At 42.1% G+C, this 72,089-nt stretch overlaps 1 protein-coding gene across 1 annotated transcript; it reads left to right on the plus strand.

The window, feature by feature from the left end:
* The first annotated feature begins 13,510 nt into the window (after positions 1-13,510).
* Positions 13,511-57,683, plus strand: KL (klotho). Its single transcript, XM_047723127.1, has 5 exons — positions 13,511-14,328; positions 45,775-46,285; positions 47,671-47,939; positions 53,702-54,803; positions 55,346-57,683. Exons 1-5 carry the CDS (start codon positions 13,513-13,515, stop codon positions 55,681-55,683), a joined length of 3,036 nt encoding a protein of 1,011 aa, XP_047579083.1. The 5' UTR covers positions 13,511-13,512; the 3' UTR covers positions 55,684-57,683.
* The last annotated feature ends 14,406 nt before the right edge of the window (positions 57,684-72,089 follow it).

Below are 72,089 nucleotides of genomic sequence, written 5' to 3' on the forward strand. Positions count from 1 at the left end.
CCATGGCTCACTTTCTCACGTCCTTCAGGTCTCTGCTGAAATGCTGCCCCTCAGCGAACCTCATCCTCACCCCGGGTAACAAATGCATTTACCTCCCTACAGCCCCTGTCACTTCCTAACATGCTTTGTACCGAACAGTTTATTTAATATGCGTATTGTTTATTTCCTGTCTTCACTGGAATGTAAATGACGCGAGGGTAGGGATTTTGTTTATTTTGTTTGCTGCTTGATGCCAAATGCATCGTACAATACCTGGCACGCAGGAAGCATATTTATTTCCTACTGCTGATATAACATCTTACACAAAACTTAGTGGCTTAAAACAACACAAATGTATTAGCTTACGATTCTAAAGTCAAAGTGTTGGCTGGGTTATATTCCCTCTGGAGGTTTCAGGGGAAAATGTGTCTCTTTGCTTTTCCCTCCTCGAAAGGCTCTTCCCTTTCCCTGCCTCATGGCCCTACATTGCGACCCACTCTGCTGGTATCACCTCACTGCCTTCCTTGAATCCTGTTTCCGACCCTCCCATCCTGAGATCCCCACCCTCATGACCTCATCTAAACCTAATTGTCACTCAAAGGCCTTAATCCCCAAATACTATCACGTTATGGAGTAGACTTCCCTGTGTGAATTTTGAGGGGACAGAATTCACGGCATAGCTCCCAGATAATCCAAGATAATCTCTCTCTTGGGATCCTCAGGGACATCTGCAAAAAGTCTCTGTTGCCTTGTGAATCCTCTTCCTATTCACAGGTTCCAAGAATTAGAACATGGACCTCTTTGTGGGCACCATATGACTGCCTATCACAGTAGATGGTCAGTAAATATTTGTTAAATGAATGAATGAAGTCTTTTGAATATTAAATACATTTTCGGTTTGGGTCTGGTTGCCCTACATGTAATTCTAGTTCAGGCCTGACTATCCTCACCTCTGGAGCTCTAGTGGCTAATTGTCCCCCAGGGGACCTTTGCTGTGGAGGCACGCCCCTCCCCTCTGGTCTGGTGACCTAGCCTCAGGTCAGCTCTCCATCCACGGAGCTTCAGAGCTGACAACAGCAGTCACCTCATCTCCTACTTCTGCTTTTAGGCCTCTGGATTCTCTAAATATCTGCTGGCCTGTCCCACAACGTTGTCTCTCAGCTCTTCCCGGTCTCCTCCAACACCATGCACAGGTCATGCTTCTGGAAGGGCTCCGGGCAGGGCTCTCCCTCCTCCGCTGTGGGTGGCTGGGCTGTGTTGGCACTTCGGTGACCGTAGCTGGGAGGAATAGGTTTTAGGGGTGCGAGTGGTCAATCCTACTGTAGTCACTGCAGCCGCCAAGGAGAGATGTAAACTGCCATTCATTTGTTTATTCATTCCGCCAGTACTTATGGAGGCCTTTTTGGGGCATGAGGGCCCCACGCTCTGCCCTTGAGAAGTTCACTGTGGATCGGATGTAGCAGGATCATAGATGAGAAGGACAGGTCGGTGTGTGCTTCCTCCAAACCACAAGGGGCGCTGCTCTAAGCTAGAGGTTCTGTTTGGCTCCTGGGGACAGGACCAAGACTCTCTGGTAGAAGGTATCCTGAGGCTAGTTTTCTGGAACAGTAATATTTGGTTTTATGGTCAGTGTTCAACAACGCTGCAGAGTCTTCACCAGGTGGTAATTTCCCTGTCACAGGAAATGTTCAGGCAGGGGGCGTGAAGGAGTCAGAGAAGACTCCATCTGTACCTGGTGGGAGATGAGGTTATATGACTGCAAGCTTCCTTCCAAGTCTAAGATTCTGTTTTTGATGAGGTTGGGGCACCAGGCTGAGAAAGCCCCATGATTAGTTCTTGGGTCTCTGTCAGCTGCAAACAAGGGAACCCACTCTGGCTGGCTGAAGCAGAGAAGGGATTTGTTTATTAAAGGACATTAAGTCACTCACACAATGAGACACAAGGTGGCTGAGCTTCCAGGAATGGGAAACCACTCCCACTCCTGTTGCCATCAAGGGCTGGGCTCCAGGTCACCGAGAAGGAGGGGATACGGCTGGAAATGATGACCGAGACCTGGCCCCCGCTCCCCTTCCTTCCTTCCTTTCTCTGCACTCCTGTCCACTCGTCCACTCCTCAACTCTCTGTTCTTTCTTTTTTTGATATTGCCTTCATAGGAACATGAGCTCCATGTTATTATTTCTCTTTATATTCCCTATCTTTTTTCTGGGACACAAATAGATTGAAAAAGAAGAGGTAGGGAGATTAGTGATTCTTTCCATTCATACAGCATCACTCTGTCTGCGACTGAGATAATCCTTACATGATTATTTAGCCCACCTTTTCCTTTGTTTGCTCTCTTCCTTTTTTTTTTTTCCTGTCCTCAGTGGTAAGGGATGGGCAGAAAGTATTTATAAAGTAAAAAATAAAAGGAAAAAAATCCCCATCTCCAATTCCGTGGCCCAGAGTTATGCATTTGGCAAATCTTCAGCCGGGAGATTAAAAAAAAAAGAAATCTAAATTTGTAACATAATTTACGTATATTTCCCCTGTTGAAGGGCATTAGGGACTTTCCTATTGTCTTCTATCATAAGCAATGCCATATGACATTTGTTCACTTATGTCTTTATGCATTTGTTGCTGCTATCGCTGTAGGATAAAGTCCTTGAAGTGGCATTTCTGAATTATAAGGTGTGGGCATGTGTAGTTTTTATAGATAATGGCAAATTAACCTTCTCCAAAGTTGTGAGATCTACCTGTTTATCGGTAGTATGTGAATGCATCTTTCCTGCACTCTAACACTAAATGTGATTTCTTGTTTCTGTTTTTAGGTGAAAGATGGTATCTCTCTCTTTTAACAATGTTCTTTTGCTCTCCATTATTTTGGTAGTGCTTATTTGCTTATGTTTATTTGACATTTTAATTTTTTCCTTTGTGACATGCCTATTCATATTTTTAAAAAGATTTATTTATTTACTTATTTTAGAGAGGAGGGGAAGAGGGGAAGAGGGGTAGAAGGAGAGGGAAGAGAGAAGCAGATTCCCCACAAGAGCAGAGCCTGACAACCCTGAGATCATGACATGAGCCAAATCCAAGAGTCCCATGCCTAACTGACTGAGCCACCCAAATATCCTGCCTAGTCTTATTTTTTGATGATTTTTGCACTGAGTTCATTGCTTGCTTGCTTGCTTTATTTATTTATCTATTTATTTATGTGTTTGTTTATTTACAGGAACTCTACAGATGGCAGCTATTAACTCTTTGCAAATATTTTCTTCCAGATCTGTCATTTGTTTCTAATTCTAAATAGTGACTGTGATTACCCAGTCAAGGTTGTCAGTCTTTTCTTTTATGTTGTCTGGGTTTTGCTTCATGCTGGAAAAGGCTTTCTTCACAAGATTCTAAACATATTCTCTTACATTTTTCTATTATTTTTATATAATTTTTCACTTTGCTAAATATAATCCATTAGGATTATTTTGTTATAATAGTGTGAATTTGGAATATAGTTTTATTATTATTTTTTCAAGCAAATGACCATTTTTACCAGTCTTTAAAAAAAAAAAATCCTTCCCTCCATTTAAGCTTATGTGAAATCATTGTTAAGTTATTGTATCTCTCCATTTATCCAACCTTCCAGAGCTGTTTTGTACATTCCAGTATTTTTTACTATTTTTTCGCTTTCTATTCTAGTAATACATTGCTTTGTTTATATTAGTAAAAATTCTTCCGTATTACTTTTGCACACTTAACATTTCTTCTCTGACACTGAATATATCTTATGTTTATACTCTATCTGATTTGTTCTCCTGTGAGTTCTCTGTGTGCTCTGCCTATTTAAGCGCTGTGACTTTGAGATGGGAGCTTGAAATTTCCCAGTTGAAGCACAGGACAGGCTCTATAGGTGTGGTGCAGAAGGGCAGGGATCAGATCATGACAGAGAGATTCTAGTTTGTGACTCACCCTTACAACTGAAACCAAGGAATAGATGAACTTTCAGAAGACGGGGGTTGGGAGAGAGATGGATGGAGGGCCAAGGACTAACCAATGAGGATGGTCAACAAGAGGGGGACGAGCAAGCTAGGATCACAAAATTCATACTACAGAAAACAAACTTTAAAGATCAAAATGTCCAAGGTACATAGAAGCTCTTACTGAAAAAATAAGACTTTCAGGTTCTCTGTTTAGAAAGAGATCACCAACATAGTGTGGGTACAACGTCAGTACTATTGGCCAAGGATGAATAAGCAACTCAGCTGTCACTTGCTCAAGGGGACAGACCCTATATCCAAATTTTATTAGTTACACTGAAAGTAATGCATTTTGTGTCATTTTTCTATGCTGGTAATAAATCCTGACTAATTAATTCATTTTCTGCTTTAACTAATGCCCCTGATGACTCAGGACATCAATTTCAAGCCCATGGCCAGGGGCAGAGTGGCAATCTTTTGAGTGGACCAGAAGGATGCTAATTGGACCGTCCAAGGTCTGAACCATTGGCCTTGGTCCTAATCAACAACAGAGACAGGACATATGTAAAGAAGGAGCAAACTCAGTTTTGTATTGTATGAAAAGTATAGCTGTGTTCTCTTCTCAGTGAAATACAGGTCATAAAATTGTGAATTTAAACACAGGCAGTTAGATAATCAGAAATACTGCCATCAAGTATTTGAGATAAATGTGGTTTGTATAGATAGTTACTTTACAAATGCATGCTGTGTAGCTTTAATCCTGCTGTTCAATGATGTCTCAGTCAGTCATCTTTTGTTGACTCTTCAAGAAGTTCACTATTGTGGCTTTTACTTTTATCACACTCATCCAGCTTGCTGGCTCTCAGCAGCTGAACTAGCCTTCTGTTCTACTAGAAGATAGAAACCGTTAGTTTTAAGCTTCAGGTCATTCCCCTGACTGCCCCCATCAGCCTCTCATCTCAAAATGTACATCTACACCTTCATCTCTGCCTCCAAATCTCTATTGTAGCATCACCCACCTTTCTTCCTTTCTTCCTTTCTTCTCTCAAGAAGATATAGATAGTCCTCTTCACTTTGTACCAAAATTTATTGACATGATACTTCCTTTAATTTGCATACAAATTAAAATGACAGATAATGTTGAAAGATTTTCCTGAAAAATCACCAATCCCCTAATTTCACCCCTTTCAACTCTTTCAGCAGGAAGCAGCCAGAGTGGTCATTGCCTCATTCCCTAAGGGCAGTTAGGATTATTATTCCAGGGGGAGGAATGAGTGGGGCTAGTTAGGGAGAGGTGGATAGGGGGCATTGTGATCAGGCTCACAGAAATCCCCAAAATGTGGAGGTGTGGGGAAACCAGAGATAAGGGGACAAATTGGACCACCCTGTTCTAGGGGTGTGGGGTGGGTCCCGTGGGGGGGGCGGTGGCTAGGGTGTGAGGCAGGGGGTTGTCTTTTATGATAATCATCTGTGACCAACAAAGAATAACCAGACCCTAAAAAGGAAGTAAGCCATTGAAGGTGTTATCAATAGAAACGTTGTAAGGATTTAAGTTCTTTGGTTAACTTTCTATAAAAGACCCTCATTGGCAACCCTGTCAGGACCCCTCTCATTCTTGAGAGCTTTTCCTGTATCTTCACTTAATAAACTTCTATCACTTTACTCCAAAAAAAAAAAAAAAAAAAAAGATATAATCCTTCCTCACTTTGGACCAAAATTTGTTGACAGGATACTTCAATTTGCATACAAATTGAAATGATAAGCTGTTGAAAGGTTTTATTGAAAAAATCACCAATCCGGTAAGTTTGCCCCTTTCAATTCTTTTGGCTGTTTTTTTATCCCCCCCTTGGTTATTTCACTTCCATGTTTAAAAATAATGTGTATGTACCACTTTCTCTCCCTTTTTAAAAATTAATCTTTTTTTTTTTTTAGGTGCGGGAAGGGCAGAGGGAGAGAGAATCTTAAGCAGGCTTCATGCCCAGCATGTGATCCCAGCAAGAGGCTCAATTTCACAACCCCGACATTATGACCCAAGCTGAAGTCAAGAGTCGAACACTTAACCGACTGAGCCACCCAGGAGCCCTGTGCCACTTGCTCTTGAACATTCATACCATTGCCCAATACAGTTATAATCATACTTCTCTATTATATTCATATAAAGTGTAAATGAGTAAAATTAATTCACAGCTGAGCCAGGTAGTATACTATATGTAACATTTCCTTTATCATATAACTTTTTTTTTTTTTCCTGAGGAAGGGATTGCCTCATTTTTTTTCTCTCTTTGAGTCTAGTCCTGATACTTGCTTTGTCTTTTTAGACTGTGTTTGTTTTTGCCTTTTAACTTGCAGTTTTGTAGTTTTTTGTTGAAGGCTGGACATAATATATATATAGTCAAAGGAACTGAGAGGTTTTATTGGGAGGTTTTATGTTTATCTGGTTAGGAGTTAGTCTGTGTTTACTGTGGTTATCAGAAACTGATATTCCTTCCAGTGTCCTTGTTTTTTTTTTTTTTTCTTTCTTATCATCTTTGGATTTTTCTATACACATCTTAAATCGAGTCTGAGACTTACAGTTCTGTTGGTTATGATCCCCAGTAATTATATAGGAGTTCTTTGATGTAGCAGTTAAGGTGTGGGGGAAGGGGAATCATTCTGTAGTCCCATGAGTGGGGCTCAGTCTATTACTGGTCCTGACTTGGAGATCTCTTTTCCTCCAGGATGAAGGTTAGTGGGAGCTGGAGTTGGGTATTTCCTGTCTCCCAGGAAGGCCAGGCATTGGGTATATCCCAGTTGGTTAGCTCTGGTACAGCAGTTTCCTTTGAGACCAGGTCCTGTTAAGGAGAACGGAGAGGTACGAGTGATATCAGAGTAGTTACTTTCCCTTTTTCTGCCAGAAGCACAAGAGGCTTCTTCTCCCATCTTAACAGAGAGACTCTGGTAGAGTACATGGAGGTAAATGTCACAGAAAAATGGGGCCCCCCTCAGAGGTTTTAACTCTCAAACTTGCTCACACTGGATCTCCAGCTATCTATCAATTATAGCTTGAAGTTTTCCTACGAGTGGCTCCAGCTGTGGTGTCTGTTTCTGGTAAGCTGTGATTACATTACCCCATCTGTCTTTCCAGTTTTGGGGGCAACTGTTTGCCCTGTGACCTCATGTCTTTGATGCATCCAAGAAGAGTTGTTGCTTTTCAGTTTGTTCAAGTTTTTTTTTTTTCTTGATGTGAGGATGGGAATGATGACTTCTGAGCTGTTTGCACGTCAGACCGGAAACTTGAAATCCATTACTTTGAATTTCTGGCTGAGTTTTCTCCTTCACTCCTAAAACCCTGTAAAATCTCTTGACGAAGTTTATCAGATATCTATCTGTTTCTTTTGTGTGTTTGTTTATTTCCTGAAGACATCCTCTTAAAGCCCTCTGTTCTGTTTCTGCCTAGAATGCTTATACTCTAATTGGCTACATCTTGAGGCTTCCTTTTGCTATAATCCTATAAATTCCCTTCATGTTTCATCTGCCTTCTACCCTCTGTTCATGCAACTCATATTTTCTCTTTTTTTGGTTTACTTCCTTGTATTAGCAGAGTACGTATTTTTATAGCTTCAGAAAAAAGATGCATTTGAAAGGACCTTTTAAAACATCCTTGATATCTGAAAATGCCTACTTTACTATCACACTTGATTATTGGTTTGGTGGGACGCAGGATTCTAGGTTGAAAATAATTTTCCTTTAGGAAATTGAAAGCATAGTATTATTGTTCTCTGATTTTCCATGTTACCCTTGTGAAGTCCAGTGCCACTTCGGATCTTGTGTTTTGTTTTGTTTTGTTTTGTTTGCTTTTGTTTAAATGCTGAAGCTTTAGGAATTTATCTTTATGTCTGGTATTCTGAAATTCCACAATGATGTGCCTTACTTTGGGTCTTTTATTATAATTGGGCAGCTTAGACCCATTTCCCTGGAACTTCATGAACTTCAATTCTGAATTTCCTGTTTGTTCTCTGTTTTGAACTCCTTCAAGTTGGATGTTTGATCTAAATTTTTCTGAATCTTTATTTCCTGTTTTTGAATGCTTTATTTTTTGTATAGTTTTTAAGGTATTTTCTTATTTTCCAATACTTTTACCAAATTCAAAAAAATCTTATCTTTATTTGGTACGGTATTCTTAATTTCCATGAGTTCTGTTTTGGATCTCTGTTTTTCCTATTTTTATTCTTATCCTGTACTTGCACCGTAGATGTACTACCTCCTCTTACTTGAAAATATTAACGACAGTATTGTACTGCTGCATGGGGAGTTTTCCTTCATATAGCTGGTGTTTCTTGGCTGTTCTTTTATATCCAAGGATGAGTCACCAAAAAGCTGTCTGCAAGCTTTATGTGCATAGGCAAGACTTGTGGCAGATGGAGCTTTACTGTCAGAAGCTCTGCTGGAGTCCTGCAGCTAGCCTGGGGAAGGCTGGGGGGTCCCCCTCTTGCTTGCAGAATCTGATCTCCTCTCCTAACACCTCACCCATGCTCTTTTTCATATGTGCTGTCCCCAAGGCTGTAGCTTCTTTGGATCCATTTCTTCAAAGAGAGTAAGTTCCCCGTGGAGCTAGGGAGAGGGTAATGCCAGACTGTGCTAAGACCAGAAAATTGGGATCTCATCATTCCTGTTTTCAGGCCCCCAACTGCCTGTTTCTTCCACAGTGTCTCAGACTTTGAACCATTCTGGAGCAGTGCCAGGTAAATCATTTCACTTCTCATACATATCTCTCTCAGCGAACTCACATACCAGTCCTACATCTTCATTTCCTTCCCATATACTAACCTCTCTCAATTTCATTGCAAATAGATATGTCTCATTCTCATACTGATGGTAGTTTTGAGAAAGGGAGTAGAAACATCTTGATTGCAGCAACTTGATGCCTTAGGCCCCTGGTACCACTCTCCCTGCCTCTAGACATGACCTTGTATCAGGACATGTTTATTGGGGTATAATTGGGGTATTATTAGTTCCAGACTAGGGAGGCAGCGGTGTCACTTAGAAGGACGGGGTAGGGAGGAGAAGGGGTGCAGGTTCCAAGCTCTCAGGCTCCCTGCTCTGCTCAGAAGAGATGGAGTCATCCAGGCATGCGCACTTCCCACAGTCTGCAGAAGCAGCCAGAGCCCAGGCTAGTGCCTCCATCACCCATGTTAGCTCCACAGGGCTCAGGAGAGCAGCAGCTGCCCAGGAGCCCACTTCCTGATGTTTTGAAGCCTTCACAGAGCTCCCTTTGTTGCTTCCTTAGTAGCTTTTGGTCCACTTCTGTGAGGCATTTGCTCATGCTGTCTTCTCCATCATTTCAGCATTCCAGCTACACACTCCTAGGAGTTCTTGTTGTCTTTTTACTGTCTTCCTGTTTAATATGCAGGGACCTCAAAAGTCTCCAGCCATCTACTTGAGATCACAGCTGCTGCTGTACAGTATTTTACTTCCTCAAAAAGATGAACTCTGGACTCCCGATTCTCATGTCCTTGACCTTTCCTCCTCTGTGCACAAACAGGTGCAGAGTGCAGAATTCCTCACCTTGAAAAATTCTCTCTACCATGCAAACCCCTCAAGTGACCATCTTCTCTCATTCCTTCCCCCGGCCGATGTCTCAGATGAGTCTGTACTGAGGGCCTCAATTTCCTCAGGTCCCACACACTTTCACTGATGTCTCATACCAAAACCTGGCTTAAGCTCTCTTTACAACTTAAATAAAAATGTATCTTCAAAGTCAGCAAATGATCTCATTTCTAGATCGGTTGTCTTTTCTCAACAAGTTTGATCACCTCTCCTTTTTGAAGTCCTTTCCTTAGCTTGAAAAACTCATGATCCTGTGACTTGAGGCACTCCCCTGTAGGTCTTGTTTCCTTTTTATCCCCTTTCTTACTCCACCCCTTATCCCCCCAGATGGAGACCCATACCAGCACCCCAGCCTTGGCTTTCAGTTGTCTCTTTTTGAATACCCTCATTTTATCCCCCATCCCTTGGCATCAAAATTTCTGGCCCAAATCTCCAATCCATAACTGCCTTTCCAGTCCACTATTGCCCTGCATAAGTAGGTGTTTTAATACAAATATATGGTGAACACTTTTTTCTTCCAGGTTTTGCTTCTCTATGATCTTTGCCTCCAGATCTCCTTGCCAATTTTACTCTCTAAACCCCAGATATTGTCCCATTTCTTTGTGAAACTTTTCCATCCAACTCAAAATAGGTTAACTTCTCTTTCCTCTGAATTCCTATAACATCCATCATGTGGGTCACTTGTGAATGCTCAACAATGTATTTGTTATCAACATTCTTTACCTTTTTTCTCCAGTCCAGTGTTGCCTTTGAAGGCAGGTAGTGTCCCCTGTGATGTGAAGTCTTAAGTTCGTCACAGTTGCTTTGCCCATGGGTGCTGCTCAGAGAGGTTGTTGCTGAGGCTATCAGTACCTCCCCGTAGAGGCTGAATGTCATGGCTGGTGAGCTGAGAGCTTGTGAGGTTGGTGTTGTATTTGGGCCCCTGTCAGTCAATGGACTTCCTTCTGTTCCCTTGGCCAGGGAGGGCTCCAGTGGTCCCTCAAGCCCACAGGACAAGCTCTGATGAGAAGGTACTGGAGAAGAAATGTGGATGATGATGGGTAGCTTGAAGACCACCTTTATCTAGGTTGTTGAAAATCATCACCATAGCAGAAGTCAGTAAGTAAATTTTAAAATTTCCCTTCCTTTCATGCACCAATAACTCCACCTTCACATTCAAAGCACAGCAAGGAATTAATCTCTTATTTGCCGGAGAACAAAGCATTGAACAAAACCCACATTTTAGAATTTGATGTTGGTTATGAGACACAAGAACCAAAATAAAACTGAACAAATGAGGAGAAGCACCTGCACATATTCACAGTTCAGGAATCCAGAATTTAATAACCACGAGCAGAATCTTGAAAAAACAGCAAGTTCCAGAACTTTATCATGAATCTCCTTCTTTAATAAACTATCATCTGGGAATATCTCTGTGAATGCTGAAGTTCTGATGTCCACCTTAGGAGAGATGAACTTCAAATGTGAGCATTTAATCAAGTAGGTCTTTTCTTTTTAGTTACCACTGCAAAAAAACAAAACAAAACAAAAATAAAATAAAAACCATCTCTCATTTTTTTAACTGTTGGTTAAATAAAAGTTGCAGTAGATACAATCTGCCCTGAGCAAACAGACCATACATCAATAAGCCAACACTTAAGTCAAAGCTATTTTCCATGAGCCCCATGAAGCATTTCTAATTGAAACTTAACAAGCTACAATGCAGCAAATGCTCTAGTTGTGGGCTGCAGAAGGGAAATGTGATCCCACAGGCAGACATAGCTTTTTCATTTAACTGGAAGTGAATGTGCCTGTGTCATTATGTGGCATAATATTTTTAATTGTTGAGGTGTCACTGTTTGTTATTTCACATTTATTAAAAATGTAAATGCTCATGATAGGTCAGTGCCAGTCTGATGGCTTAATCTTACTAATCATGATGATATATGCTAGCTGGAGTTGGGACCATTTAATAAGCCACTGCATTAAATTTGTTGTGCTTACATTTAAAGGAAATTAATAAAAGCATCTGCGTCAGCAACACTTACAACTTTCTTGCTTTTACATTTGTAAGAAACAGCACAAGGATGATCATTTGACAAGAATGGATGTACCTCAGTGAAGATCTTAGTCATTGAGCACAGGTGCAGATGTGCCCAGAGTGAGGACTGGAGAGGGAGGGAAGGATATTAGCAGGATCTTATGTTTGTCTGTGTTTTCCATGACTGAGTCATCTGTGTATACATTTTCACATTTGCATTTCACAGCCCTCTAAGGAGACAGGGCAGATGTGCATTTTGCTTTTATTTTTTATTATATATATATACATTATATATATATACATAATGTATATATATATATATATATATATACATAATGTATATATATATATATATATTTTTTTTTTTAAGAGAAAGCAAAAGAAGGAACACAAGCAGAGGTAGTGGGAGAGGGAGAAGGAGGCTTCCTGCTAAACAGGGAACCCCATGTTGAGCTCTATCCCAGGACCCTGGGATCATGAACAGAGCCAAAGGCAGACATCTAAGGACTGAGCCACCCAGTCGCCCCAAAACCTGTATTTTACAGATGAGATTCCTAAGGCTTGGAGAAAAGGCTGTTCCACCCAGGATTACAAAGGTGAGGTCCAGGATGCCCACGTCCCCCTGCCCCCAAATGGACATCAGTTACTCATAGACCGTCTATATACACCTTCAAATGGAGATCGTGCCTCCACAGCTTCTCTCAAAAGGTTCCCTGGCAACTGGAAAAACCTTTTGTTGTAGTGGGTGGGGAGTGGCTGCTTGGCTAAATCCCTCCAGCCCTTTCCCTTCTAGGCTCAAGTGGCATTTGTGGGACCCAGGGACGTCCGCCTCCAGCACAGGTGTGGGCACAACTTGCCACAGAGAAGTTGCTTGCTAAGTTCAGAGCTGAAAGCTACCATGTGATTATTCATTAAACAGATGCAAAAGGATAAAAAAAGTGAACAACAGTTATTCAGAGTCGAAACCTTGGTACTTTGTTTTTTGTTTCTTTCTTCCTTTCTTTCTTTTTTTTTTTTTTTTCTCTTTTAATAAGAACGATCAGAACTGTCATGACACGAACAGGCCACTTTTTCCTTCCTCTGGGCGCCACCTTCCATCCTCTGGGAAGAATTATTCTTCCAAGTAATTCTGCAGGGTCTAACTTAATAACAAGTACTGGCTTGAAATGGTTAAAAGGTAACTCTATGAGGGACAGTAAAGCAAAGTGTTAAGGTGACCCAAGCATCTCCTTTGTCTTCCCTGAGGGGTTTCTAGACTGGGGCCTGGGGAGGGACCATCCATCCCTGCGCTACTGGGGCGGCTCTCCAGAAGAGCATCTTACCTAAAAACTCTAAGGGAAAGTCTGCCACGAGTCGTTCTCTCACAGCATTCAAAGTTCCCACCTGGCTTTCCCTACCTTGCCCTCGCCCTAAGATTTCAGCCAATTCCTAATCGGTTCTAGCAATGTCATTCTGAAACTGTTTTCGGCCTCCCAGCGGGAGCAAGGAGAAAGCAGGTGCTTCTCCGCTGGCGGACTCCGAGAGAGCCCGCAAAGAACCCGCGCAAACTCGGGGAAGTTGGTGGGCCGCCTTCCCTCCTCGAGGAACACCGACTGGATGGCTTCTCCCAGGGGTGCGTGCGGAGGGGAACGAGAAGGCGGCGCGGACAGAACGTGGGTCCCCTGACAGAACGTGGGTCCCTTGACATCCGCCGCGCCTCCGGGGAGCAGCGAGGAACAGGTGCCTCTTCTCCGACGTCAGAGAGTGGCGCTCACTGCACCTTGCGGGCTTGCCGCGCCCCTTCCCCGGCACTCGCTCGCCCTTTGCGCCCCCGCCCACCCCCACTCCAGGGCCGCGGGAGGCGCCGCCTCGCAGGTAATTATTGCCAGCGGGGCCCGGGGGGAAGCGGGGGTGGGCGCGCCGGCGGGGGCGGGCGGCGCGGCGGGGCGCGGGCATAAAGGGGGTGCGGTGCGGCGCCTCAGCACCCTGCTCCCTCGCAGCATGCCCGCCCGCGCCCCACCGCGCCGCCTGCGGCCGCTGCCACCGTTGCTGTCGCTGCTGCTGCTGCTGGCCCTGGGAGGCCGCCGCCTGTACGCCGACCCGGGCGACGGGGCGCAGACCTGGGCCCGCTTCGCGCAGCCTCCCGCCCCCGAGGCTGCCGGCGTCCTCCACGACACCTTCCCCGACGGCTTCCGCTGGGCGGTGGGCAGCGCCGCCTACCAGACAGAGGGCGGCTGGCGGCAGCACGGCAAGGGCGCATCCATCTGGGACACGTTCACCCACCACCCCCCGGCGCCCCCGGGAGACCCCCCGGTAGCCGGCCTGCCGTCGGGCGCCCGGCCTCAGTCCCCGCCCGCTACCGGGGACGTGGCCAGCGACGGCTACAACAACGTCTTCCGCGACACCGAGGGGCTGCGTGAGCTCGGGGTCACCCACTACCGATTCTCCATCTCGTGGGCGCGGGTGCTCCCCAATGGCAGCGCGGGCGCCCCCAACCGCGAGGGGCTGCGCTACTATCGGCGCCTGCTAGAGCGGCTGCGGGAGCTGGGCGTGCAGCCTGTGGTCACCCTGTACCACTGGGACCTGCCCCAGCGCCTGCAGGACGCTTACGGCGGCTGGGCCAACCGCGCCCTGGCCGACCACTTCAGGGATTACGCCGAGCTCTGCTTCCGCCACTTCGGCGGCCAGGTCAAGTACTGGATCACCATCGACAACCCCTACGTGGTGGCCTGGCACGGCTATGCCACCGGGCGCCTGGCCCCTGGCGTCCGGGGCAGCCCGCGGCTTGGGTACCTGGTGGCGCACAACCTCCTCCTGGTGAGTTCGAGGGGCCAGCCAGAGGGCTACGCGGGGAGACGGCCTCTGGAGACGGCCTCTGGAGACGGCCTCTGGAGACGCCAGGGGCGAGTTTGAACTCATTCAGGAGGTCTCCTAGGATTCGCATTGGGGCGGGGGTGAGCTGCGTAGCTGGGGCTTCCCTGGGAAGCCAAGCAGTTGGGAGTGGGGAGAGAGAAAGGGGAGCAACTTTCTCTGGGGGGCAGAGGAATCCCTAGAGGTAAGGAGGGGACGCTTTCCTCATAGCACCTACCCGCAGAGTGAGGAGGGTGGCTGAAAGAAACAGGCTTGTTAGGGAGCCTTGCAGATAGCATTACTCTCTGCTGCAGTCTGTGGAGATGTCATGAGTTCAGTGTTAATCCAATAGGATCTGTCCCGTGTGTGTGGCCCATGTACACACTGCAGCAAACGGGAAGGTGTCAAAATCACATCTCCTGGCGAGCCAGCCTTCAACTCTTTGGAAGTTCTTTCTGTGGCAGGTAGAACGGCATCCATCAACCATACTAACCATCAGGGGTGTGAAGACCCCTTATACAATCTTAAACAGAGCCAACCATAAAAATACAGAGTCAGCTACAGAATGCTATAGATTGTGTCCTACACCTGTATTTCCATGATCCTTTCTCCCGTTCCAGGGATTCCTTAGGGATGAGATTATTACCCTGACACAATTGATTCTGATACCCTTGTGGAAAGGCTTAATACCTTTTGATAGCTGGATTATTGATATGCCTCAATAAAGGTGTCTCTCAAATCATAATTCCTCCTGTTTCTCCTTCACTTAGTGCTCAAGATTGGGTCCCATGGATTTGAAGTTTCCTTTATAATGATGTCAGTTGTTGGTACATTTTGTACAGAGTTTCATATCATGAGAGAAAGCATTTTTTATGTGCAAACATTTTAATAAAAGTGTTGAAATGTCGAACTTCTGGTTGTGAGCCTACTGAAGACCTAGTTGAAATTGAGAATTAGGCCACATATTTTGAGCAAATTCAAGATAAAAACCACTTCTACACACTTTTAATGGAAGCCATAGATAATCAGGCAGAACAGCACCGGGTTATTGAGGTGACTCAGTGCTTGAGCCGCCCCTAGTGTTGTGATAATGGCTAAATTAGGCTGTATGTCAGCTCCTGTTTGCTACCACAGATCACAGAAGAATGCTGGCTTTGTTGGGCCAGAAAACGCTGATTTCAGATGGGTATATATTTTCCATTAAGATACCTTAGAGCCATAGAAGGAATCTTTTTCAGTATGTCATTTTTTTTAAGGGCTCAAAAGACCCTAAACATCACCTGTTCATGGTTGGTGATAGAAAAGTTATGGGAAGAACTGGCCCCCTTCTGAAGAAATCATAAGCAAATTTTAGTGCATACCAGAAACAAATAAGAGATTTGTGGGCCAGCTGGAGGACCTAATAAAACATTCCTGCAAAATCACTCTTTAAGATTTAAATCACACAAGTTCTGTTTTTAGAGTGTGTAATAAACTCTGTGTGTATATAAAAGTCATTAATTTTTATTATAGTGACTTACATGAGCATTGCATTTATAAGATCAGGAATTGGGACTGTAGGAGCTTTCTGGTACTCTGATATTTGAAATAGTCAACATGCTTTTGACTCTTGTTCCCACTTTTGGCCCTCTGATGAGATTTTCAGTTATATTTTTGTATCTTCACACAAAAAACTTGACAAACACTAACCTTCCTTCCCAGAAGCACGGTGGACTTTGCATCCATAAGAAATTAGTAACAGGTGGCCCCTTGGTTTTGCCAATGCTGCAAACAAAATGCTAGTTGCTGTAAAATATTAATTTCGCTGTCAAATTTCTTTGGTTTGGAATTCAATCATTCTTGTATGCTATGAAGAGGGAACTCGTCATCATCAAGGACAGTATCTTAAGTTTTTCATATGAGATATTTTCGTTCTCTTTTCAATGCTCTTTCTTGGTGGATGTGTTAGGGAGAGGGAGGTAGGGAAGTTTTTATCTTATTTGAAAAGATAAAACATATGCTGCAGACTTTGGTAATAGAACATTTCAGCCAGGGCTTAGATATTGCTGTCAAGGCCACTAAGCCCTTTAATATATAATTATATATAAATATTTATATAAACATATTTACATAAATATGAATATGTATATTTGTATTTATTTATTTTTGCATTTGAAGATCTAATGCTGGTGAAGGATGAAGCTAGCCAGCACCTCTTCCCTGGCCTATTCTGTGCCACTAATTTACGGGTGGACTAAGGAGACCCCCTAAGGAGACTGAGAATTTGAACCAAGCTTCCTCCCCCTGTTACATCCCCCCATTCAATAATCAGTGTCTGATGGCCTGGACAGCAGGAGGCAGGCCAAACAAACTGTGGAATGAATAATGGTGGCAGTGGGCTCTGCTCAAATTGGAGGTCTCCCTGTTCTTTTGGGGTCCTGGTTCTGAGGTAAACCTTGAAAAGCAGTCCAAGTGTGTGTGTGTGTGTGTGTGTGTGTGTATGTAAAAGAGATAAAGAGGGACAGAAGACAGAAGGAGAAACAGAACTAAAAGAAGGGTTTCCCCACAGAGCTCTAGGAGCCCGGGTTGTTTTGCTCATCTGAGCAAAACCCAGAAAGAGGACACAGGTTTCCTCTGTGTCTTGAAGAGAGACTGCTATGCCTTCACAGCTTTGAAGATGGTTCTTGATGTCCCCCAAAATACTCATACTGAGGCCTATAGTTGGGACTCCAGCCCCAGCAGTGCCTCTGAGTTTTTGTTCTGCCCATGGGTTTCTGAGAGGACCAGGACTCAGTTGAAGATACATGTGGCCTCCCAAGCGGGAGTCTAGCAAATGTTTGTACTGGGAACCTGTGGAAAAAGACACCATCTTTCATTTGAGGTGGGATGAGGAGAGAATACTTTGGACACTGATGGTGTCCATTACAGACAAGGTTGGTATTGAGCAGGCTATGCATTAAAATCAAGGCTCCTGGCTTAGCTGATCTGTCTGCAGCATATGTCTAGACACTATTCTCTTTTCTTGACACACTTCCTCAGCATGGCTCTCTTGCTTCCCCTCTCAGCTCACTGGTGATTCCTGTGTCCTCCATACCTCACCTCTAGATATAGGAGGGCCCAGGGCTCCTTTGGGGGTCCTCTTCTCTAGATTGACTCCAGGTGAACTCTTTGAATACTCTAGATCCTAATGACTTCAAGTTTTGATTCTCCAACCAGAACTTGTGCTCTGAGCTCCAGGCTTGGATGGACAACCACCTTCTCCACTTAGATGCCCAATGGGCACGCCACATTGAACACATCCAGAAGCAAACTCTCTTCTTCCCATCTCCACTATGGCAACTCTGTTCTTTCAGTTGGTTGAGCCCCACATCTTAACTCCTCCCTTTGTCTCACATCTTACTTTCAATCCATCAACAAATCCTACAGCCCTACCTACTTTCCAAATATATCCAGAATCCAACCACTTCTCCCTTTTCCTCCAGCCCACAGATCCACGCCCCTGTCAGATTCTGCCTAGGTAATTGGACTAACTTCCTTGCTGGTGTCCTTGCTTCTGCCCTTGCACCCTGCAGGGTGCCACGATGGACATTCTCAAGGATACCATCATGTGGGAACAAGACAAAGTCCCTTGTTTATTAAAATCCCACCTTTTCTTCAAGAACCATCTCACCTATTCCATTTGGCTCCACACCTGAATGCCATCTCTTTCTTCTCTGGAGTCCCTCTGTGCTTCATTTCTGATGCCTCCTTCATATAACCATTAGCTTTCTTCTACTCTTCCACTAGCTGGGTGATTCCTTAAGTAAGGAAACTACGTTCGATTCATCTATCCTAAAGTGCCATCTTGTCCTAGGTAGGTGGTCAGTACACACTCAGTATGTGGCTCCTGGCCATTTAACAGCCTGATTTTTTCATTTCCCAAGTAAGAGTGAAGGCAATTTATCTGCCAGATACATGCTCCAATTATATATACCACATGCTTTTGGGAAGTGCTTTACCAACTTTCCCCTCATTAAAATATATTTGATACATAGAAGGAGGAATCCACTGGGTTGAAAGTTAGTTATTTTGTAGAATAGTACTGAATTCCTGAGTGTGTTTCATCAGAAATAGAGTATCTTCCAAAGGGCTTGACACTCCTCTTTGAATATCTGATTGAACATAGTGTTTTTTAAAGGTTACGGTTAAGTCCAAGAAACATTTTAAGAATAGGAAAAGAACTAATTTCAAAATCATAGCAATATTTAACAATGTCAATAGAAAAGAGGTAAAATACAAACTACTCAGCATTCAAATAATGTCAATGTGCACTTCTTAAGTACAAAATGAATGAATGCACAACTGTGTATCTGACTACATAGTTAGTCATGCCTTTGGCGTATAGAATGCTTCTGAGTTATATTAATTTTTCAAACAACATGATTGTTCTAAGTCAGAATTTTATTAAAATTAATTTGTACAAAATGTGCCTTTCTTTCAATGAATGCCATCTTTTTAAGGCATGAAGGAAAGTTTAGGTGTAGGAGGAGAATAGAATACATGCCTATTGGGAAGACAAGAAATAAAGAGTGGGTGAGTAAAAATACATAATTACTGTCTTCCAGGATTCACATCTTCTCAGGAAACTGCTAAATTATGCTTGTAATCCATACTTAAACAGATAAATATACTTACAAGAGAAGTAAGATATCTGTTGAGCTTATAAAATACTTAAACAGATAATCTACTTTTTATATATTCTACTTTATGTATTCTGGGTACAAAGTTAATCTGAAGGATCACTATATCTCTTTGCCTCTCTATCTTGGGGTAAACTGTTACTTAGCCTTGAAAGACTCAATCCAAATATTCCCATTATGCAATAACAGGCAGTATGAATCAGTCACTCATTTGTGACTCCTTGAAGTCACAGACTCTAGTATCATATTTATTTTTATATGTTTAGTGCTTCTCTCAGTCCTTGGCACAGAGGAATATAATTGATGTAATTTCTAATGAAGGAATAAATGCAGATGTAAAATAATCTCTATTTATTTCAGCATGTCTTTTTCCCCCCTTTATTTATCAAGTAGGCTCCACACCTGGCATGGAGCCCAATGTGGGGCTTGAGTTCACAACCTGGAGTCTCAGTCAAGAGCTGGAGGCTAACAGACTGAGGCACTCATGTGTTCCCTTTTTCTCTTTCTTCTAAACTGAATACTTGTACTCTGCTCTCTCACAGTGTCTGGGGGAGGAGTTTAAAGCAGTGAGGAAAAACAGGGAAAACATTACTACTCAGATAGGTATATGAACTTTGTGCATTTCCAGGGCAAATAATAGACCTTTCATCCAGTAACAGAGAAAGGGATAAGTGGAAGAACGTGACCTTGTAAGTGCCTGACCTGGAAGCTGCTCTGTCCCTCCCACTTGCGTCCCATTGGCAGGACTCATTCAGGTGGTATAAGGAACCTGGGAATTCTTGTCCCCCTGTGGAACCGGAAGCTCAGCAAATAATTCTAATTATGTTGAAATCGGGTGGGAACAGATCATTCAGGACAACCAGCGATCTCTGCCAGATAGCCTACCTCCCAGATATATTGTGAGAAGGAAAACAAAATCATGAATGTTAACATGTTGTTGTTTTTTTTTAATTAGCTTTTTTTTTTCAGCATAACAGTATTCCTTGTTTTTGCACCACACCCAGTGCTCCATGCAATCCGTGCCCTCTCTAATACCCACCACATGGTTCCCCCAACCTCCCACCCTCCACCCCTTCAAAACCCTCAGATTGTTTTTCAGAGTCCATAGTCTCTCATGGTTCACCTCCCCTTCCAATTTCCCCCAACTCCCTTCTCCTCTCTAACTCCCCTTGTCCTCCATGTTATTTGCTATGCTCCACAAATAAGCGAAACCATATGATAATTGACTCTCTCTGCTTGACTTATTTCACTCAGCATAATCTCTTCCAGTCCCATCCATGTTGCTACAAAAGTTGGGTATTCATCCTTTCTGATGGAGGCATAATACTCCATAGTGTATATGGACCACATCTTCCTTATCCATTTGTCCGTTGAAGGGCATCTTGGTTCTTTCCACAGTTTGGCGACTGTGGCCATTGCTGCTATAAACATTGGGGTACATATAGCCCTTCTTTTCACTACATCTGTATTTTTGGGGTAAATACCCAGTAGTGCAATTGCAGGGTCATAGGGAAGCTCTATTTTTAATTTCTTGAGGAATCTCCACACTCTTCTCCAAAGTGGCTGCACCAACTTGCATTCCCACCAACAGTGTAAGAGGGTTCCCCTTTCTCCACATCCCCTCCAAAACATGTTGTTTCCTGTCTTGCTAGTTTTGGCCATTCTAACTGGTGTAAGGTGGTATCTCAATGTGGTTTTAATTTGAATCTCCCTGATGGCTAGTGATGATGAACATTTTTTCATGTGTCTGATAGCCATTTGTATGTCTTCATTGGAGAAGTGTCTATTCATATCTTCTCCCCATTTTTTGATATGATTATCTGTTTTGTGTGTGTTGAGTTTGAGGAGTTCTTTATAGATCCTGGATATCAACCTTTTGTCTGTACTGTCATTTGCAAATATCTTCTCCCATTCTGTGGGTTGCCTCTTTGTTTTCTTGACTGTTTCCTTTGCTGTGCAGAAGCTTTTGATTTTGATGAACCCCAAAAGTTTATTTTCGCTTTTGTTTCCTTTGCCTTTGGAGACATATCTTGAAAGAAGTTGCTGTGGCTGATATCAAAGAGGTTACTGCCTATGTTCTCCTCTAGGATTCTGATGGATTCCTGTCTCATGTTGAGGTCTTTTATCCATTTTGAGTTCATCTTTGTGTACGGTGTAAGAGAATGATCGAATTTCATTCTTCTACATATAGCTGTCCAGTTTTCCCAGCACCATTTATTGAAGAGACTGTCTTTTTTCCACTATATAGTTTTTCTTGTTTTGTCGAAGATTATTTGACCGTAGAGTTGAGGGTTCATATCTGGGCTCTCTACTCTGTTCCACTGGTCTATGTGTCTGTTTTTATGCCAGTACCATGCTATCTTGGTGATCACAGCTTTGTAGTAAAGCTTGAAATCAGGTAACATGATACCTCCAGTTTTATTTTTGTTTTTCAACATTTCCTTAGCGATGCGGGGTCTCTTCTGGTTCCATACAAATTTCTGGATTATTTGCTCCAGCTCTTTGAAAAATACCGGTGGAATTTTGATCGGAATGGCATTAAAAGTATAGATTGCTCTAGGCAGTATAGACATTTTAACAATGTTTATTCTTTCGATACAAGAGCATGGAATGGTCTTCCATCTTTTTGTGTCTTCTTCAATTTCTTCCATGAGTGTTCTGTAGTTCCTCGAGTACAGATCCTTTATGTCTTTAGTTAGGTTTATTCCCAGGTATCTAATGGTTCTTGGTGCTATAGTAAATGGAATCGATTCTCTAATTTCCCTTTCTGTATTTTCATTGTTAGTGTATAAGAAAGCCACTGATTTTTGTACATTGACTTTGTATCCTGCCACGTTACTGAATTGCTGTATGAGTTCTAGTAGTTTGGGGTGGAGTCTTTGGGTTTTCCATATAAAGAATCATGTCATCTGCAAAGAGAGAGAGTTTGACTTCTTCGTTGCCAATTTGGATACCTTTTATTTCTCTTTGTTGTCTGATTGCTGTTGCTAGGACTTCTAATACTATGTTGAACAAGAGTGGTGAGAGTGGGCATCCTTGTCATGTTCCTGATCTCAACGGGAAGGTTGCAAGCTTTTTCCCATTGAGGATGATATTTGCTGTGGAATGTTAACATGTTTTGAAAAATGTGAAGAACTCTGCAAAGGTGAGGTATGAATTTATTTTAAATCCTAATAATAAAAAGAGTGAAAGTACTTAGGAAATTGTCCTCTTAAGCTATTGAGAAGAAACGAATTAGGCAAATACTTTAGAAATTGTTGCCCCACTTAACTTCTTCATTTGCCACTGGTAGTATCCAATGGAGTGAAATCTTTGCAGTTATTTCAATAGCATTTGACCAATTTAAATTATTTTTGAAATAATCTATTTTACATAAAACACATTACCCAGTACCTTTAGTTGGACCCAACTTAGTGTTTAAAAGAAAGATACTAAAGTTTATGACTACTATAATTTGATATATGACTAAACTAAAGATGAATATTTAGTGAACTCTAGTCTCCAAATAGATTTTTTTCTTGTTTTAAGTATGGTCTTCAGAACATCATCCACAAACCATTATCTTTGTAGTTTGATGAAATACTCAAAAGAAACTGAAAACAGGGACATCCATAAAGCATAAATACAATGGTTAAGTAAATACTATTTCCTTGTCTATAGTGCGCCTTTATTTGATAATTAGAATGGATTGGAAATACAAGGGACTGAGGATAATCCCAGATCAAATTTTTCCTCAGAACAAACCGCTTACAGTGACCCTACTGGGGTCCTTTAGCTTTTGCTCGACTTTTTGCAGCAAGAGGAACTCAGCTCTTCCCAAGTAACCCACTCGATTTTATCTTTTATATTGAACGGGAAGCCTACCTCTCATTTCAGGTTTTCAGGACAGGACTCCCCCATGGTTGGCTCTTGGCCTTTCCAAATTTCAAAGAGTAAAACTAACTACTTTTTGACGAGACAGCCTTTCAAATATCTGAAAAGGCCAGTCTGTTCTTCCTTAAGTATTTTCTCTTCATACTAAAGTCTCCCCCAAGAAGAATTAGAGGGAGCTGGACAGGTAGCCAGGGCTCATTTCTTGGGAGCCTGCTGTGTGGTAAGCAGGCCTGTTGCTGAATTCTGAGAATACAAATGCGACCCTGGAGAGGTCTCAGTATTTTCTGACACTGGAGGATAAGGTGAAGTGGGACATGGAAAAGTTGATCCATGGAGGGGGCTGGGTGAGGCCTGGGTCATGGTCAACGAGGAGCAGAGCCTTCAGACATGTCTCTGTCCCAGGATCATTAACAAGGAGCTGGAGATGGGTGTGGACGACTGAGGATAAGGGGCTGAGGTGTCCAGGCTCGGGGTCCTGAAGAGAATAGGGACTCCTGGCTATATTTAGAGGTTCCTTTTGTAAGGGTCCAGGGAATGGCTCCAAAGCCACGGGGGGTGGGGGGGTGGCTTAGGGAATGTACTTGGCCTCCAGGGCCCTGCCAGCCTTTTGGGGTTGCTTCTCCTCCTTCCTGCATGACTCCCCCATCTCTCTGGATTCCCATGTTAGTCTTCTCCCTCCAGCCCCTTCTCCTATCAGTGACCCTGATTCTCCCCTGGTGTTGGCATCTCTTTACTCACTCTCCGGCCTTTCTGCAGGGGCTTGGGAGAGATGGGCAATGGTGTTAGGGTCTTTTGCTCAGGGCTCAGGTACATCCTCCCTGAAATGATCTGAAGTCAGTCAGAAGCCTTAGGATGGATATTTTCAAAGCACTCTTCTTGAGGCTGCCTGAGAGACTCAGCTTCCTCCTATTTGCCTTACGGGGCTGTGAGCCAATCCCCTGGCCCTTTTCACCCTTCCTGGTCAGGGTTCCATTTCAAAGCCTCCCTGCAGGTACAGAGGACAAAAGGCTTCTCTCTAAGGCTGGGCTTTGCCCCAGGTATAGAGGAGGATGGGGTTAGTGGGGGAGGCTGATGATTGGTGGCTTAAGGGTGCTAGGTCTCTCATGGGCACCAAAAAGAAGGATAAGGTAAGACCCTGCCCTTCTATCACTTACAGATTAGTAGGGGAGAGACAGTTGTCAAATAATGTATAAGTATCTTAATATAATAAGTACCAGGAGCAGTGGGGGTGCCAAGAAAGGAGGCATGGCTAAGAGTTTTGGGGGTGAGATCAGGGGCTGGCAAACTTTTCTGTAGAGGGCTAGGTTTTAGGCTTTGTGGGTCATGCAGTGTGGGTCGCAAGTACTCAGTTGTGTCCGTGCCATGAGAGGGTGGCCATAAATGATGAAGGACTGAATGGGCTTGTCTGCATTCCGGAACAACTTTAGTTACAAACATAGGCGTGGTCTCACATGGCTTGGGCTGGAGTGCTGGCACCCCACATAGGAGGGCTTGTGTTGATCTGGGAGAGCTGTGTGCCATCAGACAGATGAGACGAGATGGCCATTCACCCCCAGCGTCAGGACTCGAGATGGCTGAAACATCAGGGGAAAGGGAGGGAAGGAAGCTGGAAAAGGAGGGAAAGAAGATAGAATTTGCCAAGACCTCTCTTAAAATCTGATGTACAGAAAAAATTTGAGCTGCCACAAGTGTTCAGTGCACATTTCCGGTTCTAGACACCACTAAATTTCTTAGTGATGCTGGTGCCCCCCCACTAGCATATTCCTGATGGCCTTGGTGAATGGCGTGTCTCCCTCTGGTGCTTATTTGAGACATAGTACTCTGGTGGATTATTTGGCCTTACGTAATACATTCATTCCAATAGGCCTACTTCTCTCAGCTTCTTGTATTCATTCCTCCATCAGCTGTCAGGGAAGCTCAAGCATTTCTGCCCACTCAACGTTGGCCATCACTTTTTCAAGGCTTCTCAGAGCATTCTAGCAAAAAGTTTGCCCTGCCTCCTTAAGTCCTTCCCAGAGCATTAACACACATTTTTGGAGAAAGTGCCCCCGAGTCAATGTTTTCTATCTTGTCCTGTCTTATATCCCAGTCCATGAGCCAAGGGCCCTCAAAATTCAATCCCAGTGGTACCTTTTGGGTTCTTGCCAGTACATTTTAAATCTTGAAGCTACTTTGGTATATAATGTCTTTCCTCCTCTGTCAGGCCCGGCTGTTTCCAGGTTTTAACCCCAGGATTTAATCCTCATTAGTGGTCTGTCAGCTCCTGAAGGAGGCATTGCTGCCTTTGAAGGGTGAGGCCTCTTCAGCACAGGAAAGTGCTGTGTCTAACGAGGGCAGGGCAGGCCACCTCTGGAGACTCCAAGCATTCCAAATAGTCTGAAGATCCCAGTCACTACTTCTCATGTTTCAGAGAAACATGACTGGGAAATGTTAGGTTTTCCCAATCAGGGCTCTTTCCCTGGTATAACATACCTACCCTGGTCGAGCATTTCCACATCCCTGGAGCTCTGCATCTCTACCAGGTCTGAGGTCTGAGGCTAAGTTGTGCCTATACTTCGACTGAGGGAGAGAAGGGCCTCTCTGTGAACTTCCCGTGAGACCCTCCGCCTCCATATTCAGTCTTTGACTGCTTGTTAAAGGCCTTTGGCTTCTTATGATCTCTCTATGGTGTCTCAGTACAGTACAGCAGGAACCGATCCATTCCCTGGATGCTTGCACCTAGAACGTCATTCCCCTCCACCAGGACATTTCCCCAGGTTCCACTGATGAAATACTTGGCAATCAGGATACCATCTTGTGCCAGGAAGTTATTTACCCCCTAAATATCACTCAGAATGGCATTTTCTTTGCCTTCCAAGAAGTGAAACCTCACTGGTGTTTGTTTAGGTCTTCTGAGATGCAAATGTCAAGACAGGATTAAATGTGCACAGCATTTACTGAAGGAAACAACTGTGAAGGCTAAAGAGGATGGAGCCACAGAACGTGGAGACTTTAGACTGTGACACATATCTAACACCTGTGAAAGACAGTGGGCAAGAAATAGGTTTGGCTGGAAAGGGTCTCAGATGACTGTACAGGTCTAAGAAGGATCCAGCCAGGCCAGCGAGGAGCCCTTGAGCCAACATTGCCTATGGAAGGGGTCACCGTCCTGCAGGAATGGGTCTGCATTAGTACCCCTACCATGTTTATTCGTAAGGGAGAGTAGCCTGAGACAAGCATGACCTCAGGGCCAGTGAGGTGGTGGCTACAAAGAGGGGAGCAACACTCCTCGTAGCAGAACTGAGCACTGTGTTTTCATGGCTACCACAAACACTAGCAAGGGATGCCATTCAAAGAAGGGAATGAAAAGTATTTCCAACCAAAATTTTTTAAAGTATGTATTTCCAACCAGAATTTGAGATTTATTTAAACCACCAACCATTTATGAAGGTAAAATAATGAGATTTCAGGATACTCAAGGTCTCAAAAAATAAATCTTCCATGAACCCTTTATGAGCAACATAATGGAGACAAGAAGGAAGAAAACAAAATAGTAGGTCTAACCCAGGAACATGATGATGAATTGTCAACCCAGGAAGCCAACTATACCTCAAAACTAAGAACAACCATTCCAGAAGGGAAGAAGATTCTAGAAGTGTATCTCCAAGAAAAATATTGGAGACTGATGTGTAGAAATTTCTGTTGACAGGCTATTGGAAAGTGTGGGAAGAATTAGCCACGGGCACAGACATACACACACACAAAAACAAAACAAAACAAGGAAATGAAAAAGCAATTTCCTTATTAACTTTAAGGAAAACAAAAATAAGAAAGAAAACAGTCTTAATTACCATGTTATAAAGCCCAGCTGTGAGTAATAGTCATGTTGGCAGAATGTCAGTATGGAGGACCCCATATCCAAAACCTGCTCTAGAGCTGAACTGCCTGGGTCAGAGAGCAAAGTCCTCACCTCCCATAGGTCAGTGAATACTGTCGAGAAAGTATGGAAGTATGGAAATGTGTAAGTTTCAAAAGTCAGAGGAGTCAATGGTGTTTACCTCTGCAAGGGAGACCGAGGAGACTGGGGAGGAGGAATAGGGCAGAGAACTGTGATTGTTGTTAGAAGCTGCATAAAAATAAAAAGAAAAAGGAAATATTTTTATCATCACTTTAAAACTTAATGTATTAGCTATAGCACATATTTACAGCATTTCAGTCTGTAGGACTCTTGTTGCAGTGAGCTTTTTTGCAGCATTTCCAAATTTTCAGATTAATGCTTTGTGAATTTTCATCCTTTTATGATAAAAATGTTGAAAAGAAATAGGGCTGTGAGTCAACTCTGTGGGATGTTGTTAGTCACCTTCTTTCGGCGGGACATCTCCTATTAATCAATGTTGCAAACATCTGTCAGTGTTTGACAGTAAGCAACTAGTAAATTTTTGTTCAATCAATGAATACTCTTAAAATATAGCTTTCCAACCTCGATTATTCAAGCAGACAGTACTATGATAGATAGATAGATAGAACTCTTTTCTTTTTTTTTTTTTTTGACCTCAAGAATATCATAAGAATTTCTGGCAATTGTGAAAATTATTACACAGAGAGATACATCTATTGCATTCCAAGCAATACCATAAAATTTATTTGAGGCTAATTGGGCAGACTTCTGTTATGAAAAGGCGTTGCTTCCCCGGTTTCTTCTCTTCCTCAGTGCTGGCTGATGTAATTTTTATTAAGCCATTATATAACTTCAGTCCTGGGTCTATTATTTCCAAAATCCACATTTTCTTCCATTTTAAAATTAAGAAAATGTTCATTGTTCACGCATTGTATTTTCCATGACCCCTCAAAGTAACTGATGACTGTTTCATGATTGTAACTGCAAATTCTTTTGCTCGGGCTTTTTGGAGATGATGAATTTGGAATGGCTTACAGACTCCTGATGTGCTTTCCTCTCACAATAGTTAGTAATTCAAGCTCAAGAACACAGCATAGTCTGAGGATAAAAACAATAGAGGGCAAGGAATAAAAGATCCAAAAATGCTGGTGACAGGAAAAATCAAGGAGACCCAACAGGTGTAAGGAAGTCAGAGACTTGAAATGATCAGAGTCTATGACCTCAGAATGCAATGTTGATTTTCATATCAACTTTATTATGTTGGGTAATAAACTGATTTTAGAAATATGTCTATTTTATACAAGTAAATTCAATCAAATTTTATGGAGTGTCTGTACCTACAATACAATTAATGTATACGACTATACAATTTATAATCTTGGATTACCAATTTCATATGGATACAGTTCCTTTTTTTTTTTTTTAAGATTTTATTTATTTGACAGAGAGAAAGAGAGAGAGAGAGAAAAGCAGGGGGGTGGGACAGAGGGAGAAGCAGGCTCCCCGCTGCTTGCACTGATGCCGGGCTCCATCCCAGGACCCTAGGATCATGATCTGAGCCAAAGACAGATGCTTAACTGACCAAGTCGCCCAGGTGCTCCCTTATAGATTCAGTTCTGCTGAGGCATCTCAGAATGATACATGGGTTGGGATCTTGGTATTTTCATGATCTGCTGGGGAGCTGCAAAGTGTCCAACAGGGGCAAAAAGGTTGTTTTAATTGCTTCGAGTGGGCCAGCTGTAGGAGAGCCTGGGGCCTTTGGTGAGCATTTGCTGCAGCCAAATCCCCGTCAGGAGGGATGAGGCATGGTCTTGTCAGATTCTCTGTGATTTCAAAAGAAGCTAGAAATTCAGAATTTTGTGTGAAATTTCCTGATTTTTAAAGCTATCTCAAAAATCTTGTTTAAGTATGACAAAGACCAAACAAATCTTCTCTATGACTTTTAAGTCCATAACCTCTGACCTACAGCATCTGGCTCATCTGCGAGAGGCCTGACTCCAAAGCCTCCAGCTCCCCTGGTCCATCGTTTCGTGCCCAGGGTCCTCCACCAGCACTGAGGCTTTCTCCAGGTTTCGCTCCCCACCATAGAACTGCTCACAAACAGTGGGATTTCCCCACATGGAGTGATTACAGAGGCTAGAGGAAAGGATTTTTTTTTTTTTTAAGATTTCATTTATTTATTTGAGAGAGAGAGAGTGCAAGCATGAGAAAGAGAGCATGAGAGAGCAGGAGCACAAGTGGTGGTGGCGGGAGGAGGGCAGAGGGAGAGGGAGAAACAGGCATCCTGCTGAGCAGGGAGCCCATGTGGGGTCTGATCCCAGGATCATAACCTGAGCTGAAGGCGGATGCTTAATGGACTGAGTCACCCAGGTGATACAGGCAGGTGAATTTTTTGAGCATAAAGCTCCCAAACATATGGATTAGGTAGTTGCGGGGGTCATATCCTGCAGTATGAAATACATAATGAGTATTCATTTAAACAGCTTTTATTCAATGACGTAAACAGGTTTTTGTCGAATCATTACTTAATCATAGAGAATGTTCACACCCTGCCCCCACTCCCAGGCCGGAGACCGAAGGTTTACTTTTGGGAAAATTTGAAAGAGAGGGAGGTGGAAGTTCGGGGCGCTACACAGAGCAAAGGGCAGGGGTGAGACACAGGGATGAACACAGCAGCTCAAGTGGAATTCTATTTACAAACTTCCTGTCACTTCTCTGCGGCCTCGTCACTCTGCAAGCAGGTAACATCTGTCTCCCTGATGGCAAAAGGGAAGGGTTTTTTTGTTTTGTTTTGTTTTTTCTCGTCTTTGATAGTCTCTGAATGGCTCTCAAAGCACGGATCTCACCCACTGACTTTTTGGGTGGGTCCCCGAAGAAAATGACTAGCCTCCCAGCCAATCCGTGGAGGGTATGACTTGCTCTTTATAAAGTGAGCCCATACATACAGTTTTTTAAAACCAGTTTTTAAGTACTTTTTTCCTAAATATGAATGGACAGCCAGGCATCAAAAGAATATTTGAAGAAAGTGTTCAACACGGAACAGAGAAAGACAAAATAAATAAACAGAAAATCAAACCAGGAAAAACAGATTGTGCAGGAAATTAAATACACACAAAGTCAAAAAAGAACAGAGAATATTAAAAAATTCTTGGATATCAACAGTGTGATTCTTGTTTAGTAAAAAGTTTGAAGGATAAAGTCAAAGAAATGACCCCAAAGTAGTGCAAAATGACAAAGAAATGGAAATATTGAAGACAAGAGTAAAAGACTGAAAAGCTCAAGTACAAAAGTCTAACATCAGACAAAGAGGAGTTCCAAAAAGAAAATACGGAAGTGGAGGGCAGGAAATTTTTCAAGAAATAATATAAGAGTGTACCCCAGATGAGAACTGATCATGAACCTTCATCTCTAAAGATCCTACTAAGTTCCTAGAACAATGAATACACAGTTATGTAGGGATTTAGAAAGCTTACCTTCAATATAATCTGTCCTAAGACACCAGTGGAAGGTATGCACCAGCAAAATTACAGAGCAAATAATAGGAAGAAATTGGATCCAGAAGAGTATGGCTTCAATCCATGAAAAATAGAGAAAAATCCTAGGAGGAGAGCAGGTCTAGACAGCATCTAGCCAGATGGAACCAAGAAGGTGGAAAGGTCCAGGAGAGCAGGTGAAGAAGTAAATAGAACAGGTAAAATGGCAATAAATACGATGGAGAGTCATGAAAACATTAAAACGCATGGAGTATTTTGCAAGTTTAATAATGAGGTGGTTATTTGTTCATGGGAAAACAAAAAGCTGTCTGAAAAAGGTGGGGGTGGGGAGGGAATGTTATTAATGTCCTATTTGGCTTTGCAACAAAAAATATTAGTATAAGAACCTTGATGTAAATACTGATTAATGATTTAAATAAGAACAGACATTTAGGAGGATAAGGGAGGAAAACGGGGCAGTATGAAAGAGCTATCCCTTCATTATCACGATGCCTTATTAAATTTTGGAATAAGCATGTTACTTAGGACTATGATGGCAATTACTAGAAAAACCCAGCTAAAAGTTAAATGCGATTATCTGCAGGGAGCAGGAGAGGGATTTTGAGAGCGGGGTAGAGAAAACACTTTTTTTCATGGCAGGTCTTTGGTACTATTTGATTTTAAACTACATGAATGAATGTATGTGATTAAAATAATTTTTTAAAAACTGTACCACTGACTAATGCTTATAGATTCTGAAGTGCATTTGTGTATTTGGTGGTGGGGGGTGGGTGGGGGGGCAAGTAAATTGGTAGAGGGGCTCAGAGAGTCTAGCTGGCTTTCCTATGGCTGCCAGGGCCCGGGACTGGGATCTGCTTTCCTGAAGGTCGCCGGTGCGCGCCCCGGCACAGTTTCATCTGGGGCTGGGCTCAAGAGTCAGTTCCCTCGTCCACATATTGGTACTATGAAGTGGAGATCAATGTGAGCCCTAAATGGTCCCCAATGGCTTCTCCCTTCATTAACAACTAGAGACTCACCATTACTCATATTTTAAATAAACCACTAGACCGTATTTATCTGCTCCACTTGTTACTGCTAGGTAACACCCCAAGACTTCTCGGCTGCCTCAGGCCAGGCCAGGGTTCCCGAAGTTCTCGCTGCCGTCACTGAAGCTTCCGCGGGGCTGGGCTCTGGCATGACTGGCAGTTGCACAGTCCGTGAGCCCCAGCAACGCGGGGGTCCCAAGTCAGTCAGACGTCTTACGTGGACGCTAGCTCCTTCCTCTCCCCCGCAAGCACCCCAAGAGAACCAACTAGAAGGAAATGGTGTCCTGCAGCTTTACTTCTGTCAGAACATCACAACCCCCAGGGTCAAGAGGAGGGAACACAGACCAGTGTGGGGGGGGGGGGCGGTGAGTCAAGGTCCCATTGTAGGGGATCAGCGGGAGGTGTTGTCTTTGAAAAATGCGAGCTGTCGCAGCCTCACAGGCTTTCCACTCTCCGTGATCTGTCTCAAATGCCTCTTCCCATCTCCCTAGGACCCTCACCTCTTTCAGTATAAGGTTTGGAAATTACCTCCTAGGTGAAGACCTCTCCCCGTGAAGGTGTCTTTCTTTTCTCTGGAGCTCCATTGTGTTTTATTAAACAAATCCTTCTCACGGCCCTTTCATTTTCAGTCTTGTGTCACAGTTGTTCTGCTACCTGGGCTTTGATTCCACCCTGCATGCCCTGCGTAACTTGCCCATGGCATAAATATTTGCTCAGTGAAATAATGATCGCATGATACCACAAATAATAGTGGTGAAAAAGCGTGTTCCGCCGATTCAGGGCTCCTATTTATTTTCCTTTGCGAATCTAATTTCCGAAAAAATGGAAGGAAGCAAACACTCTCTCAGGAGGAGTTATAACAGAAACTGCGTGTGGCTGCTTCCTTGTGTTTACTGCTAATCTGTGAGAAACAAGGGAGAGGGTGAGGAAAAACCATGTCATTTACAATTTGATTAAAAAGCTTTTCTTTTCCTTTCATGTTTGATCCCCTTTAAATTTTTCCTTTTGTTATGGTATTGGGGGGGTTAGATCAAGAGGGTATTACTGCCTCAGTTCCTTATTCTGGAAACATCCTTGCAGGTGCATAACATATTTGGCCTTAACACTGATCCCTGCCACTCACTCACTGTCTTCTGGTCCCGCAGAAGGTCTTGCTGTTGTGCCTTGGGAACTTTTCTTCTGACTCTCCTGTCTGCCTGGAATGTTCTCCCTACCCCACCTGACCCCAATTCCACAGAATCACCTTCCCACCTGTTTGGAGCCTATGCTCAGAGCCACTTTCTGGAATGAAGCACAGCCTGATGACCCCATTCCAAACTGCTTCTCCCAGAGACCCGGCCTTTGATGAAGTAGGGAGACCTACTTCCTGGCACAGGAAGTACTTCCTGGGGGCCTAGTGGAGAGAGGAGCTCACTAAATTTATAGGGACTGCAAATGAAATGTGTGAAGAATTTGGGGGTTTTGGTTTTTAGTCTCAGAATGGAAGACCCTATAGGAGAAATTAAAAGACAAAAACAGAACAAGCAAGCAAACAGAATCCCTCTGGCATAAAAGATGGCATAATCTGCCATCTTGGGTTTCTTAGGCCATCCTCAGATGGAAGGGACAGATTTAGTAGCTGCTCAACACTGTAGGGGCTTCTACCTCTTAATTAACATCCCTTGAAGAACATTTGTAAATGAACCCGCCCAAAGCCCAAGGAGAGCCTCTTGTATCTGGGGGGTGGGGAGGGCAGATAAAGAATAATCTTTGAGGATTATTTAGGATCACAAAGGGAGACGGTAAAAGAAAAAAACAATTCCTAAAAACAGAAATGGGGCAGAAAGATTGGGTGTCTTCCTGAGCTGGTCTACTTGGGTTAATCCCATTCTCTGATTCTGATTTTCAGGGGGGCGGGCAGGGGGAGTATGCCTTTGCTTGATTTGTTATTTACTGTGGATTAGGGTATTTTAAGTTCTGTGAGGGTAGATGTTAATGGACATGATTCTTGCCCGGTAAGAACATATCTGGATTTTTCCCTATAGAGCTTTAAAATGAAGACTAACACTGCAGCATGTGTAATGGGAAAACAAAGGAAAGATTCTTGTGAGCACCACCAGGAAAATGCATCTCCTCTCCTTGGCACGCAGGCCATCCTTCCTTTGTTCTGCATTTTCTTTTTCTTTTTTTTTTTTTTAAGATTTTATTTATTTATTTGACAGAGAGAGATCACAAGTAGGCAGAGAGGCAGGCAGAGAGAGAGAAAGAGGAGGAAGCAGGCTCCCTGCTGAGCAGAGAGCCCAATGCGGGGCTCGATCCCAGGACCCTGAGATCATGACCTGAGCTGAAGGCAGAGGCTTAACCCACTGAGCCACCCAGGTGCCCCTGTTCTGCATTTTCTAACCACTTATCACCTTCCAACCTTCTTTATAGTGATGTTTATTATGTTCGCTGATTATTGTCTCTTTTGCTAAAATAGAAGCTCCATAAAAAGCATTCCAATTTGTTCCCTGTTGCCTCCCTAAGTGCTAAAACTGTGCCAGGCAGGCAGATCCTCCAGAAATACTTGTGGAAGGAAGTATTAACTTAGTCTTAACTAAGACCAGTGACTTTCCAATAGCTGGAACTTGCCCCACAGTAAGAAAGTTGACGCATTTGCAATCGAAATGAAAGTTTCATGAAATGGGGCTTACCTACCCTTACTCTACACAGCACACTCTGATAATTTCTAATTAGTTCTAGTCTACCTGGATTTACAAAATTGCTGTGGCTGCTCATAACTTGATGTCATGACTGGAATCTGCCATGAAGAACTGTGGCTTAAGACTGTGTAGAAACTGCTACCACATAAGGCAAATGGGAAAGAGGGAGAAGGGCGGGTAGTTACTTTCTACTACCAGCTACTCCGGTAATAGAAACATTGTGGAGATAGAGAATCTTAAGCAGGTTCCACGTCTGGCTCAGAGCTTGTCTCGGTGCTCAATCTCACAACCCTGGATCATGACCTGAGCTGAAATCAAGAGTCAGCAGCTTAACCAACAGAGCCACCCAGACTGCCCTTCCAAGGGACATAGTTTATATTTTCATACTCTTACCCTGTCTGATGATGCAGAAACCCTCACATGCTTACATGTCACTTTCTCTTTAGATGGAAAGTGTTCTCTACCGCAAGGGGAATTGAGTTATTTTGAAAGCAAACAGCCATAAATGAGCCTGTGAACTGATAAATGATCTCCAAGTCTCAGAAAGAGTCAGTCAGTTAGTATCTGCTGTTGATAATTCCAAGCAGGAGAATTAGGTGACGAGGCAGAGGTAAAACATTTAGAAAAGTAAAGCTGACTATTATGAGAAAAATACTTTTCTCAATTTTGTTGAAATCGGAGAGCAGCTGTTTCATGAGGGTATTATAAAATTACGTTGGTGATTTTAGTAATAGATGTTTACTGAAAAGATTCCAGCTGATGGGTGAACCACAGGATGCTTTTGCTGACCCTGTGGTAAACATCCCTTATCTGAATTCTTTATCTTCTTGTCTCTTTTTCTCATCTAGCCTGCTGTGTCCCTACTTGCTCCTTACTCATTCTCATTTTGTTGCTGTCAGAAAAACAGAGATAGAAAATCCAGGGATTGGAACTCCTCTGTGTCTCCCAGAACATGGTGATTAATGGACTAGGTGGATTCTGGTCACAAGCTGGATATTTTGTTAACAACCTAGCATCCGTGACTTGGAAGGATTTTTATAGCAGCATGATTTAGTGTTAAACAGAATGAATTAACTGACGTTGATTAGTTTTGTACAGATAAATGAGGCAAGAAACTTAATCTCTGATTTATTGATATATTTACTCCAACTGAGCTATGAAATTTTTTTTACTTCATTTGAAGGAAGCTTATGCTTAAAAACAAATGAATAAGCCCTTTTATGTAACCTACTTTGGAAAAATCCAGACAAAATGATTATACAAAACTCCAGAATCACGCCATGATTTAAAAAAAAGGTACCCTGGGGGTGCCTCGGCGGCTCAGTGGGTTAAAGCCTCTGCCTTCAGCTCAGGTCATGATCCCAGGGTCCTGGGATCAAGCCCTGCATCAGGCTCTCTGCTCAGCAGGGAGCCTGCCTCCTCCTCTCTCTCTGCCTGCCTCTCTGCCTACTTGTGATCTCTATCTGTCAAATAAATAAATAAAATCTTTAAAAAAAAAAAAAAGTACCCTGGCCTTTGTCTTGCCTAGGTGTCTTGCCTATGTTTGTCCCTAAGCATACCTTTACTTCAGTGAGGTCTTATAGAATCTCAAATTTGGTTATATGTGTATTTAGGAATTCTATATTGGCTAATGAGCAACCCCAACTATAACTAGGTTAAGGAAGAAAAAGGATCTTTATTCAAAGGATGGGGGGATAACTCACAGAATTGGAGAAGAGCGTCAGACACTTAGGGATTAGACTTGGAGATAATTATTACCATGGCGAGGGGGGGCAATCTCTCTCTCTCTCTTTCTGTTTTTCTCCCTTCCTTTCTCTCTCTCATGCTCACATGCTTGGGTCTGGTTGGCTTCTTTACACCCCACCACAGAGGATCTCTTCCCATGCCAACAAGTCCAGATTTACTCCAGAGGGAGGAGAGACCCTTGCCTCTATATAGCCGAAAAATGTCAGTGAGGATCTCTCATTGGTCTGCCTTGGGTCATTCAACTGAAAGTTGAAAATTATTCCTGTCTTATGTCTATTTATTGTATATATGCACGTAAAATCCATAAATTAGGTAATATTGCACACACGTTATCTTTAGCTAACTATAGTTTATTAAAATAATTGATGATCCTTTGTAGCTAACAAATAATGTTCCATTTAATCCCTTAGTCCCGGATTATTTCAACTGATCCTTTCTTTTGTCCCTTTAGATTGTTTTACCTAATCTAAGAACTATGTCTGGCACATAGTAGCTACTCAAAAAATATTTGACTAAAAGAATAAGTAAATAGTCTCACATTGTGAGGTGTTCAGGTTGTTTCGATACAACTCTTGTTGATGAGGAGTGTACGGTTTTGGTGAAGAGCCACTAATTTATGAAGGGCTATGAAGAGGCATGGAATCTACTCCAAGTTCATGTGTTCAGGATGTGGTGGGAAAGGAATGTCTAAATGCATGCAGGAAGCCAAACAAATCTTCACAGAGGCGTTGAGAATGGAGCCGAATTTGGAAGGAGTAGACATTTACAGTGAATAACTTGGGAAAATAGCACCAAGAGTAAGCAGGGTTAATTATGGACACTTCTTAGAAGAAACGAATCTAAAACAGAAGGCAGGGAAGGCTCTGGATAATAAAGGAAAAGTAGAATAGTCATTTCAGGATTGATGGGTTGTCATCCAAGCTACAGCCCTGTGTGAGGGGTATCAAGAAATTGACTTGCCTGTGGCAAAAGAGTTGGGTTGGGAAGTGATGAGATATGAAACACACATGGGTATGGAACTGTACTAGTTCTAACTCTAGTGAGAGGCAATAAGACTTGGTGCTCAGAGTCAAAATTCTACATATTTAATTTGCTAAGAAGTCCAAAGCGAAGGCACGTAAGGTCAGCTACTGCCTGTTTCCATACATCTGTCTGACTGTGTGTCAGGGAAGGTGGATGTGAGGCCTCGAGCATAGGTTGGGGCCCAGATGACTGAGGCAGGTCCTGGGCAACGTTTGGGGAAGTGCACACAGAGACTATTGGTTACAGTATCTTTGTGTATAAAATTATAGGTGGCTCTGTTTTGGAAATTATTTTTGTGTTCTTTTAGATGATGGTTTTGTGAAGGCTGCTTGAAATCCTTTGTGAAGGATTTTTTTAAAAATCCTTTCTGAGGGATTTGCAGTTCATAATCTGCAGAGCTGTGCTGATAGAAGAGGGTTTGGTCTACAAATAATAACATTGGGTAGTTGGCATACTTGGGTAACAACAAAGGGTGGCAGTGCCTTTGAAGAAAGTCCTTGGACATGTAATGGTGATTTAAAATTTGTTTAATCCCTTGACCTTTCTTAAAAGAATATACTTCTAATTTAGAATCAGACAACACCTCAAGGTCTCTTCTTGGGTAGGGAGTAGCCACAAACCAGCTGTTTGAATTATTTTTTGCTTATGGGCTGCATTTCAGTTCTTTAACTGTTGGTCTCAATTTAATTAAGATTATTTGTAGGATTAAATTAATCCTTTAAGAATTATTCCATTTCATTTTTTAATTTTTTTTAATTTTTTAATTTTTTTAAAATATTTTAGGCAGGACACTTTTTTTTTTTTAAAGATTTTATTTATTTATTTGACAGACAGAGATCACAAGTAGGCAGAGAGACAGGCAGAGAGAGAGGAGGAAGCAGGCTCCCCGCTGAGCAGAGAGCCCGATGTGGGGCTCGATCCCAAGACCCTGAGATCATGACCTGAGCCGAAGGCAGAGGCTTAACCCTCTAAGCCACCCAGGCGCCCCTCCATTTCATTTTTTTAAAAAAATCTAAGGAATGATAGCCAAAAGTGACCTTTTCAGTATTGCCTCTGAAATGTATCTGAATGATTGTTAATACCATCCACCCATGTCTTCTCCAACTTTTGACTTATCCACCCAGCCACAAGCAGGCATCTTCACTGAGATGTCAGACCCATGACCCAAACAGAACTTGATCACTTTCCTTCCCCAGTCCCTTACTTGTTGCTTTGTCTGTTGTCCTTGATTCTTTCCCTGCCTTGCAAGTCATGTATGATTCATCCCCAAGTTCAGCAATGGCCTAAATCTGGCCACTTTTCATTATCTCCTTTGGTTCAAAACAGCATCATCTCTTGTCTGGTCCATGGCAACAGCTACCTAACTGGTTTCCTTGCTCCTATCTTGCCCTCCCAGAGACTGTGTACCACGTTGAAGCCAGTGATCTTTTAATAATCATAAATCACATTACTACCACACTTGAATAATAAACTGACCCGACCAGTCACAATTATAAGTGTTTTTTATATACTAACTTACTTAATTCCTGTAAGAATAAGAACATAGGGTGCTGTTCTTGTCCTTATTTTACAGTTGGGGAAACAGAGGCACCAAGAGTTAGATGAGGTGTCCAAGGTCACACAGCTAATAAGGGCACAGAATTAGAACAGTCTGACTTAGCCCATGTTCTTAAACATTATACTTAACCATCTAGTGAATTTTGCCTTATTTGGACTGAAATCCAAACTCTTCATTGAGCTCCACAAGGCTGGGCCAACCTGGTCCCAGCCTGATGCAGGCTCAGCTCCCCAAGAAGCAGATCTTGGGGGAAGAAGTGCTTGAAGAGAAGTCAGTGAGGGCATGAGAGCAGAACTAGGGAAGGAGTAAAAGCAAGGGATGCTGCCATTTCAGCTTGATCCCCTGCAGGACCTCTGGACTGTAAGGTATATCCCAGAGTTGCCTTCCAGCTGGACTTCTGAACTCCCACACAGTCATTGGCAATGGCCCCTCTGGGTTCGGAGGTGGGAGTGGGGGCTAAATATCTATGTCTGATTTTTTTAGGAGGTGCCCTGTTTACTTTCTACATGGCTTTCCTCCAAACTGCCACATTCTCACCAGACCCTCAGATCTTTCTTTACACTTGCCCGGTCCTCTACCCAGAATGCTTTTTCTCTCCAGGTCTTAATTAACATCCTTCATTTATGCTGTTATTGATAGATCCTTCCTCAAACATCCCTGCCCAAAGAAACCTTTTGTATTGTGCCTCTCCGTTTCAATCCCTGCCACCTCCTAGTGTCTTCCTCAGCTGTATTTTGAAGATCTCTCTTGCTCCCTGGAATGTAAGCTCCATGAGATTGGAATCTTATTTTGAATCCTTTTGATTTCTAGAAACTTAGAATGGTGCCCAGGACAACATTTGTTAGACAAATGAATGAGTGAGGGCTTCGACTTTGTTCTTCCTTTTGCAATTTATTTGCACTGATCCGTGTCCTTTGAATAATCATATACATTTCAGAAACAACTCATCAATGTCTACAAAAAAATGTGTTGGAGTTTTGTATGGGATAGTATGGAATCTAGAGATCAACTGGGAAGGTTGGGTAACTTCCAGTGTTGAATTTTCCAATCCATAAACATGGTATCTCTCCCATCCAACCTCGCACCAGAGGTCTTAGCTTAAACAATAAGGAAATCATACAATGAAAAGCAGAACTAAAAATTAAAAAGTGGTATCTTTCTCCTTTTTCTATTTCTTCTTGAGCTACTTTTAGTAACTTGTGTATTTCTAGGAATTTGTTCATTTCATCTAGGTTATCTTATTTGTTGGCATACAATTGTTTATTGTATTCCCTTATAATCCTTTTATTATGGAGGTAGATATACAGAAAAGATCAGTAGTAATGTCCCCACTTTTGTTTCTGATTCTAATATTTGAGTCTTCTCTCTTTTTCTTAGTCTAGATAATTTGTCAGATGATTGTCTGGATACTTTACCTTGTTTAAATCCACTCTAATCTTTATTATTTCCTTTTTTCTGCCAACTGTAGGTTTAGTTTGCTCTTCTTTTTCTGTTTCCTTTAGGTGGAAGGTTAAGTTCTTGATTTGAAGATTTTCTTTCTTTAATATGGTTGCTTACAGGTGTAAAATCTCCTCAGAGCACCACTTTTGCTGCATCCCATGAGTCTTGGCATGTTGTGTTTTGATTTTTATTCATCTCCAAGTATTTTCTAACGTTCCTTGTGATTCCTTCTTTGACCCATTGATTTGTAAGAATGTGTTCATTAATTTCCACATATTTGTGAATGTTGTTGATTTCTCATTTCCCTTCATGGTGGTTAGAGAAGATATTTTGTATGATCTCAATCTTTTAAAACTTATTAAGAATTGTTCTGTGTCCTCACATATGGTCAATTCTGGGGAATGTCTCATGTGCACTTGAGAAAAATGTGTATCTGATCTTGTTGGGCAGGTTGTTCTATATGTCTGTTAACTTTGATTGATTTATAATAATGTCCAAGGCCTCTGTTTTCTTGTTGATCTGCTGTCTAGATTTTCTTTCTTTCTTTTTTTTTTAAAGATTTTATTTATTTATTTGACAGAGAGAGAGCACAAGCAGAGGGAACAGCAGGCAGAGGCAGAGGGAGAAGCAGACTCCCAGCTAAGCAGGGAGATGGATGCGGGACTGGATCCCAGGACCCTGGGATCATGACCTGAGCTGAAGGCAGACACTTAACTGACTGAGCCACCCAGGCACCCTGCTGTCTAGATTCTCCGTCCATTATTGAAAGTGGAGTATTAAAGTCTCCAATAATTATTATCAAGTTATGTATTTCTCCCTTTAGTTGTATCAATTTTTGCTTCATTAACTTTGTTCTCTTGTTGATGTGCATGTGTTTATAATTGTCATATATTCTTGATAGATTGACCCCCTTATCCATAAGTGATGTTCTTCTTTGTTTCTTGCAACAATTTTTGACCTAAAAGTATATTTGTCTTCTATTAGTATTGCCACCTGGTCTCTTTTTTGTGTATTTAAATAATATTGTTGTGTTTGATCTCTAATCATTTCAAGGATTTCTGCATATATATTCCAGGGAATATAGATTTTTCAGAATGTAGATTTCAAAATCAACACTGAGGCTGGGAAGGAAGTGAAGAGGATATTACACACCAGTGTCTTATGCCCCACATTGGGTCATTAGTGCATTTTGAGACAATGCTGTATTATTCTCAGTGGCCTACCAAGCCAAATTCCTTCTAATTTATTTTCTTGATGGGGTGTGCCTGAAAGCTCTCTGTCTTTCAAGGTCTCAGAAATAAAATACAACCCAGGTTATCTTAGGAGAAAGTTTTCCCATTCTGGATCAGAAAAATGTTTGCTTCTGTCCCAAAGTCTTTGATCTGGTTCTTACTGCCAGCCTTCATTCCTCCATATCTGTTCATTATACATATTCTGCCCCAGACACTTTGCTATAATCTGAGAAGAGAGAGCTGAAAGACCCAGTCAATGTCTTGGAAACCCCTATAATCTGGACACTTCAATGAATCCAACACAATAGGGTGAAGGTCTTTGAGAGAGGTCAGCTGTGGAGTCACATGGAGTGGACACTTAAGGGCAGAGAGAAGGAAGATGTCAGGGAAAACTTCCCGGAGGGGTGATGGCTGAGCTGGGTTTTGAAGTGGGGTGAAGCTGGAGGGACTGGGGATTGGAAAACTTGGGAGAGATGCACCTATGAAGGCGTAAAAACCCAGGTGACTTCAGACCTTCGCACAGCATGCATTGTGTCTGGGACTCAGGAGCTGAGAGGCAGAGACTGTAGGGCAGAACAGAGAACAATTAGGCAAGGGTTATTTAGATCATGGTTTTCAAATAACCATCATGGACATTTCAGCAGGACTGGCCATCCGGCTTCTCTGAGCTATTTTCCTTCCTTAAATTTTAAGATTTTTTTCATACTTCTAAAGCAATACATGCGTATGGTAGGAAATGTGAAAATACAGATAAGCAAATTGAGAATTATGCCACCTGCAATCCTGCTACAAAACCTCATTTGACAATTTATAAATCATTCCAGGTTTTTATGTACGTGTTTTTCTTTGATAAAAAAATATTGTTAAACTCTCCTTATTGCTTTGTAACCTGCTTTTCTGTTCAGTTAGTATTTTGGATACAGTTTTGACATGTTAATGGACGTTCTTTTGTATTATTTATAATGTCTGAATAGTAGTATATCTTTAGTCATACCATAATGTGTTAAAACATGCATATATGGTATGAATATTTTTGAATATTGGACATTTCAATTGTTTTCAATATTTGGCTCTTAGAAATAGTGTGTAGGTGAACATTCTTAGGCATACCCTTAATTACTTCCTTGAGTCCTTGTCAAATAGCTTTATTAAATCTCAATCTTGAAATAACAAACTTGTAAGGTGAATGTACATGGAATGATTAGAAAGCAATGCAAAAATAAACACAGCCATGTCCCTCTTAATCATCCCTCACTGTTGCCACACCTTAAGCAGTGACCTTCCTACACTTTGCCCTACAGTAGTCGATTACTCAAACCTACCCTCTGAACATGGATTGGAGGTGAATGAAGCAAGCTTCAGTTCAGCTCAACAGACACTGGGACCTCCACGTGTCAGGAGGGGATGAGGGAACACCCAGGGAGTCGGGGCAGGAAGGCATCAGCACCTGTGATAGGTGATGCAAGAGAGGTATGCCTAAGACTAGGAGGGCACCCAGAGGAGAGACATGCAGCCGGGTGTGGCAGGTTGGTTGGGGGGGGGACTTCCTGGAGAAGTTGCCATGCGTGATGACCTCCAAGTTGGGCTGCTGTGGAGAGCAGTCAAATAAGAGATAAAGTAGGGTTTGAGGGGTGGGGTGAGTGGTTAAGACAAGTGACATCCAAGATGCTTTCTCTATTAGTTTGCCTTCTCCAGAGAAACCATTCATTTGTCCTTCCCTTTTTGTTCTCTTCAGCTCCTTAGTGCATTGGATGATGCCAGACCACATTGATAAGGCTGATCTTATTTGCTCAGCCTCCCAATTTAAATGCTAATCTCATCCAGAAATACCCGCGCGTAGACACGCCCAGAAATAATGCTGTAATGGTTTGTTAAATTAACATTTGTTAAGTGGAACACAGGGCTGTATGGTGAGCTTGGGTTCAACAACTGACCGCAAGAGAACTTGAAATAGAGAGTTTGTGACTCATAGGTCCTAGAGGAAGTACAGGGCCTTAAGGGGCCCCGTGGGGAGAGCGTAGACAAAGAGAGAGTCAGGACCTAAAGTCATGCCTTTATTAAGGTTCCTAGGCTAAAACCAGACGGGTCAATGCAAACAACAAAAAAAGGATTTTGGTAAGCCCCGGGAGGGGGTGTTTCTATCTAAAGGGCCCCTAAGCCATCCAGGTGCTGGGAGGAAGGAGAGCCTGGTGATCACAAGGGCGGATCGGGAAGTCACGTCACAAAATTACATTTGCTTGTGACCCTGCAAGCTGCTGACTGGGGCACACACTTGCAGGAGAACCTGGTGTTACTTAAGGTCCCTGAAGGCCACTTGGCCAAAAAAAACAGATGCTGAGGCAGCAATACCATGGCACAGCTTAGCTAAACCCTTGACAAATGTTTTACCAGCTATCTGGGGGGCAGGGTGTTCCTTAGTCCAGGCAAGTGGATGCATAAAATTAATCATCAACTTCCCAATGCTGCAAATGTATATTTCTCTAAAATCATCAACTATTTACTAGACAGTTTTACTTACCTCCTATCCTTTCATCCTCACCGTGTTCCTGCAGGAGAACACCCTCTATTCCTATCTATTCAGAGTAACTGAGGCTCACCCTGGTAATGGATGGGGGAGTTGGGATCCAAACCCAAGTCTTTTCTCATCCAAAGCCCAGGTGGTATCACTATGTCACTTGGCTGTTCTTTGACTGAGTTCCTTAGCAGGTGGTGTTCAGGCTTTATGGGCTGGACTTATCTTTTTTGGCTGCTCATCCTTTAAGTAGAGAAGGAGTAAGCATTCATGGAGATTTTACCATATGCGAACTCTGCGTTAGGTGTTCTATGTAGATTATTTAATCCTCATAACTACCCTATGAGAGACACAAGGAAGTTAGTTTCACCTGCCCGCATTAGGTAACATGGTTAAAGGTACACAAAAAAAGTAATGGAGCAGGAATTGTATCTGACATTAAAGACCATGTGTATACCTCCATGTGGCCCAGGGCATTCATTGCCTCGCCAAACCTCTGTGCTGTGTCAAAGTAGCCAGGTTTAGAGGAGTGGCCCATTAGCGTAGGGTTTTCTGTTGTATGACTCTTCCTTTGGCCACCTGCAAAACTGACCCAGATCATTAAGTTCTTGGGTTGTTTTCACTCTTACCTGGACCCTTATGCTGTCCACCACAGTGTTTGTTTTATAAAGGTATGTCTGCTAGATTTAGGACATAAGGGTCTGTGGGCCTCAACTGGGCCAAGTTAGGAAAGTGCCCTGGTCTTCCATCCTGAGGACTAGCCTGAGCTCCTCCCTTTCTTTTCTGATTAACTGTTAAATGACCTGATGAGATTTCCTGACAATGGGGAAGACAGAGGTCAAGTGGCTGAGATGAGGAAGATAAAGGTGGGAGATGTCACAAAGCCAGCAGCCCAGCACGACTGAGCCTCAGTTTCTTGAACCCCTTGGGCAAAGGCCACTATTCTTCTGATTCGGTTTTTATTCTCCATTTCCTTTGTAGCATATGGGTAGCTGCCTCAGGTCATGAAAAAATTTATTCAGTGGAATGAAACATCGTAGATATTTACCAAGAAACTAAAAATGAAAGTTAGACATAAACTGTTTTATTCCATTGAACTATTTGGCTGAACTCATAAGAACAGTGATGAGATCATTCTTGGACACCTGCACCGAAATGAACCATGAGAAGAATATTTAGGAAAGATGAAGAGGATATTTGGCATTCTGAGCGAACAAGCTTCTTCAGGCCCAGGGAGTGGGATGAAATTGGCATGATCATTTTGGAGAATATGAGTCAAACAGAGAACCGGAATGGGTTTTTCAGGGAGGATATATTAGGGGAGTAAAAGGCTGATAAACAGCATTTGCATTTGTAGAAAAATAGGGGGAGTAAATAAAGGAATGCAAAAGTGAAGAGAAACTTAATTCAAGTAAGGGAGGAAAAACCCTGTAGTCCTCATTAGTCTTTCTAAATAGAAGGAAAACAAATGAAAATAAGCTATCAGAAGTCAGTAAGATATTATGGGATTATGAAGCTAATCTTAAGCAAGCAAAGCCCATTTCGTTGATGTAAGAAACTCCCAGATGAACACTGACTAACAACGGACATCTGATCTCCTTGAGGCTGCATTTGGGTGATTCTTGTTCTTGGCTTGTACCTTGCACTCTAGGTCCTATGGGAAACCAGCACTGTCCCAGAGTTCCAGAGGGTGGGCCAAGGTTAGATGTTGGAGTTGGTCCTTAATTTATTGTGCTAATTCTTCTTAGGGAAGAATAAAGATTGTGGAAACATGTGTTAGAATTTTAGCTGTGAGGCATGAACACAAAATATTAAATTGACTCCAACAACTTGAGTCAACTTGAAAAGTCCCAGTCTCTTAGGATAAAAAAAATATATAATCCTATTTAGAAATTCCTGGTATGATCATAATGCAGGACTGGTTCTTCTCATGAAGCCTATTAATGGAAAATTACATAATCTAAAGTCGATTAAATAGTAGGGTAGGATATAACAAATTCTTATTCCGTTAACTTTTTGAGGATGAATAATCACTTTGCATTCCAGATAAGAAATTCATATTTTCCATTGGCTACTGAAAAATAATAGAAACAATTCCATCATGGTAGCAGCTCTCTGTGGGCTGAACCACCTCGACAATAATTTATTGTTTCCAGGTGACTTTTACACTGTGGGGTTATTCATTAGGTTAGACTTGATGAGAAACAGATACCAACAGAGCTGCAGATTCAAAAATGTTTTGTATTTCTTCTCCCAATCAAAGATAGATTCACCATGGTTTTTCTCTTTTATAGGCTCATGCCAAAATCTGGCATCTCTACAATACTTCTTTCCGTCCAACTCAGGGAGGCCAGGTATCCATTGCACTAAGCTCCCACTGGATCAATCCTCGAAGAATGACCGACCATAGCATCAAAGAATGTCAAAAATCTCTTGACTTTGTCCTAGGCTGGTTTGCCAAACCCATATTCATTGATGGTGACTATCCTGACAGCATGAAGAATAATATTTCATCTCTTTTGCCTGATTTTACTGAATCCGAGAAAAAGTTCATCAAGGGAACAGCTGACTTTTTTGCTCTTTCTTTTGGACCAACCTTGAGTTTTCAATTATTGGACCCACACATGAAGTTCCGCCAATTGGAATCTCCCAGCCTGAGGCAACTCCTTTCTTGGATTGACCTTGAATATAACCACCCTCAAATATTTATTGTGGAAAATGGCTGGTTTGTCTCAGGGACCACCAAGAGAGATGATGCTAAATATATGTATTACCTCAAAAAATTCATAATGGAAACCTTAAAAGGTAGGATTGGGGATAAAATTCTAATTTCCTGCCAAAATCCACAGGAAAAACAATCTTTCAGATGATCTGTAATAAACTGTGTGAATTTATAGTTTTAATAGTAATGCAGAAAATCATTTTGGCAACAGCAGGAAGGCATTTATGTAACACCTTTCTCATTTGGGGCTTTGAGGAACTTAAATTCATTTTTTAAAACTCATTTTGGAAATGAGAAACTGGGTTATAATGTGTGAAATAATTTGATTTTCAGAGATGCTTCTCTAAATTTTTAGATTATATTAAGGGTTAAGTAAATCTCAGGGCATCTAGATCTCTGTACATGTTTAGGGTTCTTATTATTCGTATTGAATAGAATAATTTTTTAAAAGACTTTATTTATTTATTTGATAGGCAGAGATCACAAGTAGGCAGAGAGGCAGGCAGAGAGAGAGAGGAAGGGAAGCAGGGTCCCGAATTGAGCAGAGAGCTCAATTCGGGGCTCGATCCTAGGACCCTGGGATCATGACCTGAGCCGAAGGCAGAGGCTTTAACTCACTGAGCCACCCAGGCACCCCTGAATAGAACAATTTTTTTTTTTTTAAGATTTTATTTATTTATTTGACAGAGAGAAATCACAAGCAGGCAGAGAGGCAGGCAGAGAGAGAGAGGAGGAAGCAGGCTCCCTGCTGAGCAGAAAGCCCGATGTGGGGCTCGAACCCAGGACCTGGGATCATGACCCGAGCCGAAGGCAGCGGCTTAACCCACTGAGCCACCCAGGCGCCCCTAGAATTCTTTTTTCTTTAAAAATTGTTCTATTGGGGCGCCTGGGTGGCTCAGTGGGTTAAGCCGCTGCCTTCGGCTCGGGTCATGATCCCAGGTCCTGGGTTCGAGCCCCACATCGGGCTTTCTGCTCAGCAGGGAGCCTGCTTCCTCCTCTCTCTCTCTGCCTGCCTCTCTGCCTGCTTGTGATTTCTCTCTGTCAAATAAATAAATAAAATCTTTAAAAAAAAAAAAAGAAAAGAAAAAAGAATTCTAACACTTCCTGAAGAATAAATTGCATTGTTCATGCTTTTAAAGATTTTAATTCATTTATTGCAGCAGCCACAATGCTAGGATAGAAAATGGAACAAAACAACTTCTCAGGCCCAAAGACTGCCTACTGGAAATAAAAATATTCCAAGTAAAAACGTATTGGAGATCATCTTATTTGTGAAGACTTTTATTTGTAGAATTGTCCAGGTGTGATAGCCTTCTATTAGTAAGAAAGGTCATTGGTTTACCAAACAATAAGCATTATATGTAACTTATTTCCCTAAGTAATAAACCCTTTAAGTATTCTTGAGTCATGAGGCCAGTACCCAGGTAAGGGTTGGTCAAGTTGTTCTCATCCTCTCTTCTCTTTGCAGCCATCAAGCTGGATGGGGTAGACGTCATTGGCTACACAGCGTGGTCCCTTATGGATGGCTTCGAGTGGCACAGAGGCTACAGCATCAGACGTGGGCTCTTCTATGTCGACTTTCTAAGCCAGGATAAGAAACTGTTGCCAAAATCATCAGCCTTGTTCTACCAAAAGCTGATAGAGAAAAATGGCTTCCCTCCTTTACCTGAAAATCAACCCCTAGAAGGGACATTTCCCTGTGACTTTGCTTGGGGAATTGTTGACAACTACATTCAAGTAAGTCAGCTGACAAAACCAATCAGCAGTGTCACCAAGCCCTATCACTAGTAAGTAGTGCTTCCTTATTAGGTTGTCATGGCTCATTGTCCATTCTTCAGGCCAGACGTGGTTCCTGAGTGAGCACGTTAAAAGGCATTTTGGAACATGGCACACTTCTCTCCAAAAATCTTCCTAGCTTCATCTTGCACTTTAAATCAGCCCCCAAAGAGGAACAAATTAAAAATATATGAATATTTAAGATCTGAAAAGATAGTTAAAAAGATAAAATACTCCCTTTTAATTTGGTGGTTTTCAATGCTTTTTAAAGCAGTTGAGTTCTTCCATAAACAAGAAGTAACACAGAACTTCAAATTTTCTGAGATCTCAGCGGAGCAGCTGAGCCAGAGGCAGGAACACCAGGCAGAGCTCTCCCGAGGCAGAGCTGCATGCTGTTGCAGAAGCCCCTCTGCAATGAAAACCCTTGCTCCAAAGATTCACTGTCCCAAATTTCATTTCTAGAACTAGTCATCAAAATGGTAAGAAAGTTCTTCAAAATGGTCAACCAATATTTATTGAACACTTACTATTTAGGCAATCCTCAATATTATTTTTAACTTTCCAATCTTAAAGGGATTTGTTTTCTAGAGTTTGATGGAATATTTTAGTAGGCACTTATTGGATGCTTAGTGTACAAAGCCCTCTGTTAATCGCTGGGGGTGTTTGGTTGAGGGGAGTACACACTGAGATGAGTAAGGTTGACTCCTGCTTTCAAAGAGGTCTACTGAGGGAAAATGCTGGATACACAAATAATATAACAGAGTGCACAGAGTAGGGTGCTAAGTGAGCAGGGTGATGTTTGGGTCCTGCTAAATAGTGTGAGAACAAAGATGGGATTTGAGGGAAATTGGAAGGAGAGGTGAACCATGAGACTATGGACTCTGAAAAACAATCTGAGGATTTTGAAGGGGCGGGGGGTGGGAGGTTGGGGGAGCCAGGTGGTGGGTATTAAGGAGGGCACGTATTGCATGGAGCACTGGGTGTGTTGCAAAAACAATGAATTCTGTTATGCTGAAAAGAAAAAAAAAAAAAGATCAAGACAGAGACAAAGGTTGGTATTCATAGACAAGCAATGCTGTCTAGCATTTAGCATGCTGGGTGCTTCCCTCTACCCTTCTGAGTTCTTAGCTGAGATCCCCTATAATTAAAGACAGATTAACAACAGAAAAACAAATAGATGTTTATTAACATGTATAGCTTCCATATACATGAGAGATACTCAGAGAAAAATGTGTAACTCCTTGAGGTGACTTAGAATTCAGGCTTAAATACCATCTCAATAGAAAAGGCTAGAAGTGGGGCGCCTGGGTGGCTCAGTGGGTTAGGCCGCTGCCTTCGGCTCAGGTCATGATCCCAGAGTCCTGGGATCGAGTCCCGCATCAGGCTCGCTGCTCAGCGGGAAGCCTGCTTCCCTTCCTCTCTCTCTGCCTGCCTCTCTGCCTACTTGTGATCTCTCTCTGTCAAATAAATAAATAAAATCTTTAAAAAAAAAAAAAAAGAAAAGGCTAGAAGTGAGGGTGGGACATAGGTCTCTTAGGGAAGAACAATTTTTAGGAAAGACAAACGGGCCCTTAGAAGAGTAGAAGGGAACCACAATAGCTTGCGACAAAGTGTCTGGGTGTGGTGGTGACCTCTGGTCTCCTCTTTTGAGATAAGACTCCATGTTCCCTGGGGGGATGAAACTCCCGGGAGGGAACTGATGACAGCGGAGTTCCTTTTGGAGCATCTGTCTTTAGACAGGTAAGGGAAGTTCTGAGAAAGCCTTTCCCTGCGTTTGTTATTTTTGGAGTGCTTGAAGCTTAAAATAATCAGTACACCAGCAGAACATACTTTGGGGTAGCAGGCCCTGAACTCCTACAGTCACATTTTGGGGTGGCATATTCTGTGACCCTTCACGTCAAAAGAAGTATTTAGAAGAATGCTTGGATCTGAGGAGAGGTCTTTTGGTTGAAATGGGTTGCTATTTTCTTCTAAGTATCAAAAGGAAATCCTTTACCTATAAGGAAATAAATCAACACTATCCTTAACATGTTTTTTTTGCTGGGTTATATTATTCTTAGGTCTTTTGCAGACCTCAGTTGGTTTAAAGGGCAGTGTCAGACTTAAGTCCCTTCTTAAATTTAGAAGACAACTTTGGGACACTGTTAGCAAAGTTGTCTGAGCACAGGAGGAAGAAGTCTAGCTCTGCCCTGTTTGTTGGGTTTGGGGGTTTCCTCCCTCCTCTTCTCTCTTCTTCCTCAACCTCTGTTCCCAGAACCTGCCTTTCCTAATTTCTCTCCTAGAAGTGGGATCCACGGTGGGGTTCAAATAGGGTGCTGGTCTGGGGAAGGGGACAAGGGGAGGGAGATGAGCTCCCCATCCCTCTTTACTCCCCTGCTGGGGGTTGGTTGGTCCCTGGTCTTCGTTCTCTCTCCTGACCTGCCAGGTGCCACTCCCAGCTGGGCTCTGTATCCCTTGTCCCTGAGGATTCATGCTCTTTCCTGTTTTCTGACAGCAGCCTGAGCCTGGGGAGGTAATTCGAAGTTCAATTTTACATGGAGGGAATTTTCTGCCAACATCTCTGTCCAGACAGTGGTCGTTGTGGGATATTGTGGGGGGCCCCTTCATTCCTGCTCTGTTCCCCATCCCTGGACTGTGTTTGCCTTGGGAACTGGTAAGTAGTGAGAAAGTTTTAAGGGTGCGACCTGTTTCCTTGAGAGAGAGCAGGGAAATTCTGGTCAGAAGCAGCAAGTCTGGCAGTGAGGAGGAAGGGGAGAGGATTGCTTTTTCTTCTCCTTAAGGGCGGTTGTGTTAGAATTTGATCTGATGCCAGCCGTGCATCAGCTCTGGACCCTTCCTCTGAGGTTGCTCTGCCCTTTTATCTCATCAGTTGTGTGGGTTCCTACTTCTTCATGTAGCGAAGCCTCCCCCCTCCCCCTACTCCCCAGTCTCTCCTGCACACAACCAACCACACACAAACTAATTCCCTCTCAAACCCATGGTGGATGAACTTCTCCAGAAGCTCTCTAGTGGGAAAAACTTGCAACTGCTCTTTTGTTCTCTTTGCTTTTCCCCTTGAGCCTTGCTTTATTTTGGCAGTGCCCTTCCTAAGTGAACTTCCTACCTGGCAAAGTAAAAACAAGGTTGTTGTAGGGCGGGCCCAAGGAGGGTGTGCATATATTTTAATTTACAAGCTTTTCTCCATACTCTTAACACATTATATTAAAGCCCTGAGAAGTAATTTTTCAACCATGGAAATTAATTTCTTCCCTCCTGGCTAGCATCTCAAACTCCTAATACAAATAAATTCCTAATATTAATAATAAAAAAAAAAACTTTAAAAAGAATATCCCAGTAAGGGTACCACCTGTCTGAAGTCTGACCTCCGGCTTGTTCATGTGGACTGTCACTGTCACTGGACCTAATTTCCCAGATGACAGGTTTGTTTTCCCATAACCACTAATGCTCATAGAAAACACAGGTACTTAACTGCTACGCGTTGGGGACATAGAGCTTCTTTAACCTTGGCCACTATCAGGAAAAGATTTCTTCCATAATATACTAAATACATACTTTATGCCCATTTCTTCTGAAAGACTCCACTTGATTTTTCATTTTTTTTATTAAGAAAAGTCAACCAGGGACGCCTGGGTGGCTCAGTTGGTTAAGCCGCTGCCTTCAGCTCAGGTCATGATCCCAGGGTCCTGGGATCGAGTCCCGCATCGGGCTCCTTGCTCAGTGGGGAGCCTGCTTCTCTCTCTGCCTCTGCCTCTGCCTGCAGCTCTACCTGCTTGTGTTCTCCCGCTGGCGCTCTCTCTCTCTCTCTCTAAAAAAAAAAAAAAAGAAAGAAAAGTCAACCAATTAATGACGGCTAGATAGAATTATGCCCAAGTGCTCATTTCTAAGTGTCCTGTATTTTCAAAAAATAAATGCCTCCTGCCCCCAGATATTATACCTTAGTCTCTCATATTTGTTTGCAGATGAGCTGAATAAAAGCTGCTGTTTTGGGAAAATTGTGGTAGAAAAGTTACAAATTTAGTTAACTCAGAGCTCTGTGAGAATAATCCAAAGAATTCCTTCAAGCTATGAACACTTTCACTTCAAAAGAGCATGCAAATATTTTCTCTTGCAAAGCTGAGGAAACAAGATTTGTGGGTGCATCACAGTGGAAAAGTACTTCTCACAGCATTCCCACAGTACTAGGGGAAATGCACGTGTGGGTGATCTACAAGGGACAGTTCTCCAGAGAAAGCAATTTCCCTGTGACATGCTGGTGTTTTATTACTTTCCTTTATAAACACAGCACTGAGCCCTCCAGAGAAGCAGCAAAGCAGCTCAGGCCACAACTTGCAAAGAAACCTCTGCTAGAGATTCCAAACCAGAGTTTGACCCCTGCTTGTATTCCGAGGGTGGGGCAAACCCAGGCACCTATTCTAACAGGACTGTTTCAGAAGAGAGCACTGGTTTGGTCAGTGGGTCCTTAGAATGAACTTAGAGTGTGCCTTTTCCTCCACGGTTAACACGTGGAGGGAGCATTTTGTGGTTCAGTTTTACAATCTATCTGCTTTTCCTAAATACCCATTTTCATTTTGGAGGCTAATTCATCAGATGATTGAAAACCACTGGCCTCATGAGCATCACAGAAAAATAACATTTTAAAATTATGCTCAAATAGCCCAGTATGTGTAAATGACAATATTGTTCCTCATTTCCACATTCTCTAACACTTTTTCCATCAGATCGAATTTAAGTTCTGTTTTTGACACTAAAGCCGATAAAAAGCAACAGTTCCACATATCTAGCATGTTCTTTGCCTAAAGCAAACTTCAATTTAGAACGTGATTTTAAGATGCATGATTTAATTTAATTTTTTTTTATTTTTATTTTTTTTAAAGATTTTATTTATTTATTTGACAGAGAGAGATCACAAGCAGGCAGAGAGACAGGCAGAGAGAGAGGAGGAAGCAGGCTCCCTGCTGAGCAGAGAGCCCGATGCGGGGCTCGATCCCAGGACCGGGAGATCATGACCTGAGCCGAAGGCAGCGGCTTAACCCACTGAGCCACCCAGGTGCCCCGCATGATTTAATTTTAAATATCATTGCGTTTTCTGACTCTAACTCGCTCAGATTCTATGCTTCATCTTTTTGTCCATTTTTTTAAAATTTAGGAATCTCATATTATTGGTGATTTCTTATATTAAAATACAAACGTTCAAAAGCACTTTGCTTGCTAAACACAGACCAGAGGTGTGTGAGAATCATTAAGGTTTTTCACATGAAATGATTTTTTTAAAAAATCAGATTTTGGGTTTTTTTTTTGTATTTTTCCTTTTCAAAATTATTTAATTATTTTATTTATTATCATTATTACGTTCAATTAGCCAGCATACAGAACATCAGTAGTTTTTGATGTAGTGTTCGAGGACTGATAAGTTGCTTATAACACGCAGTGTTCCTCACCCCATGTGCCCTCCTTACCCATCACCCCCCCAGATTTAAAAAAAAGAAACATTAAAGCAGCAGTGCAAGAATTAGAACTATAGGTAAAGCAAATATGCATTAAAAAGTGGAATTTTTTTTTTTTTTTCTTCACGAGCTGAACAATTAAGGAAAAATGGTTTAAACCTCCTGCTGGAAAGGCTCCCTTTCTGCTCCTTCTGCTTGGCTAGCTTCGCGGAAGGGACCGCGCGGAACTCCTCTTCCGGGGCGGTCAGGTGAAGCTAACACCTCCTCCTCTCCCGGCAGGTGGACACCACCCTGTCTCAGTTCACCGACCCGAACGTTTACCTGTGGGATGTCCACCACAGTAAGCGGCTGATTAAGGTGGACGGGGTGGTGACCAAGAGGCGGAAGTCCTACTGCGTGGACTTCGCCGCCATCCGGCCGCAGATAGCCTTACTCCAGGAGATGCACGTCTCGCATTTTCACTTCTCGCTGGACTGGGCCCTGATCCAGCCGCTGGGCAACGAGTCGCAGGTGAACCACACGGCGCTGCACTACTACCGCTGCGTGGTCAGCGAGCTGGTGCGCGCCAACATCACCCCGGTGGTGGCGCTCTGGCGGCCCGCCGCCCCTCACCACGGCCTGCCGCCGCCCCTGGCCAAGCACGGCGCCTGGGAGAACCCGCGCACCGCCCTGGCGTTCGCCCAGTACGCCCGCCTGTGCTTTCGGGATCTCGGCCGCCACGTCAAGTTCTGGATCACGATGGGCGAGCCGTACGCGCGCAACATGACCTACAGCGCCGGGCACAACCTGCTGAAGGCGCACGCGTTGGCTTGGCGCGTGTACGATGAGAAGTTCAGGGCCTCTCAGAAGGGGAAAATATCCATAGCCCTGCAGGCCGATTGGATCGAACCCGCCTGCCCTTTCTCCCCGAAGGACAAAGAAGTGGCCGAGAGGGTTTTGGAATTTGACATCGGCTGGCTGGCCGAGCCCATTTTCGGCTCTGGGGACTACCCACGTGTGATGAGGGACTGGCTCGACCGAAGAAACAATTTCCTTCTCCCGTATTTCACGGAGGAAGAAAAAAGGCTAATCCGGGGCTCCTTTGACTTTCTGGCTGTAAGCCATTACACCACCATCCTTGTCGACTGGGAAAAAGAAGACCCAGTGAAATACAACGATTACCTGGAAGTGCAGGAAATGACCGACATCACCTGGCTCAACTCTCCAGGTCAGGTGGCCGTGGTGCCCTGGGGCTTGCGCAAAGTTCTCAACTGGCTGAAGCTGAAGTACGGAGACCTCCCCATGTATATAATAGCCAACGGCATAGACGACGATCCGCTCGCAGCCCAAGACAGGCTGAGGGTGTATTACATGCAGAATTATGTCAACGAAGCTCTGAAAGGTAAGGGGTCCTAGAAACAGCCGCCCCTTGAAGCCTATGGCCCCCCCCGAGGGTGTGATGCCCGATAGGCGCTCAACCATATACGCCTACCGTCGCTCTCGGAGGAAAAGTGTTGTCCGTTCCCTGCCGTGCTGAACAAGTCCAAGATAGACCTATATTCTCCCCCAGGGGTCATGGAGTTTAGCTAAAAGTGGGAGACCCTAGAAAAAGAGTGGAAAATTCCCTAACACCTGTTCTGGGCCTGTAAAAGCATAGAGTCCTTTGTCCCCCATCTCAGATGGGTTTACAACACTCTTGCCTCCTTCGTGTGCATAAAGATTGAACCCAAGTTCATCATAGGAGGTTGAATTATATAAAACCTACTATGCTGACTGTAGCTCAATATTTGTCCTCTCATGAAAGAAGCCTTTTATGGTTAAACCTAATTTAGTTTTATTAAATGGCATTGAAAGTTTCCGTGATGCACTCCCTAATGCTGTGTAAGAGTGAAGTGTTGTGTGCAAAAATATTTTAACAACCATTCTGTCCTTTTGTTTTTCTAGCCTACATACTGGATGGTATCAATCTTTGTGGATACTTTGCTTATTCATTTCATGATCGCTCAGCTCCGAAGTTTGGCCTCTATCATTATGCAGCAAATCAGTTTGAGCCCAAACCGTCCGTGAAACATTACAGGAAAATTATTGACAACAATGGCTTCCCGGGTCCCGAGACTCTGGGAAGATTTTGTCCAGAGGAATTCACCCTGTGCTCCGAATGCAGCTTTTTTCATACCCGAAAGTCTTTACTGGCTTTCATCACTTTCCTACTTTTTGCTTTTATTATTTCTCTTTCTCTGATTTTCTACTACTCTAAGAAAGGCAGAAGAAGTTATAAATAGTCCTGGACAGTTTCCTATTCTTTTATTTTGAAATAATTATGCACATACATCAGCTTTTAACCATTTGTACTTCTCAGTGTTGTAAAACTATAGATTTCATTTATCCGACTTTCAGGAAAATTTTATATGGCATAGGACAGATGTTTGGAAATGAGCGTAAGTGATTGTAAAATATTGAATAATGTGAATAGTGCCTGGATTTGTTTGTTTTTGTTTTTGTTTTTTGGTTTGGAGGATGATCAGTGAGTGTCAGGGGCCATGATTTCTGCAGCATCCTCTAACGAATGTATGTGAAGTGGGAACCATTCTGTAATTTTTTTTTAATAGGAATTGAATGACCTTATCAGTGCCCATTCCTTAATGTAGTGTTTATCTTGAAGTAATAATTGCAGACTTTGGAATAGAAGTTAAGTCCCAAGTAACCATACTCAAGTAACCAACTACCATGATACGCTTAATGGTCTCTGTTGAACCAAGTTTCCCTTGAAAAAGAAATGGCAGAATAGAGGTGAGATGACAAAGGTGAGATGGACAAAGGCCCTACGCTGCAACATTCCTTTTAAAAGCAGTGTTTCTAGCAAATGCTGCTAATATTAATTTACGTATCTGGTTAATGATATGTTTAGCAGAGCAAATGATAGAACTTTATTTTATGTGACGTTCAAGGCCCACTCCAGGCCCTTTGGTCCACGCGGGCTTTGGGTTACTGGAGCCTTGTCAAGGGCCTGCGCATAGAGGACTTTGAATGTTTGCAGAAAAATAAACATGAATCATGAGATGTTGGGCTCTTCAGGAAGCATAAACCGAATGTGAAATGCATTATACTGTATGGCTCTAGGAAGAGGAAAGGAGAAAAAAGTACTTATGAGCAACATTATGATTAATTTGATTATAACCCTTTGATTTTAGAGCACTCCTTGCAATGAATGATGTGACCTTTCCTGAGCAAATAAGAATGAAATAATAACTCATCCTGTGAAGAGTGACTTCACTTGCTGTTCTTTAGAATGTGGCAAGATTTCTTTGAATTGTTTTTTTTTTGTTTTTTGTTTTTTGTTTTTTTGTAGTTCTTCATAGGCTCCAAAGCATTTGGTCTGATAACACTGGAAGATTTGTCTCTGTGATTGCTGAGGTTTATTTAATATTTTCGCTGCAACTTCTGTAGAACTAACTCTGAACTAGTTTTGCTTTGACCTTTCACATTGAAACATGCTACTGATTTCTAGAAAGGGCTAATGAGGTCTTATCCTTTAATGCCCCTTAAACAAGTTTTGCTGATTTTCAGACAAGGGTCTTTCTGTTTCACTAGTGCTGTGCATGATCCCAGTGTTTGTTTTATAGATAAGCCAGTATCATATCAGGCAAGGTAAACCACTATCATATCAAGCATAACTAATCTTGCTGACACAGAGTTATGGTGTATAATAAAATGCTGTACTGTGTTATGTATCATCTTCAGAGGTGGTATGATCTTTTTTCCATGAAAGATAAGCTTTTGTTGGTATTCTTTTAAAAATTAGACTTATTACAAATAGAAACTAGAGAATAATAGATTCTTCTATGTATATATATTTTTCTAATTCTAAGAGTAATATATGTTCATTGTAAAAAATTTAAAAGCATAGAAAGTATATGTAAAGAGAAAAAATGACCTGTAGTCTCACCACCAATAATATAGCCTATGTATCTTATATTGCATGGAGTTGGATCATATTGTAAATAATCATGTATCTTTATTAATTTTTATCATGTGTGTTTCTTTTGTCGTTAGTCTTCAAAAGCATGATTTCTAGTTATAAAGTGATCCCACTCTATGAATTTATTGCAACTTATGTAACCATTCCTATTGGTTGGATTAATTTATTGTTAATTACTGTAAATGTTTAAAAATTTTCTTGCTACATCATTTTCATTTCCTTGAGTGTGGACAGAAGTAATTCGGTCTTTTGATGAAGTATTGTAATAAATCTGCCTGCAACTTTGCCTCTTTCATAATCATATAACTGGCTTCCAGATACGTTTCTTTAAAAACAATTTTTTTGAGTTGACTTAACTATACAGAATATGAGTGGTGGGTCTGACAGAGAGGCTGGAAAATAGGAGGGATGGAGGGTGCCCCAGGCCCATCCCTGTGGTTGACCTGAGACTTTCAGACACAGAGAAAGCAAAATAGAGGAAGAGCTGAAAAAGACAAAACAGACACCAAAGCGTCAAAGAGAAATGACATCTTAAAACCATCCAACCCAGTTATAGTGCAAGCAGCATGCTAACGTGGAGCACTCTTGGACTTTAGGAGGAGGTCGGTGGCTCCCACCGCAGGAAAGGAGGGGTGGTACCCCTTGGGTCTGTCCAGACCCCAGGAAGGAGGAGGGAGGTGGGGCAGGAGGCGGGACTTCCTGTCAGAACACCGCCCTCCTTCCGTATCAGTCCTTGTAATATTCCCCTCACGAGTCCTGGGTATTTCATCACTTTACTTTTTTCTTTTCTTTTCTTCCTTCCTTCCTTCCTTCCTTCCTTCCTTCCTTCCTTCCTTTCTTTCTTTCTTTTTTAATATAGAGACTGTTCCCCTGGAACTCCTGCATCTCTTATTAGGTTGTGCAGTCAAGTGTAAAGGGACATTAGGTGGTAAACTGTGGTTTCCCGAGACCTCTTGGCTTAATTTCTGCCACACTTGTATTTGCCCTACCTTCACAGCCCCCGCTTTGGGTCCAGGTGTACCCCTTGTACTTATGCCTTGTTCCTTTTGCCTGGGTTTGGAAGGATGGTTTTTCAGATTCATTAAAAACATTTTTCATTTTATTTTTGGTCTTCCACAGACAGTAATTAGAATCAATTAATGCCTTGGAAGCTTTATCTTTATACTATTTATAACAATGCTGTCCAATAGAAAGGGAGTGCAAGCTGCATATTTTAAATTTTCTGTGGTCCCATTAAAAAAATTAAAAAGCGCAGGAGAATTGAAGTTTAATGCTATATATTATTTTCCCAACATAATCAAAATACCATAACTTCAATGTAATCAATATAAAAATGATTAAGATTTTTACATACTTTTTTTTTATACTAAGTCTTAGGAGTCTGGTGTGTGTTTTACCTGTGTGGTACATCTGGTGCTCAATTTGGATTAGCCAGATTGTAAGGGCTCAATAGTCACATGTGGCTTAATGGCCGCTCCATTGGACAGTGCAGGTCTATAAAGAAAGCCTTGCTCTGCTAAGTTAATTAATAGCATAGTAAGATACCCAAAATATTTAATAAGTTAGAAAAATGAACTTCTTAAAAGAGCTCTATAGTCCATGGAAATATCTGACAAGGAAATTTATAATTAAGCTAAACTATTGCTTAAAACAAATATTTTAAAACATCTATGTAGGAAAACAAAAATAAATTCAAAATGGGTGATTATCCTAGAGGAGAACACAGGCAGCAACCTCTTGGACCTTGGCCATATCAATTCCTTGCTAGTTAGACACATCTCCAGAGGCAAGGGAAATAAAAGCAAAAGTGAACTATTGGGATTTCATCAGTATAAAAAGTTTTTGCACAGCAAAGGAAACAATAAAATTAAAAGGCAACCTATGGAATGGGAGAACATATTTGCAATGACAAAACATAAAGGACTAGTATCCAAAATCTATAAAGAACTTCTCAAACTCAGCAACCAAAAAACAAAAAATGCAGTCAAGAAATGGGCAGAAGACACGAGAAGACATTTCTCTAACGAAGACATACAGATGGCTAATAGACACATGCAAAAATGCTCAACATCACTTATCATAAGGGAAACACAAATCAAAATCATAATGAGATACCACCTCGCACCAGTCAGAATGGCTAAAATTAACAAGTCAGGAAACAACAGATGTTGGCAAGGATGCTCAGAAAGGGGAATCCTCCTACCCTGTTGGTGGAAATGCAAGCTGGTGCAGCCACTCTGTTAAACAGTATGGAGGTTTCTCAAGAAATTAAAAATAGAACTACTGTAGACCCAGCAATTGCACTACTAGGTATTTATGCAAAGGACACAAAAGTAGAGATTCTAAGGCGCACATGTACCACAGTGTTTATAGCAGCAATGTCCACAATAGCCAAACTATGGAAAGAGCCCAGATGTCCATTGACAGATGAATGGATAAAGAGGTTTTATATATATATATATATATATATATATATATATATATATATATATATATGGAATATTACACAGCCATCAAAAGAATGAAATCTTGCCATTAGCAATGACATGGAACTAGAGGGAATTATACTAAGTGAAATAAGTAAGCCAGATGATTTCATTGATATATGGAATTTAAGAAACAAGACAGAGAACATAGGGGAAGAGATGGAAAATAAAATAAGATAAAAACAGAGACTCTTAACTCTAGGGAACAAATGAAGGGTTGCCAGAAGGGAGGTGGGTAGGGAATGGGCTAACTGGGTGATGGGCATTAAGACAGGCACTTGAGGTAATGAGCACTGGGTGTTATATACAACTGATGAATCACAAACTTTACCCCAAAACTAATAAACTATATGTTAACTAACTTGAATTTAAATGCAAAAAATAGTTCTATGTGGAATGGAGAATTCTGGAACTAGTTTTGAATATCAAATTCAAGTGGTAGAATTAAACTGTTTTTGTTTTTACATAATCTATCCCATTTTTTCTCTCAAAATGCCTTTCTTCTGAGTAAATAGAGCAATTATATTGTCCTATAGCATCTCCATTTAATATTTAATATTGAACAATGTTGCTCAAAATTTCTGTCTGGGAAGGAGAACGTTAATTTAGATGACATGGACCAACCTTGACAGAGAGCCTGGGTTCTAGAAGGAAAGCAGAGGCTATGTCTTTTTGTTTTGTTTTGATTTTCAGTATTTAGCCCGCTGTCTTATACAAAATACTCTTCAACAAATGTTGATGAGTTGAATAAATTATGGCTGAATGACGGAATACATGAATTAACAGAATTAGCCCCCTGACATCACCTCTGTCCAGAGAGCATTTTAATAAAGACTGACTGTCAAGAATCAGATACTACTGTGTGTTAGATGCTACAATGGCTCGATTCTATGTATTCAGAGGAAGGAACACGAGCTTCCATGTGATCACCTTTGATAACCTGTCTTCCTGAGTAACAATGCAGTAGCACTGCTGTCCTAAATCATCACCCCCAGAACAATCACAAAGGGAGAGGACTGTAACCTTTTTCTTCCTATTCACACTGTCCTCAACCAGTCAGTATTCATACTATTTGCAAGAATTGTTCTATATCGGGTTAAGTTCTTTCTGTGCAAATAAAAACCAGGGGACTCATCTTCTAGAAGGAATTCCTTTATGTCATCTTAAAATGCTTACAGTTTCTAAGAATATGTAGCTTTTTTCTTCTCAGATCCATTTTGCTTTTCCATTTTTTATAACCATTAAATATTGTTAGAGTTTTGTTTGTTCCAGTACATTTCCTGGGCCATCTTTGTTTCATACCTTTGTGGTAAATACCCGTTGTTCGATATCAAGGAGAAAGGGGTCAAGCAAAACAAGGAACCTTGAGTAAAGGGTGTAAATACCATTATGTCTGTGACAGGACACAAGAAGGTGAAATCTGTACTGTGACATAATTATTACACAACAGAAAAAGCTTAGTAACTGATAGACCAGCCTTTGTTTTAACCCAATAGGTTAGAGAGGAAAACAATTTCAACTTACCTATTCACTGAGTCAGAAAGGCAGAGGAATGGGAGTTGGTGGGCCCACCTTGTAAATGGCACTGGGTCTCATTTTCCTTATCTTTGAAATGGGAGTAATGTCAACCAGAGCACAGTGCTGAACATACTAAGTATCCAGTAAATAAAGCACCTCCCCTAGACCCATTTTTTCCTGGACTCATTCCACTTTCTCTTAATATGTATAGGATTTATTGTTCATCAGACATTCAGAGCTCAGTAACATAAAACCAGGGACTGCGGCAGTCAATATGACTCCTCCAGAAGCACTTGTTATTTTATTTGTGACTTTGAATATACATCGTCACGGAATGCCCTTGGTAAAACCAAACTAAAAAAATCGATCCCCACAGTGATTTAGTAATACCGGATTATTTTCTTGGATCCAAATTTTGTGAATGTTGAATGGAGAGCATCCTGAAGATCATTTGGCAGAAGATGTTCCTATAGTGGTATGTTTGCACCATCTGTTCTTTTGAAACAATCTAATGACACAGACAAAACACTGAAATTTATATATTTGTTGCTGAATTGGTAAATAATTACAGACCCATTAACTAAATTTTTGTGTGATTCAAAACTCTTGGGTTGAGTTTCTAATTTTGGTAGTAATCTTTCCATATGCTTCTTTTATGGTATAAACGAATTAACTTTTAATGAGCTTGTTTATTTTTTATCAATTATTGGCAACTGAAACCCTGCCCTTAATAAATTGCTAGAATAGGCTGAATGGTTTTGTGGTTTTTTTACTGTTTAAAATCTCAATTGATTAATTTGTATAATTTGGTTTTCTTTCACTATTATAGCAGTTACTGTCTAATTATGGCCTTAAGCATAAATGTTGCCTAAGACTTTTCAGCCAGTTTCGATCATGTGACTCAAAGCTTTGGCTAATTTAGCTCCAGGTTATCAGACTGTGAGTGTTTCAAGTTTTCAACAGTGTTTCAAGGCCATGCTGTTACAGTTAAGACATGAAGGTTTTATAACTATTTTTTTATCTTAAATTATGGTTATTATGAATCTCCAGTAAGTAGCCCAAAGGCTTCAAAATAAAACATTTCAATCCACAGGGGCAGGAGTGGTAAGCCACAGAGCAGCAAAACAGATAAAATTAGAAAAAGATTGACGGGTCAGGTGAAAATATTCCATTAGTGAAAGATGACAGAAGAAAAATGAACATGATTTTATTCCAAACTGGTACCGTTCTAAAATGTCCTTATTCTATCTGTACCTGTCATGGCCCTAATTACCCACCAAAACAAACACAGTGGGGGTTGCTCATCCATCAGCCTGACAATAGCAGAGCTGGAAGATTCCAGCAGTGCTCATCTAGGCAGGCAGGAAGGAGACAAGGGAAGCCAGAATGCTTGAGGGGGTGGGTGGGGTGTGGAGAAGGCTTGCAGGACTGGGGAGAGCCCATGAAAGAAATGTCTGCAACAATGACAGAATTTTTCCACATGGAAGACTAGAGTGGACTAAGTTTGGGTACTTCCCTTCTCCCATGTCACTTAGGCTCTGACAAGACCACAGGCTAAGCTCTGATTAGCTAGTTTCTCCTGAGGGGAGGCCTCATTAAGAACAAAGTGCTCTGGGGTTCTAGCTGGCTCAGTTGGTAGAACATGTGACTCTTGATCTCTGGGTTGTGGGTTCCAGCCCCACACTAAATTTATTTAAAGCAAACAGTATACTGGCATATTCCAAGATGGCCCCTTCTCCTCTGGCCCCATCAGAAACACAAGGAGACTTTTCTCTGATATTACACAATGCAAAATACAATCTCCAACATACTGTGAGAACCTGGTAGAGCTCCTGGAGTAAATCCCACAGATTGTGTCCCCCCTACCCTGCCCGGCCCCACCTCTGCCATGACTGGATCTCCTTAGAGTTTGTAACTCTTGGAGTTGACAACACTGAGCCTCTGGCAATTCATGAATTACAGTTCAGGTTTTCCTACCCCAGCACTGGCTCCTGAGGTGGTTTCCACTTGCCAATCTCCACTTGGATACCCCACATACTTCCTGTATTTGTCTGTCTCTCCAGTTTGGGGGGCAGGAGTTTGCTGTGTGTCTCCGCTTCTCTGACAGGTCCAAGAAGAGTTGCTGATTTTTCAGTCTCTTTTGATTTTCACTTGCTAGGATAGAGTGGTGATTTCCCTCCCATCACCTCTAAAGAGATAGAGGGGAAAAAAAGGAAGAGTCAAGGAAGGTCTGCCATGTTTACAAAGCAAACTGTGGGGGGGGGCAGGGTGAGGGGAGGTTATTGTTAAACCAATTGTGATGTAATTGGAAAATATAGTCTCTATTGTCTCAGTGGCTCTCTAGCCTTGGCCAGTAAGACACAAACAAAGGCACCAAGGATCACTGCTTGGTCCTATGATGGACATGGAAAGATTTGAGTCTAGTGTTCTCCAACAACAGCCTAAAAGCCTGGATGACTTGGTTATCACCACCGTGACTTTGCTGGAGAAAAGTGGAGGCACGTCATGTGTGATGCATGGGAAGATGACTGGCACAGCTATTTTTGAATGCCTTTAAGACTATTTTGCTAACACAGGAATTTGTATTTTTATTCACAATATTTTGGAAAACAAATGATGAGTGTTTTCTCTCCTGGCTACAGTTGCACAAGGACAATCTCATAAGGAACACAATTTGGCAAACAGTGAGTGTGTTCAGTACAGTCAGGGTGGGTGTCTCCTCTTGGATGTCTCTCTAGCCTTCAACCAGATATATCTAAAGAGGAATGAATACTCATTTTTTTCCCCCTTCAAACTAGATCTTCTCTCTGTTTCCTTCATTTACCCCCAGTCATCCCTGGGAGATATTCAGAAGGAAATTCTGTGGATTGTTTTCACTCTGATGTGTGTAGTATCCACCCAGCATTTGGGAGCCTGCTGAGGGTGTCTCCTTTAAACTCCTTGCTTAGATGTTTCCCATGTTCCCTAAATGGTTTTGTGGTTGTGTCTGTTCTGAGCAATAAATGCCATTTTGATTCCATTCACTGCTCCCTGCAAGTGTTTACAGTACATGTCCTTGCTCCTCACTATCAGCTGATATTTGCTCTAAATCTCTTTTTCCGTACACCCGGTGGCTCTGCCAGTTAAGCATCTGCCTTCAGCTCAGGTCGTGATCCCAGGGTCCTGGGGTCGAGCCCCACATTGGACCCTGCTCAGCGGGATCCTGCTTCTCTGTCTCCCTCTGCCTCCTGCTCCCCCTGCTTGTGCTCTCTCTCTCTCTCTCTGTCAAATAAATAAATAAAATCTTTAAAAATCAATCACTCAATCAATCTCCCTCTGCATGTGCTCTGGACTGGTCATCCTCAAATGGGCTGAACATCAAGATCAGCACCGACTACCTCCTTCCAGGACTTGTGTGACTGTCTAATCTCTGCCATTGGATTATAAAGTTCCTCTGGGGTAGGCACCTTAGCTTATTTGTCTTGTTATTCTCTGGAATGAATATTAATTGCTGGATAAACATTTCTTATATGAATAAATGCTTAATGAAAAGGGGTAGGGGCTGAAACATATTACATGTGGTTCTTCAAGAGGAGTTAACTGTTTTTTTTCCAGTTACTGAGGCTCAATTGAGTTCTGTTAGTCAGACTTCCAGTCAACAATATTTATGATGCTAATTGGTGTTCATAGTGATTACCGCAGGGCTGTACAAAATCTTGAACTGTCTTCTCAGTCATTTAAGAGAAGATGATATTCAGATGGTTGCTTCTAGTTAACAGATTCATTATTTATATCATCGTGGATTACCCATTTTAAAAGAATTAAAATACAATAAAAATTTTGATAACATCACACTCAACATTACTTTTCCTTTGATGATCAGTTCATTCAACGAATAATTAGCACACACTTAATATATGCAAGTTAATAGAGTTACTATGCAGGAATATTCTACTCTTGTCAACTTATGTATATTTGAAATGCCTTGTGCATCAATTGTGCCAGTCAACACTTTATTGTAATTGGCATACAGTATGATATTTAATCAATTTTTTCAGTAGACATTAAGCAAAATATAGCTCTTTAAAATAGTGTATTTTGTAGAGCAACTACTAAAAGGTTACCTATGAAGCAAAATTCTATAAATCAAATCCAGTTCTTTGATAGATCTTCAAAGGTACCTTAGAGCAGGTTGGCTGCCTAACTGGTCACGATTCTGGACTTTGAGCCATGCTGTGTCGGTAGTTCCTCTCCCTGTGTCTGCCTTGTCTGGAGTAGATGCAATACTAGGGATGCAGGTTAGGATTGGGTGCTTTAAGCAGTGGTTCTCAAGCCTGGTTGCATGCTGGAACACCTTGGGAGTTTTAAAACCACTGATGCCTGGTCCCAGTTGCAGGGATTTTAGCTTAATTGGTCTGAGCTGTGGCTCTGTGTCTCTTTAATGGCTCCAGGGCCCACTGGACAGGCTTGTCAAGTCTCCCAGGTGACCCTAGTCCTAGACCCCAGGACCACCTCTTCCTTCATGGTGTAGCTCAGGTGAGGTAGCATCTTCCTGCTGTTGCTACTCCCTGACTTCCTCTCCATCCATGTTGGCTTCTCAGCTCTTCCATCATGCCTGTAACCAACTGTCTGCATAACATTCTCTCTGTTGTAAAATCTCAAAGTAGTTCTTCTTTTCCTTGTTCCGGTTCTCATTGGAACTTGGCCAAGACAGCTGGCAGTTAAGATAATGAAAAGCTAATTAAGCATAGACTGGAGCAACCATGGGCAGCCAACTCTAATCCTGCCTAGGGAGCAGAAGAGGCTCAGGCAAGTGGCGATGGGGGAGTGGGAAGGACAGAAGTTTGGTGACCATTTCCAGAGGTCATTCATTTAGCAGCACAGACACCTTGCACATACTCTATAACACAAATCTCATGGGAGAATTTCATGAAATGTTCTAATTTCATCATTTTTTGTTGATATAGTGTTCTTGTCATGGGTCACACTTTTATTTGTAAAGTCTATAGGGAAGACATGCATTTTTTACATGGTACCTATCTGTTGGTATGTATGGCTAATTAACTCTAACCTTTAAGTCCATACTAGTAAAGCTGAAGAAACCTAAATGTGAATTTCTTTTTAAATTTGTGATACGCTTTTACAAAACCCTGGGATTGGCTTTTGCTTCAAATTCATGACCAACCATATGGTAGGTTTGGAAAACCTCATCCCAGTTAAAAAAAAAAAAAAATCAACCTCAAAAAATGCCTGTTCTTTGTTTTATGTAAGTAGGAGGAGATGTTCTGTTCTATCTTACTTAACCATCTTGTCCCATTTGAGCTCTGCTGATGGGGGCCATGGAAACAAGAGGAAGCAATTCCAGTGATCAAATGAAAACCACTTGTGTCTCTTGGTTGTAAACATGAACATTCAAGGCTTACTTTCAAGGAGGTTCAAGGCTGATCATATGCAGACCCAGAGCCTTTTCTTCACACACACACACATACACACACATACACACTTGCACACACTCACACATAACCCCCACACCCCCAGATGATCCTGCAGCAGCTCTCACCCAACTGTGATTTCCAAATGGACTTACTGAATTGGACTTTTTTTCTGCTCCTTTATAGATGCCTTGAGAAAGCAGTAAGTAGTGAACAACTACATTTTATATCAAATAATTGTTAGGCAAAACTAGCATTTTTGTTTTCTTTTTTTTTTTAATTTTTTTTTTTTTAAGATTTTATTTATTTGTCAGAGAGAGAGAGAGGAGAGCGAGCGAGCACAGGCAGACAGAATGGCAGGCAGAAGCAGAGGGAGAAGCAGGCTCCCCGCCAAGCAAGGAGCCCGATGTGGGATTCGATCCCAGGACACTGGGATCATGACCTGAGCCGAAGGCAGCTGCTTAACCAACTGAGCCACTCAGGCGTCCCGCATTTTTGTTTTCTTAGGGACATCATTGCTATAAGCTATGAGACTGAATCTCACTGACCTAGAAATGAATAGTAACAACAAACATTTGTCAAGCCCCTTCTTTAAATATGTGCTACTATCCCCATTTCACAGATGAGTAAACCGAGGCTTATGGAGGTTAATAACTTGCTAGCGGCTCAGAGCAGGAAGGTAGAGGTTAAGAGTAGAATCAGAGCAGGCAGGGTTGCTCCAGAACTTGCACTCTGAATTTATGTCCATCATGGGTTTTTTTTTTTGTTTTTTGTTTTTTAAGATTTTATTTATTTATTTGACAGACAGAGACCACAGGTAGGCAGAGAGGCAGGCAGAGAGAGGAAGGGAAGCAGACTCCCCGCCGAGCAGAGAGCCCGATGCGGGGCTCGATCCCAGGACCCTGGGATCATGACCCAAGCTGAAGACAGAGGCTTTAACCCACTGAGCCACCGAGGCGCCCCATGTCCATCATGTTTTAAGTGATTGGATAAATGCAAAGCTTCTCTATGCCTGAGCTAATCAGTCCTGGGGAAATTAGAGGCTCAGAAAGACCGAGCAACTAATTTAAGTCATTAGTGACTATTTGAAGTTAGGTTCACATTGGTTTCCTCAAAAAGGTAGCCAACTGATTTACAAGGAGGAGAGAGACAATTGTTGGCCAGGGGAGCTGCAGAAAGCCTCTAGAAGGAGAGATTGTAAATGGCAGATTTATAAGACAAATTACTTACTAGATTGGCAATAAAAAGTGCATTAAACACCCAGGTCCAAACCACTAGTGGGTGGAAAACCAGAAATTCAGTTGCTATGTGCGCCTGCAGTTACACAGGGCCCATGTTGAGAAGGACCCCATGCTTAGTTTAACATTCTTCTGTGATCGTCTTGAGTTTCTTTTTTTTTTTTTTAAGATTTTATTTATTTATTTGACAGAGAAAGAGAAAGAGAGAGAGAGAGAGAGAGAGAAAGAGATCTCAAGTAGCCAGAGAGGCAAACAGAGAGAGAAGAGGGAGCAGGCTCCCTGCTGAGCAGAGAGCCCGATGCGGGGCTTGATCCCAGGACCTTGGGATCATGACCTGAGCCAAAGGCAGAGGTTTTAACCCACTGAGCCACCCAGGCGCCCCATCACCTTGAGTTTCTTAATCAATGTTTATCTTTGAATCTGCATTTTGTGATGATGCTGATGGGTCAATGTGGTCTCCATGTTGGTTAGAGGAGCCCATGCACCTGGAGGGCTGTGGTCCAGCGCAACCCAGGGGCACACAGCAGTTGGCCCAGACCTCCTGTGCCTGCCTCTGGGCAGTTGGAGATTCCTGAGGGGGTGGCCAGGACAATACCTGGGTCCAGATGTTGTGATAGCAACAGTGGCAGGGGAAGTGACAAGTGCAACTCCTCAAGTTCAAGGAAATGTCAGAGGAAGCATTGAAATAGCATTGTATACATTTGCTTGTGAAGTTAACTTCAGACTTACATGAAAGCGGTTTGTGCAAAGAACGAACTCTTTCTTTCTTTCTCTTTTTCTTTCTTTTTTTAATTAAAGATTTTATTTCTTTATTTGTCAGAGAGAGAGAGAGAGCACAAGCAGAGGGAAGCTGCAGGCAGAGGGAGAAGCAGGCTTCCCACTGAGCAGGGAGACCAATGTAGGACCAGTTTCCAGGACTCTGGGATCATGACCTGAGCCAAAAGCAGACGATTAACTGACTGAGCCACCCAGGCATCCCAAGAGCTAACTCTTCTAGGAAAAAATTATTCTGTGACAATTATCAGCTCCAGATGTAATGAAATTTATATTTTGATATCACTTATTGGAAATTTATGCCAATATAATATTCCTAAATAATCCCAACAATGTTGTCACAGCCTGTAAAATACTCTCAAAAGCTCTAATAATAGATGCATATGCAGAAAGAGCCTTCTCAAAATTAAATATGATCAAGAATATTTTGTAACCTTGCAAGAGCGACCAATATTGCTTTAAATCAATAGCTATTAAAAATAAAGTTGCTAGAATTATAGATTTTGGTGATCCAATAAATTTGCAGAGAAGCCAGAAAAAATCATAGGGTCAATCAATGTATCACACTAATAAAGTACAATCATTATCATGTTATATAAAATGATGACACCAAAACAAATTTTGCAAATTATGCAAGTTTATGTTGTTCTTCTATTGCCATTATTTCTTTTGCTCTTTCATAAGTAACGAAAAGTTTTCAGGGGAAAAGTGTTTATATTTTAGCCCCCCCCTTTTAAAGTTTTTTATTTATTTATTTGACAGTTTTATTTATTTATTTATTTATTTATTTATTTATTATTTGACAGACAAGTAGGCAGAGAGAGAGAAGAGGAAGCAGGCTCCCCACTGAGCAGATGGCCCGATGCGGGGCTTGATCCCAGCACCCTGGGATCATGACCTGAGCCGAAAGCAGAGGCTTTAACCCACTGAGTCACCCAGGTGCCCCTATTTTAGCACCTTTAATAGCACTTTTCCCTGCTCTTTCAACAGGGGCTTTCATTTTCATTTGGCATTGGGTCCTTTAAGTTAGGTATCCAGCCCTGCTCCCAGAAGAAGGAAATGATACTATAGAAGAAACAAGGAGGATAAGGCACTTTAACCAAGAGTTCAAGTTTCATTTTTATCCTGATGAAAAATATAGCCCTGATGCAGAGGGAGTGGTTGGTTCAGGGTTGGGGTTGAGTGAGTGTTGACTCAGCCCCCTACCCCCAACCCCCGCCGCCTTAGGAGCCCTCAGGCTTCTGGTTGCCAAAGCTGCACGTTAGGTGTTAGACAGCATTACAGACAAAGACAACCAGAGGAGAATGGATTGTTTTCTTTCCTTAGTCACTACTCTTGTTAAAAGCACTGTATGTTTTATATCTATTTTTATTCTCATCTTCATTTTCCTCTCCCCACAATCTGAGCTGGTTCCAAGGAGAGAGAGAGATTTCAGAGCAGTCTGGTGTCCATGACGCTGGGCCAGAGAGCTGGATGCGGGCCCAGCTTTGCCTTTTGTTGCAGTGAGACCTTTAGAAACGATTCAAGTCTTTAATTCTTCATTTTCTTGTACATGGTGGTGAAGGATACAATCACAACTGTTGCATTTTGGTGATACTGTTTTGATTCATTGCTTTAGTGTCATGAGAGCAAATGTCAACATAGGGAAAAGGGCAAATAATATGGTAGGATTATTATAAAAATGTTTTGATCATGTAGATGCCCTGAACGAGTCTTGGGGACCTGCAGAGGTCTGCAGACCACACTTTGAGAACCACTGTTATGTGGAATCAATAGTTGGACCCAACCAATAGTTGGACCCAAGCTCCTGTGTTCAGAGAGGACCCAGGAGCCCAAGAGAGGAAAAACAAGAAAAACACACAGGACAAGTCCTAAAATGAAAGATTAAGCCTTGAACCAAAATATAGAAATAAGTCAGAATAGTCAATTATGCTTTGTAAAGACTTTTGAACTAAAAATGCTAGCAAATGAATTGGAGGAGAGTAGTGGTCACTGTTGAGACCCTTACTGACCTGGAAATTCAACTGGGAAGTAAAATCTTAAAAGAGCGAAAGAACAGGGACAAGATAATCACAAGAGGGAAAAAAAATAGATTTTTGGCGGATGTATCTGGAAGAACTAACATGTGAGTAAAAGAAGGAGAAAAGGAACAGATGGAGAAGAGGCTTGATCCCAGCACCCAATAATTAAACTAATGAAAGAAGAAAATGTCCTCAAGATTAAGAGAGACCTGAATGTGCAGACTGAAATTATTCAGAGTTCCAAGCAGAAGGGATGAGGGGGGAAAAAAAAAAGGTCACCAAAGCTAGTCTGGAAAATTCTTAAACTCCAAGAATGGAGAGAAACCATTACAAACTTCCAGACAGAAATAACTCGTTGCTTAAAGAATCAATGCCATTCGATATTTCATCTGCAACACCTTAACTAGAAAATAGTGGGCCGTCTCTGCCCAGTGAGAGAGAGAACTGCCACCTTCCTCACTGAGCGTGTCAATCACCTTTTAGGATGGAGGCACAGGCAGGTGTCCTGTGATCCAGAAAGTGTATCACTTGTGTACTTGGGACTCTAGAAGAAACCACCAGGGAAGGACATAGCAGGCAAACCTCCACCCACTACCCTTGCCACCCCTGCAGGTACAAGAACATGAGGGGGAAGAGAAGCCACCATCAGCAATGCACACATAATGTGATCCAAATGGACAACAAGAGACCAGGGCTGTATACTAGCAACCCCAGATAAGAAGTCTTAAAATAGAAAGGAACTATGTAAGGGTAATTCTAAGAATAATCTGGAACTAAAAGTGCTGAACTATTTCAGGGAAATCTAGGAGGTAGCGGTGAAAGAAGAGAAAAGCAATGAGGCAGAGCATTAGGAAGATTTTATCTTGGTCTGCATGAGGGCAGAGTTGAGATCTAGTGATCACGTTTGAGAAGACTAATCCTATTCAATAGACTATCATGGTGAAAGGATAAATTATAGCTTGTATTTTTTTTTAATAAAGAAAATGACAGAAATGTGTTTTGTTATGAGCTCCTAGAGAGGGGAAGCAAACACTTATGAAATAAAAAGTTACAGAAGGACAACAATTTAACAACAAAATGAAAAAGACAATGAGAAGAAACTTACGCAAACCAGCAAAAAAAAAAAAAAATAACAAAAGGAAAAAGACACAACAAAGTAAACCAAATGGAATACAGAGAAAGCATAAAATGGAAGGAATAAAAGAACCACAAAAAGCACCTTGAGGTCATACAAAACAAGAGAAACATTCACAGCAGGAGA

This window comes from Lutra lutra, chromosome 3 (assembly GCF_902655055.1).
Source record: "Lutra lutra chromosome 3, mLutLut1.2, whole genome shotgun sequence".
Classification (NCBI taxonomy): Eukaryota; Metazoa; Chordata; class Mammalia; order Carnivora; family Mustelidae; genus Lutra; species Lutra lutra.

What these genes read in the sequence shown, in the direction of transcription:
- KL (XM_047723127.1), top strand. Translation starts at nt 13,513, where the DNA reads ATGCCCGCCCGCGCCCCACCGCGCCGCCTGCGGCCGCTGCCACCGTTG. An exon ending in TGGCGCACAACCTCCTCCTG is followed by an intron (nt 14,329 to 45,774) that starts GTGAGTTCGAGG and finishes TCTCTTTTATAG; the next exon opens with GCTCATGCCAAAATCTGGCA. An exon ending in TGTCAACGAAGCTCTGAAAG is followed by an intron (nt 54,804 to 55,345) that starts GTAAGGGGTCCT and finishes TTGTTTTTCTAG; the next exon opens with CCTACATACTGGATGGTATC.